This window comes from Lygodium microphyllum, chromosome 11 (genome assembly GCF_053477565.2).
Source record: "Lygodium microphyllum isolate KBCC chromosome 11, Lygodium_microphyllum_v1.1.10, whole genome shotgun sequence".
Classification (NCBI taxonomy): domain Eukaryota; kingdom Viridiplantae; phylum Streptophyta; class Polypodiopsida; order Schizaeales; family Lygodiaceae; genus Lygodium; species Lygodium microphyllum.
Window position 1 is genome coordinate 154,842,386 of NC_141145.1, and position 72,089 is coordinate 154,914,474.

General features: G+C 40.2%; 1 protein-coding gene across 2 annotated transcripts; it reads left to right on the forward strand.

Annotated features, from left to right (window-relative positions):
• The first annotated feature begins 5,241 nt into the window (after nt 1–5,241).
• On the forward strand, nt 5,242–48,668 carry LOC148029559 (ubiquitin-related modifier 1 homolog 2-like). 2 transcript variants are annotated; one of them, XM_087688729.1, is made up of 4 exons: nt 5,242–5,518; nt 5,617–5,692; nt 5,794–5,876; nt 6,975–7,257. In XM_087688729.1, the coding sequence occupies exons 1-4, from the start codon at nt 5,457–5,459 to the stop codon at nt 7,042–7,044; spliced, it is 291 nt and encodes a 96-aa protein (XP_087544855.1). In that variant the 5' UTR covers nt 5,242–5,456; the 3' UTR covers nt 7,045–7,257. The 2 variants fall into 2 exon arrangements, with proteins under 2 accessions (XP_087544855.1, XP_087544854.1); XM_087688728.1 differs by lacking the exon at nt 6,975–7,257 and adding an exon at nt 47,740–48,668 and having other exon boundaries at nt 5,266–5,518.
• Nucleotides 48,669–72,089: the final 23,421 nt, after the last annotated feature.

Sequence of the window (72,089 nt, forward strand, 5' to 3'; positions counted from 1 at the left end):
TATGAAAGATACCTATGATCAAGACTATAGTTTTCAAGCTGATTGGAATAAATTAATTGCCAATAATTGGATTCCAATTGATTCATTGTCTTATGTTGATGGATTTATGTTTTATGAGAAAAGGTTATGTGTAACTGTTCCATTTCGATCATTTGTGTTGCACGAAATTCATTGTCCCCTATATCAAGGCCATAGAGATATTATTTCCACTTTACGTACATTGATTGAAGAATTTTATTGGCCATAGATAGAATCTGATGTTTCTAACTTTATATCTGAGTGTTTAATTTGTCAAAGAGTTAAGCGACACCATGGTAAGCAGTATGGTTTGTTAATGCCTTTACCAAGTCCTGAAAGACCATGGAAACATATTTCAATGGATTTTATTACAAGTTTGCCTAAGACTCAAGCTAATCACGATATGATTTGGACTATTGTAGATCGGTTTAGTAAACATGCATATTTCATTCCATGCAAGAAAACATTAATTGCATCTCAAGCTGGTCAATTATTTCTGAAACTGTTTTCACTAACCATGGTTTACCAAAAGTTATTATTTCTGATCGTGATTCTAGATTCTGCAATGATTTTTGGACTACTTTGTTTGCAAACTTATGAACAAAGATTGATTTTTCATCAGCATTTCATCTTGAAACAAATGGACAAACAGAAGCTACAAACAGTACAATCTTGGATCTTTTACGTGCATACTCAATTTCAAAACCACAAACATGGGATACACACTTGCATTTACTTCAGTTTGCATACAATAACACTCCACATACAGCTACACGAAAAGCACATTTTGAAATCATTTATGGATATAGATTGCCTACACCTATTACTTCATTATCAAACAAAGTTAAAGCTGCTGATGATATTGCCAATATGCATGCTACTATTTTTTATGAAGTCAAAGATATGATTGCAAAAGCCCAGCAATCATATACTAAACAAGCAAATAAGAAAAAGAAAATCTATGAATTTCACATTTGATGATTATGTTTGGTTACAAATTGAAAAGCGGACTACAAAGTGTTGAGAAACACCCCGTTGTAAAGTTAGCTCCTAGATTTTATGGACCTTCAAAATCATTCACAAAATCAATGACAATGCCTTCAAATTAGAACTACCCCAACACTGGAAAATCCACAACACTTTTCATATTAGTTTGTTACAACCTTTCAAAGGCCAATTACATGTTCACCCTGTCTATAAAAATCCTCCTTTGTTAGAAGAAGAAACTGAAATCCTTGAACCTAAGACTATTTTAGATACCGATTTTATGACCATTAGAAATGGTTGTAGATATTCTAGATATTTGCTGAAATTTAAAAATCATCATGTTGAAGAGGCCCAATGGATGGATGCTCGTGACCTAAGTGATTACCCCTCACTGCTCGCTCCACATTGAGCTAATAGCAATTGAGGACCATTGCTATCCCACCCCCGGGGTATGATGCCAGGAGGCATATTCCACGATAGATTCCGTGAGGTTTTGCAGTGAAAATTATCATTTTTGATAGGCGTGCGTCTTAGGCATGGTGCCAATATTTATTTTGACATGCTTATTTATTGAAGTGCTTGACATATATTTATTATTTTATATGCGCATGGACGTACGATTTAAATATTTATTATTGGTCATTGTATTTGGGCACAAACCGACTCTTAGGACGCCCAACCGCTTTATTCTTTATTTGGACAAAAGCAAACACAAAAGCTTAAGCATGCTAATTGTAAATTTGGCCTATTTTTGAGCTTGGAGATGAATAAAATATTAAATACATGCTTTGTGGAGCACTCATACAAGGCATGGGGGGAGATTGTACCCAATTGGTCTTCTTGCTTCATGTTGTGCAAGTCTATTCTCTTGGATTTTGAGCAAAAAGTAGAGTTATTTGTTCTTGGGGACCTTTCGACGCTCGCTATGCATGCATACAATATCTAATTTGCGTACCAATTTCTGTATTCAATTAATTGTTTCTAATTAATGGCAATCATTTTAGCATATATAAGTGATCCAAAAATATAAATAAATGTGAATATGATTTTTAAAAATTTTCGTAGAAATTTTTTGATTTTTAAAACCATTTCAAGGTAAATTTCAATAAAATTAAAGGTTTTTAATTATTTTTGAAATTTTTGTTTAATTATCAGCTAATGAAAATTTTAAAATTATCAGAAAGTTGGTAAATTATTTCAGTAAAATTTTAATTTTTTTCATAAATTTGGGTATTTTTATGAAATTTTAAGATTTTTATAAGGTGTATGGTATTTTAAATATTTTTCAACTTTTATTATTTGCTCGTCGGGTTTTGAAATTTAATATTGAATTTTCAAGAATTTGCTGGAATTTTTTTTATTTTTAGTGTTGTTTTTAACATTTTAATGGTTTTTTTTAAATTTTTACACATTTTGCCAATTTTCTAATGATTTGTGTGGGGTTTTCTAGTTTATGAAAATAAAATAATCAAAGTCGGGACAGTAAGGTACCCGACAGCATCTGCACGTAAACCGGCGACGCATCACGAATGAACAAGACACATGTCCTCGCGCATGAAAGGGCGCTTGAACGCCACATGTATGCGACCACGTACGCATAGCGCGTGAACAATAGCAACCAATACGTAGAAAAGTCCAGCACGCAATACGCAATCTAGCACTCGAACATGCACAAAAAACGGAGACATTGAGGGCATGGTTAGTAGCCAGCAAGGAGACCTGGTGTGGGGGTGGGAATGTAGGGGAAAAGGGGGACCTACAGGGGGAAAAGGGAGATTAAGGGGGGGTTGGTGGGAAGGAGGGTTAGTTGGGGGGTTGTGGGTTTAGTGGAGGGGTAGGGGAAGGGGGGCTTAGGAGGGGGTGGAAGGGAGGGTGGGAAAGGGGGTTATAGGGGGGGATGGAAGGGAGGGGCAAGCAGCGGGGTGGGGCGGGGCTTGGGCGGCAGGGCCAATGTAGGCGGTGATGGGGGTTGAGAGGCCTAGCGGAGGAGGAGGAGGAGGAGGAGGAGGAGGAGGAGGAGGAGGAGGAGGAGGAGGAGGAGGAGGAGGAGGAGGAGGAGGAGGAGGAGGAGGAGGAGGAGGAGGAGGAGGAGGAGGAGGGTGGAGAATGGGAAGGAGAAGGAGGAGGAGGAGGAGGAGGAGGAGGAGGAGGAGGAGGGTGGAGAATGGGAAGGAGAGGGAGAGAGAGAGAAGGGCCGGGGAGAGAGAAAGAAAGAGAGAGAGAGAGAAGAAGGAGAGGGGGTAAGGGGACACAGGAGGGTGGTTAGAGGGAGAAAATCAATGTGTGTTTTTTTAAATACAATAAAAAAATAAGAATAAGAAGAGAAGAGAAACGGCCCCCCATTTGTGGTGTCGGGAACGGGGAGTGAATGCATTGCGAATGACAGAACAAACGCGACAAACGAGTCGAAAGACGGAAACAAGGGCATTCACATGCAAACCCACGCGACTTCAAGACACAAAAATAGATAAAAATTAATTACGAAAAATCTGTCTACCGGAACGAAGTGCAGAAAAAAGGAAAAATATATGAAATGACGGGCAGGATACATCTATCATAGCAGAATGCCATTCTGACAGAGATAGGATCCATTCATGTGGAAAAAACAAAAAAAAATCAAAACGAGGAAAAAAAATTAATACTAAAAGATCCGACAGTCAAAAAACGACAAAGTGAACACGGAAAATGTCCTAGGAATAGAGTGGATAGGATGGAAAGGTCAAACACAATTCCGAGGATGGAAAGGCGCGTTTGCATGGAAAAAAGGCAAAAACACAATTAAAAATGGAGTCACAAATTAATATGACGAAATTTGTGCATCGAAACGGAGGGTAACAAAAAGGAAAAATGTCAGGGGATGGGAGTGGAACAAATGTAGTTTTCAGGGCATTAGGGAGAGTTCACATGAAAAAAGAAGAAAAAAATCATAAGAACACACGAAAAAAGTAATAAAATAAAATCGATAGATTGGAACAGGATGGGGGAAAGAGAAGATCATGCAAGGGGCCAAGCGGGACATGGGTATGCAATTAAAATTCAATTTAGAGGAAAAACACACATAAAAATACCCGAATTTACAGAAAAATTAATAATGAACAACCCATATATCGGAATGATAGGCAATAAAAATAAAAAATATCCATGGGAAGGTGTACGACAGGCCTGGCTCATCAGATTGTAATTTTGATGTGAAAAGGGCGCCTTTGCATGGAAACATGTGAAATGGACAGAAACTTCTTCAATAATTAATAATACAAGATCCGTGGCTCGAAACAAGGGGCTATAAAAAGGAAAAGAAGCCAGGTCGAAGGGACAAATAGGGTTATTAGGTTGGATGGGGGTTCCGGTGAACGAATGATGCGTGCTCATGGAAAAACGAAAAAACAAGGGATAAAGAAAAACTGAAAAGGAACGGCCGCAAGAAGGGGGTAAAGGAGGACCGGGGGGTGGGGAAGGGACCCCATCAATGTACAATCAGGACATGGCATACATGCATAAGCAATTTAGGGTAAATGCATAAGGGTATGCAACATAGACGCGCAGGGATGCGTCTCGACACTTAAGACCTTACCAGGAAGGGTGAATTGAGCAACACTGACCTAAGACCACACATTAGACCAACCGGGAATGTCCCCATACTTAACACATGACCATTACGGAAAAAAAAAAGGTGTAGGGTTAGAAAGACTTGGCCCATATTGCCGAGGATTGATGTTGATTGTCGATGGCACGTGCGTTGGCGTACTCAGCTGCAAGAGGTACCAAAGTTTCTTCACAGCACACGTCCAGTGTGATAGGGACCATGGAACAGCACCCAAGGAGGGAGCTTTGCTAAGGGAATCATGAGAAATCGTCGATGGCGAAAGATATTACACTCGGCTCACAATCACTCATATAAGAATGAAAGAACACTCGCTCACGTCCTCGCCCCTACCCATATGTCCACGCACTATCCGTGACCTAACACTTGTGCTTGCCTATGCTTGTAATTACACACACATTGTAATTATAATTCAATATAGTTATTAAGTATTATGCTATATAATTACATTATACTTTTAACCTATGTGTGTGAATATGTAGATACATATACATATACACACACACACACACACACACACACACACACACACATATATATATATATATATATAAAGGTGCTTTCGAAATGCACTTGCAATCCCCGGGCGAATCCTTCCGAGTTCCCACGTGCGAGCTTGACGGGTTATCTATACGCATCGCATCGCATTTAAAAGAGAAGAGGCTACCAACAGTAAGTGTAAGTATTTTGAACGTCGACTATCTAAAGTCCTCTTTCTGGAAAGAGAGTTGCACTTTTGCTTGCTTTGTCTGTGTCGTACTCGTTAGGAGGAGGATATAAGCAGAGAAGAAAGAGGGCTTGTCTTGATAGTAAGTGCTTGGACCCACTATAAGCAGAGCTGCAGTTGAAGATGGGGAGCGACATAGTCGCAGAATCTAAGCCCTCTCTTCTGCATCTCAAATTAGAATTCGGGTGAGCGCACATTCATTCATTTCATGCGTGTGTATGTATTTATTGGTTTTGCCTAGTCTATATTTATACATGCTGAAAATGGTTGGCGCGTTTTGTAGTGGGGGGCTGGAGCTTCTGTTTGGTTCCATGAAGACCCATGAGGTTGAAATTCCTCTCCAGGGGGGAACGGACAAGGTGAGAAAATGTCTATCAGTCCAGAAGTTGAGGAGGAATTTGATATTATGCCCTATGTTGGGAAAGATCCTTACTCAAGCGTGTGCTTGTGTAATGATCAGCTGAAGATGGAGAATTTACTGGTGTGGATAAGGGACAATCTTTTGAAGGAAAGACCCGAATTTTTCATGAAGGATAAATCAGTGTGAGCCTCTTCTTCTTCCTTGTAAATTTTTAGCGGAGATTCTTTCTGTTAGCACACCGTATTCTGGGGCTTACTGCTCTGTTTATTGGCACTGCTGTGCATCTCCTCAAAGCTTCCACTCCATTGGATCCTAGTGATGCTTTTCATAAAGAGCACTACGAATTTTTAAAGAAGGTAGTCAAGTTCGCCTTTCCCAATTTAAAGCTTAACAGGGTATATCAAGCATTTAAATACATTCATTGGTATTTTGAGTTAGTTATAGATGCAAGGTTGCTGGCCTTTGATCCTAAGCTGAAGGCTATCTTCTTGCTCATGACTTTGCTAGATTCATAGGAAGCATTAGTTGTGTCACTGAATAACAACCCCAACTTAACATTTGATGGTGTGTGTGGTTCTATTCTCAATAAGGAGATTAGACGCAAGGCAAGTAGGGAAAACAGTGGATTAGCCTATAATGTAAGAGGAAGATCCGAAACAATTGCGGCAAATAAGAACAAAAATTGTAGCAAAAGCAAGGAAAAATAGCAAGGTGTTACTTGCTTTCAGTGTGGACGCAAAAGGCATAAAAAGTGGCAAGCCCGATTGTAGGTACTATAAAAAGAGCAAGAACGTAAGAAATATGCTAATGCAAAAGGCAAAAAGGATGAGAAGAATGACAACTCTATTCTTAAAGAAACAAAGAAGACAAATGTGGTATCTAATGTTGACAAATGTGTTATCTAATGTTGTTATTGAGGAGATAGAAGAAGATAAAGATGCTCATTTGCTGGTTGCATCTTCAGTTCCACATGCTGTGATTGTGGAAGACATGTATATCACTAAAAGGGATGTGATAGATGCCTTGTTGTTTGCACATGATGGTTTGTCACAATCGTGGATTGTTGACAGTGGGGCTTCATTTCATGTAACTCCATCTTTGGAGTGTTTTTTTCTTATATAGTAGGTAACTTTGGAAAAGGCTATCTAGGGAATGACCGTGTATGTGATATTGAAGGAATGTGCATCATATACATGGCTTTTAAAAATGGTCAAGAATTGATTTTTCATGATGTTAAGTATATACGTGGCATTAAGAAGAGCTTGCTTTTTGTTGGGCAGTTACACAATAGGGGTTACTTCACTACCTTTGGTGGTGGAATGTGGAAGATATAGAAAGGATCCATGCTAGTCACTAGAGACGGTAAAAAGAGAACTCTATATTATCTTCATTGTAAGGCATTTCGTGGAAAGTTTGTTGCAGTTCCAGAAGTGCAGTCACACATGGAGCTATGGTACAACTGTCTTGGACACATGATAGGGTTTACAGGCACTTTTTTCACTCGAAAGAGTTAATGTAAAAAACTCAAAACTTGACTTTTGTAATGATTGTATTTTTGGAAAACATGTAAAGAGCTCATACTCTCATGGAGCCTCTAGAAAGGCATGTATTTTGGATTTAGTTCATTTTGATGTATGTAGTATATCAATAAAAACTCATAGTGGTTTTCGTTATTTTGTGTTTTTTATTGATGACCATTCTAGAAAGTTGTGGGTTTATTTGTTTAAGTAGAAAAATAAGGCATTGGATGCCTTTAAAAGGTTTTATGCATTTGTTAGTACTCAGAAGAGTTTAAAACTAAAATGCATAAGAAGAAACAATAGGGGAGTATGTATCTCAAGAATTCACTAAGTTTTGTGATGCCAATGGGATTAAACAGAAGCTTATTGATCCTTATAATTCGTAATCTAATAGTGTGGCTGAGTGAATGAAGCGCACTTTATGTGAAGATTTGGTGCATGTTGTCCACGATTAATCTCCTACAATCGTTTTGGGGAGAGACTTAAAACTGCAGTTCATATTTGCAACCAATCTCCACATCAAGTATTTGAAAGTGGCATCCTTGAAGAGCTTTGGTCTAGCAAATGTGCTTGATATGACCACTTAAGAGTCTTTGGTTGCGAATGCTATGTGCATGTACTTGTCGATAGCTGAACCAAACTTGACATAAAATTCCATAGAGGCATCTTCATGGGTTATGGAGATGAAGGTGAGATGGGTTATAGAGTTTGGGTTTCAAGCATGAAAAAAGTACTACACAGCCAAGATGACAATGGGCAGAAAAGGGATATTGAAAATTAACATGCTGAAAATGTATTATAGCAGTTTGAAAATGTGTTACAACAACCTGAAAATGTAGTCCAACAACCAAATAAGGAAGTCATTGATATTCCTTTGGATGTGGATCCATTATCTAATAACACAAATCATTAGGTGAGAAGGTTTACTCGTGTGAGGAGATCTATACAGATGTTTGATCCCTCTTTGGACTGCACTTTACTCATAGATGAGGATAAGCCTCTCACATATAGAGGCATTATCATGTGAGTTAAAGAAAAAGTGGGAGCTAGCTAGGCACGAAGAAATGAAACCTTTGTATTAGAATGATACTTGGGATTTGGTTCCATTGCCCAAATATAGGAAAGCTATTCCTAATAAATGGGTCTATAAAATCCAGTGTGTGGATGGCAACCCTAAATACAAAGCCAGGCTTGTGGCTAAGGGTTATACACAGAAAGAGGACATTGACTTTCAAGAAGTCTTTTCACCTGTTGTCAAAATGACCACTCTTCGTGTATTGTTTTCTATCGTAGCATCTATGGATCTTGAACTTTGATTAGATGGCTGTTAGAACTGCATTCTTGCATGGTGATTTAGAAGAAGAGCTGTATATGAAATAGCCAGAGGGCTTTGTTATGCTAGGAAAGGAGCACTTGGTGTGTAGGCTTAAGAGAGACTTGTATGGTTTAAAACATGCTTCTAGACAGTGGTATAGAAAATTTGATGCCTTCATGCTCTCACATGGGTTTAAAAGAAGTAATGCAGATCATTGCTTATATATAAAGAAGGCTGATGGTGGAAGCCTTATAATACTTGTGCTTTATGTGGATGATATGCTTATTGCTGATAAGCATAAAAGCCAGGATAATGTACTAAAAAGACAGCTGAATTCAGCCTTTTTCCATGAACGACGTGGGTGCAACTGAACACATTTTGGGCATGCGTGTGACGAGAGATAGAGAGCAGTAGCTTTTATTTCTCTCACAAGAAAAGCACATAAACAAAGTACTTGATCGTTTTTCTATGGCAGATGCTAAGCCACTTGGTGTTTCTTTACCACCATAGCTTAAGCTTAGCAAAGCAGATTGTCCAAAAGATGATAAGTCAGCCGGCTCTATGAAGGGTGTTTCTTATGCTTCAACTTGTGGGTCACTCATGTATGCTATGGTTGCTACTAGACCTGACATTGCTCATGCAATGGGAGTTGTGAGCATGTTTATGTCAAATCCTGGCAAAGCATATTGGGAGGCAGTGAAATGTATCTTTCGGTACCTTAAAGGTACACAAAGAAAATGTATTTGCTATGGAAAGGGTACGTTAAATCTGCAGGGATATTGTGATGCAGACATGGTTGGTGGGCCATATCTTGGTGCTCTAGATTACAAAAAATAGTGACACTTTCTACCACTGAGACTGAATATATTTCAGCCACCGAAGGTTCGAAAGAAGCTGTTTGGCTTGGTCATTTGGTCAAGGATTTTGGGCTGCCCACCAAAATACATGTACTTGGATGTGATAGCCAGGGTGTTGTATGGCTGGCTAAGAATGCCATGTTTCATGCACGTACTAAACATATTGATGTGCGGTATCACTTTATCAGATAGGTTTCGATGATGGTCTAGTCACATTGACTAAGATCAAAACATAGGATAACCTTGTAGATGTTCTCACTAAGAGTCTTGCAAATGCTCAATATGAGTATTGCATTCGACTAGTGGGAGTTGGGTAAAGGTTCACTTAGGACCTTTAAGTGGGAGGTTGTTAGGTGTAAAGGTCCTTTTGCTACTTCGGTGTATATATTTACTTGCACATGTGAATACACCCTTGCGGGTGTAAGTGTACTGTACCCTAAGTATAAATACATTATTTTATTCTTTGGTTGTATCACACTGGTACACACCCATCTCGAGTCTCCACTCTGCACACTCTCTACTGCTAAATATAACTCCTTTGCCGCACACACTACTTGGGTATTTCCGCTCGTCTCCTTCATGGACATTGGACATCTTGTGGGCTCCAAAATTGACGCCCCTTGCGGTATTTCTTTATCTTATATTGCAAATGAAAGGAGTACAGCTGAGATCGTCTGATCTTCTCTGCTAATCCAAGTGCCTCTTGCTGTCAAAATTGACCAATAAGCCTCCAAACCAAATTTCCTCTTGATTTGCTTGGGGATTGGCCTTCACTTGCTCCTTGAAATAAAAATTTAGTCCCAAATTTGATATTGGCTGATTGACCTCTTGAATCTCTTTGAAATTCCTTAAATTTTGCTGCTGGAATTCAAGTCCTAGGCTCTCAATTCAAAGTAGGCTTCACGAGGTAGCTGCAAAAACCCTAATTTCTGCTGTAAATTAGGGTTTACAACAAAGATTGACTGAAATCTCTTCCTTTGATGGCTCAAACTGTTGGAAAATGCTAAGATAACTGTTGTAGAAAGAGAATTTCAATGTTTCATTGTGAGAAACGTTGAAGAACCGTTGCTATTTGCTTAAACAACCATGGAAGCTGTCATCTACAGCTTAAGACTACCAGAAAGACGACTGCCCCATTCTATATGCTGTCATGTGCACAAAAAGGACCTGTTGCTGTCAGCTACTCTTGGAGGGCTCCAACTGCTATCTCTTGCTGTAGGACTGATCCTTGGTTATTGCAAATCACATCAGTGACCTCTTCTTGCTCTCTAATAGCCTCATTTTCTCTCGCAATGGTTGAAATAGCCTTCCACGCGCCTCTAAAAGCGTTTTTTCCACTTGCATGGACAAGTTTTGCCAAGTGGTAGCATTCTAATTTCATTTTTCAGCATTATCCAACCTATTAAATTAATTTTTAGAATATCAAATTTGAAAATTAATTTAACAATTATTCTAGTGCTAAAAAAATTTAATTCCACTAGCTAATAATTCAATTGGCTAGGCCAATTCATTTTCCAAGTATCCTTGAGTAGATCCTTAGACTAGCATTAATTAATTAATTAATTCCTAGTCTCTAATGTCACCAATGACATTAGTGGCCAATAAATTAGCATTGGTCCAAGTTTGGATCCTTGGCCTGTTAGACATAACTGATTACAACTATTGCCTTTGGCACCCACTACATCCTTGAGGTCCTTGGTCTGTTACCATGAAAGAACTACCATGTGTATCACATGTGCTAAACAACCTTGCATAGTTGATTAATAGTTTAATCAAATGTTATCAACAAGATTAAAGCATCTCAAAATTTCATGACCACGTGACACTGTCTCATTCTTTGAATAGATCATCATGTCATCAAAGAAAATGACCACAAATCCTCTACGTGTCTTAAAAATGCAATCCATGATGTGATTAAAAGTGATAGGAGCATTCATAAGCCCAAAAGGCATGACAAGAAACTCATATTACCCAAAGGATGACTTGAAAGCTGTCTTAGGCACATCCTCCGGTCTAATGCGTATTTGATGATACCCACTTTTCAAATGTACATAGCTGAATATGGTAGTCTCTTGCAATCTATCCATAACATCATCGATCCAGGGGATTGGAAAGAAATTTTTTAATCATGATCTTGTTCAGGGCATGATAATCAATGCACATATGCCATGAACCATCCTTTTTTTTTGGGCCAAAAATATTGGAGAATAAAAGGGAGATGAGTTGGGCTGAATGAGCCCTTTTTCTAATAGCTCAATTACATGACTCATAATCTCCTCCTGCTAGGCGGCACGGACTTTGTGGGGTGGCTTATTAGGTAGGCTACTTCCAGGTATAAGATCTATGCTATGATCTTTAGGCTGTTTAGGTGGTAGCTGCCCTAAAAGTGATTGAGAGAAGTAATTAGTATACATTTTCAGAAATCACATGTGATCCTTTTCTAACTTAGTGATATTTCCAACATTCTCACTATCATCTTTATTCTTAGTAAAAATCAAGTACGTTGAAATATGATTTTTCATTACTTTAGAAATGGCAGCTATAGATACAACAGGGACTTTAACTTTACATCGAGTGTAAGTGTCTTTACCTTATGTTGAATGGTGATCTCTTTTGCACGAGAATCAATCACTACATGCATACGGTGACACCATGGCATATCAACTAATACATCACAATTCTCAAGTGGAGCAATGAAGAACTCTTTGTTGTTCACATATCCTTGTATATGCAACCGAAGCTTTCCAATGAGTGGTGTGACGGGCTCTACATGGCCTTTATATCCATTCCAACCTTGCCCATGGGTCCCATCTCATTTTCTTTGATGCTTAGATGGGCTGCCATGTCAATAGAGATGAAGTTGGCTCGTGTACCATTATCAAAGAAAATCAATGGGTGCTGATCCCTAATTTTGCCCCATACTTTGTACAATTGAGTAGCATTATCATTGGGGTGATCACTAACAAGATCGGTCACCAATCCCATTGATGCGCTTGTTTCCCTTAGAATCTCCTTGATTTTCTAATTTTGCAGCTTGTGCCTATTGGGATAGTCCCTTGCAGTGTGACCTTCTGTTCACAAATGAAACATTTATTTGCAGCCTTAAATTCCCTACGTTGTGCCACTGTTTTCGAGTCCTTTCTTTGCTATTTTGGCGCCTTTTCTGATTGATTTTCAGATTTGTCCCTTTTCTCAGCCTTAAACAACTTTTTATTAGGCTTCTCCGACTCTCTAGGAAGCCTCAATCTTTCCCACACAGCAAAGCATCTACTGTAATAGCAGTCGCTATGAGCCGAGACATGCAAGAGATGGTGGATTTAATACAAAAATCCCTGATTTCCTTAGGAAGCCCGAAAACATATTTTTCACTTGCTTAAGAAGGGGTATAGAGCGACAAGAAGTGATGAGCAGCAATGCATCCCAAAACTTCTTATTGTAATGCTCTTTGAATTCTTTTATTCCTTAGTATCCACCTTATTCCAAGCTGTCATGATGTTCACCTCAAAGGTACTTGTCAACCAATTCAATGCAAACATTTGCTTGAATTGTACCAATATTGACAGTGCTCCACCTTGCATCAAAAGAGTGGACTACCATTGCAATGCATTTCCCTTGAAGAAATTGGCTGCCTTTCGAATCTTTGAGGACTTGGTGAAGTTTCCCCCTAAATAGACTGCATCAAACTGCTGAACGAAAGTCAAAGCTTTTAGCCTATCTTGTGCACCATTGAAGGACTCCAACTTCACTGCTTTTCCATCCTTATCATAGTCTTAACACCAAATGGAGCATTTCCATGACTAGCACTCATTCCTTGAGTCCCATAAACATTCTGGGGTGTAGATGTATTACCAAACATACTACTTTGTGCCCTAGTCATCAAGCTAATGCTGTCATACATAGGGTTTTTCATATTTCCAGCCATATCTGCATACATTGGGCCTTGTACACTATGCATTGATTGTTTCATACCATAGGGATTTATGCTATACATTCACGTATACGATCCTTGTCCAACCATAGCATGAAAAATTGTGATACCACTAAAGTATCCTGGCTACCCCATCGTCCATGCATGCTTGGCAGTCCAAAATCCATCGGATTGGCACTTCCATGATGGCCTTGCATTTGCATTTCTTGCCTCGTAGGTACCATTTGTTTTGCTTCATTAGTATCTTTTGGAGCTTGAAATGAAGGCTTTGGTATTACCTTTGGTGCACCTTGCTGTCCCAAAGGTGTAGAAGATAACTTCTTCTTCTTGCCCTTGCTGTCCTTCTTCAGAGTATTCAAAAATTGGATGAATTGAGGATCCTTTGCCAATTCAGCAAAGAGATTTGTTATTGTCCTTATTTGATTCTTGAACTGGTCATTAAATTCCTCTTTACTTTGTTGGTCATCAGCCTCATTATGCCTTGAAGGCCCTGCATCTTGCCCAACAATAACATTTTCAGCTTGCTGTCCATGGTCTGAGCCTTGTCCAAGATTAGACATTCCATTTCCTTCTTCCCCTTGTGAGTGTCCATATTGAAAGGCATCGTCATTGCTTGATTCCATCTCATTGTATGAAGACATATTGCTGTGATTTCTGAGCTGAGAGCAAAAATCAGCAGTAGCACAAAGCTTTGGCTTGCAATCAGGTGCCTCAAGCCCACCAAATCAAGGGATTGAGTGTTATCTCGGCAATGGAACCATGAAACCAACCTTCCTTTTTGGAGAAGGTGGTGATTCCATGATCAAGCACTTAATTACAGTAATCAACAAATAAACATAAATTGAAATGCACAATTTACCTTAATAATCTTGGACATTGGGCACCTTGCTGGCCCCAAAACTGGCACCCCTTTCGGTATTTCTTTTAACTTCCTTGCCAATGGATTGATTACAAGTTGAGATTCCACAATCTCCTTGGCTAATCCAAAAGCCGTTTGCTGTTCGAACAATCAACAAACAAATTGAGCAATTTGCTCCTTGATTTTCACTTGGGACTTGCTCTAATCAAATCCCAATTGGCCAAATATTGCCCCAAATTTGCAATGGATGGTTAGGCATTTGAAATCCTTGACAATACAACAATTTGGGGCTGATTTCAATGTACAATGCCTTCTCCTGTTGTCACGGGTCCCGAAGTGGTTGCTAAACCCTGATTTCTAAAGGAATTTAGGGTTTACAATAAAATTCCCTTTGATGTCCACCAAATATGGCTGAGATTTGCTTCAAATGGCTGAGAAATAATGAGTTCTCTTGAGAATTGATTGGAGAATGTGAGAGAATGCCAGAGAAGAGAGAAATTCCTGATTTCGACACAGGAAATGGCTGAAATCGATTGTTGCTTGCTTTGGTCAGCCCAAATTTTAGTTGCCTACTACCAGGGGAAGTGCCCAATTGCTATCGTCTGCATCTGTAGATATCATAAATGCTGTTGCCTATAGCACCGGGGTCTCTTGCAGTAGTTGGCAGCTTCGTGAATGTCTCCATAGCAGCAAATTCTGATCAACAGCCTTCTCCCTCTCTCCCACTAGCTGAAAATTGATTGAATGGTTGAGATCCCAGAAAAAGGTTTTCTTAGTTTGCATGGGCATTTTTGCCAAGTGATAGCCTTCTAAATGCATTTTTCAGCATTATCCAGCCATCAATTTAAATTTTAGAATTAAATAATTCTAAAAATTAATTGGAGCTCTTCTGATGCTGCCTGGGATTAAATATACATATCCATGATTAAATTGACTAGGCCATGTGCAACTTGGAGTGGTCCTCAACCTCTGTTGACCCTTAGATGGGCATTAGTTACTTAATTAATGCTAGTCCCTAGTGTCACCACTGATACTTAATGGCCAAACAACTGTCCTAGGGTCAAGACTGATACCAATTGACCACCAAAACTTAGTTGGCATAACTTATCACAACTTTTGCCTTTGATACCCATTGTATCCTCGAGATCCTCGGCTTGTTACCATGAAATAATTGCCTTGTGTTTCACATGTGCTAAACAACCTTGCACATTTGATTAATATCTTGATCAAATCTTATCGGCAAGATTAGAGCATCTCAAAATTTCACATCCTTGTGAAACCTACAAGTATCTTATGCTTGGAGAAAGTGAATAACTTGGCTTTTTGGGATGACGTAAAGTATATAGATGCTATGGTATCACCTATTGTGCATTTATTAAGAGTTATGAATGCTATGGAGCCTTGCGTTAGCAAGGTATACGTGGCTATGGATAGGATGATTGAAAAGCTGCAGAGTTGGCACTAGATGATGAGGCATATGAGGAGATATGCCATTTAGTTGTGATGAGGTGGAACGTCTATAGCTCACCTATGTATGCAATTGCATTTGTTGTGGATCCTGAGTTCTAGGGCAAGGTTTAGGAGAATGACACTAAGGTTATGTATGCATGGAGACTTATATTGTCTCGTCTAGTGCTTGATTATGGTACTAGGCGTAAGATTAGAGATTGGTTTTCACGTTATAGGACCTTTTGGGGCTCTTTTGGTTGTGGGGATGCACAGGAAATCACTTGTGAGATTGAGGTAGCTTTATGGTGGGAGGACTACGGTTTGGTTGGTCTTGAGTTGCAGGAGCTAGTCATCTGTATTTTGAGTCAGTCAGTTAGCTCCTCTCATTTGGAGCAATTGCGGAGTAAATGTATTTCCTTGACAACCTATTTAGAAACAATGTGACCTGATTGTTTGAGGACTTAGGAGCCCCCATGGTAAAGAACTTTTCGAGAAGGTGCCCATATTCAGCCAACTTGATTTTCAAGTCATCCTAGTCAATGATTTTGATCTAAATTAATACGACGGATTCTCTCTCAAGTAGCATAGAGGTCATTCAAGTGTACCCAATGCTCGGATGCTAAGTCGAAATGTTGAAGTTATGAATGAAATTCAGGTAATAGACCTTGCATTAGCTTGACAATAGTAGATGCATTTTTAAACTTCCATAAGTGAACAACCTCGTATGGAATAAGTGTTGGATTAGGTTGGGGTTCCAATCTTTGCAGTAGATCCCATAGGTTTTGTGAGTCAAGGATATGGCTTATCATGTTTGACCAAGTAGTGAAGTTTGATCTATTTAAACGAGTCTTATCATTAGAGGCATGTTTGGTTGATGAGGAGGAAGAACCATGAGGTGTTGAGTAAGTGGAATAAGATGGATAAGAAAGAGGTGGTGGAGGGGAATAAGGAGGAGGAGGTGGGTAGGTAGAAATAGGCTGAAAATGTCCAATGCATGTTGATTGACACGGTGGCAATGGAACATGAATGTTTCCAAAAAGTGCCAGAGGAGGTGGAGGCACCGGGACAGGTAAGCCCTGTCCCACGGTCCGTTGGGGCACAGCAAGATGACCAAAAGGCCCACTAGGTGATTGCCATAGTTGTTAGGTACGGAAGGTATGATACGGTACAATACGATAAAATATTGTACTAAATGGTATCTTATGATTTCATAAGGTAAGGTACGATATTAGTACGATAAAAAATTAAGATGATTTTTTAAATAACAAAAGCCATAAATCATTAAATGATAGATCATAGAATATATGTTTGAAGTGAAAATAGCCATTTCATTACAGAATAAGATGAATATATGAGGGTGACCATCGTGGTTGCATGGGCTGCGCAAAACATGCGATATAACTACAGTCTAGTATATCTGATACAAAAAAGAGAGAAACCTATGAATCTATGATGAGTTATCACTATTATCATCATCAGAACCATTTGAGTGCTCATAAAGAGAGTTTGAAGATGACTCCTTGGCATCGGATACTGAGACACACTCATACTCATCCTCACTGATGAGGTTACCATCATCATCAAATGATGGCTCCCTAGGTGGTGGATGTGTACGCAAGGGGGGGATGTCATCATGAGGCACAGGATGTGAGCTACTAGAGCCCCGCCTTACATATGTATGCAAGCCACTCGAACCACCCCTTTTCGATGATGGAGGGCGTTGAATGACCATGCCCCTGCTACCACCTACTCAAACTCCTCGCCCACGAGCATGCTGACTGCGAGTGTCACGAGTATTTGTTGCTATAAGCTCTCTATAGAGCTCTGCAAAAATCATCTCCTCCTCGTCCACATCTTGATGTATACTCAGAACAGTGTCGCCCATCAACTTAAATGTATCAACATTTACCTACACAATGCAGTGATGCACGTAAGATTGATCATTGTAAATGCTAAAGTCTAAATTGTAAAGTATAAACTTCAAAGTTCAAAGTTAAAAACAACAAATTTTAAATGTTATGGTAAGTGTTTAAACTTTACTTGCTTCGGACTACCCATGCTCATCATAGCCCTCATCATGCGTAAGTTAGTGCGGCAATAGACTAGCCGCTCTAATTGTCGTGTGCTAAGCCGATTGCCAATCTTTGTGTGAATGAGAGAATAGGCACTCCGATTTCTCTCACGTGCACTCGAAGAGCAATCCTGGGCAAGGACCCTTATGGCTAAGGGCTAAAGGGTCTCCACTGCGTATCCAAAGTTTTGCCACCAAAATAAAGGCTTCACAAGTGACTCTCTCCTCCAACAAGTGGGAAAGCAAAAGCCACATGCCCTCTCTGATTTGCATAGCATCCTAGCTCCTCCAACACTGGATTGTGGTCATCCACAGGGACCACATGAGTCAAATAAGCAAGTTGGTCTGAACGAAACTCTCTTATCATCCATGTTTGCCGGTGACTTGTAGGCCGGATGTACCAATGCGGAAAAACTATGAATGGGCTTATGCATCCATGCCCATCTCCTCTTTGCTATCTCTAAAACATGTGCACGTTGTGTCTCTATGATCACTGTACAAGCACATGCCTCCACCATTGCCGCTCTAAAGAAGTAAATGAGAAGGCCCATGGTGAACCCCTCGCGATCACTCATACGTAACACCCTATAAAAGGGAGTCATGACAATGACAATGGCACGGACTTTTTGCCAAAACTGCTCATTAAGGCACAAGGGTTACATGGCTTTGGCCTCCTTTGTCTCATGCTCATCCCACTCATTCCATAGAGTGGACACCACTGTCTGACCGCACCTCATAAAGGTGCTCTAGCAATAACCACATGTAAGCAAAGCGAGTTGAAGAAGGCTTCTTCAACTCGAGTGTGCTATGCTCACGATATATCGCAAGCACCTTTACCTTTACTATGAAGAATGTGACAATTGATGTAGCTTTGCGGACCACCCTCTGTTGAGCTAAAACATGCATTACTTACTGATTAGCCTCTTAAACAGCCCCAAAACACACTAAAAAATGCTATTTTAGAGTAAAATCCTAAAACGGGGAGTGGTTCGCGTGGAAACCCTAAAACGGGGAGCGATTCGAGAGAGTTCAGTGGAAACCCTAATTTTTGGGGCGCCCTTCCACATCTATAAATAGACAGGCTGCCCCCATTCAGCCTCATTCTGTTTGTGCAGGTTTCTCACTCCACATGCAGATTTCAGCCATCAGCCTCCTTCCACGTGGCTGTCCAGCCCTCGAGACTGCTGCCACTCCATCCGTGTTTGCTCTTGTTGTTGGTGCCTTCATCCACGCTGATGTGAGCTACTGACGACATCATCATCTGTTGCGATTTGATCATCCAGTCATCGCCAGCCATATCAGACACTGTTTCAGCCTGCTGTTTACAGTAGACTGTGCACAATTTCCAGCCTCTGATTGGTGGTACACTGCTGCGTTTACCAGTTTCCAGCCTCCAGATTGCTGTGTTTTGGTGACTAGCTTGCTGCCATTCACTATTCAACACTCCTACACTCCGACTGTTGGTCATAGACTCAGGATCCGTCTCCGGTGGACGTCACACTCCGACATTGTTATGCCCTTGAGTACATTCTATACTCTTACATTCATTTATAGCATTCATTCACTTCAAAGTTGTGTTGTCTCTCTCCCTTCTTCTGTTTGTGTTTGAGTTTCTGTGTTTGAGTTTTGAGTTTTGTGTTTAGGGTTTTGAGTTTTTGAGTTTTACGTTTAGGGTTTTAGTTTTGAGTTTTGCGTTTAGGGTTTGAGTTTTGCCCTCTGTGTCAGTGTCTGTCTCTTTGTGTTTTTGTCATGGTCGTACACTCTGTGTGTCCTTAGTGCAAACCCTAGCAATTTTCTTCACATGGTATCAGAGTTGGTGCTCTTGTAAAGAGTATCCTGCGGATATTATGGAGAGCTAGTCTTTGTGCGAGGCACACAATACAACTCGTAATCGAATCACAATGTCCCAGATACCTTTTCTAGTTTCTATGATGTCTTATCAGGCTTCTCCATCATTGTGGACTCGGTGAGGAGGACGACACTCCACCTTCACCAGATTCCACTAACATGACAGATGAGGACTTTGATGAGTACTATCGCAACAAGTACGGTGATGTTTACACCCCTCCTACTAGTTTTGCTACCACATCCGGACCAGTTGGTGAGACTGGCCACCTCTCCGATCATGGAAGACATACGGCATTCGGAACGTTTGGCAATCCATCTTCATCATCTCGGCCAGGTCCAATGTCAGGTTTGTACAATTCTTTTGTGTTGCATGAATCAAAACCCTCTCCTGTTTTTTCTTTTGAGGTACAGGATCTGGATGGCTTTGTGTATGTGAACTTTAATCGAGGGGGCTTACAAAGCAGACAAAATTCAGGTATATCTACAGCTTCTGTTTCATTTGAGCATATCACACGCACTTTTCACTCCCCTCCCATCCCACCCTCTTCTATATCACATCTCTCATAATCTTTCCAAAACCTTGGATTACACTCCACATCTGCATCACACACCCTAGGGGTTGGATCTTCCATCTTTGCTCCTAGCACCTTTTCCTTCTCCGCTCCATTCTCTACCTCTTTGCACCATGGTACTTCGTTAGGGGGAATGCCACCCTTTAACACAATGCCTCTCACCTTTTAGCAAATGAGCACACCCATAACTCCTGGGTCGACTGTGATGGGCATTGCCCTCACTATCCCCAGTTTCACATCTCCGATGACCACTCATACGCCGAGGTTTTCATCCTCAGCTTATGGCGCGTCTTCACACTCTTGGGTTACATCTACGCAGGGATTCCCGTCTTCCGCTCCCCGTGTTCCCGTCCCACCTCCTTGAGTTCCTCATGTGGCGACCATGCCCATGTCTAGTCAACCCATCCCTACCTATGGATCCACCTTGCAGACTACACGCATGCCTGGTGGGCACTCTGGGGCCCATTCCCAAGTGTACTCCACTCTCCCATCCTATCCCCACTACACTTTTTCACACTATCCATCTCCGAGCACTACCACTCCTGTTGCAACAACCAAGAATGCCTTCACAGATAAGACACATTTTAACGGGCCAAATTTCACTACTTGGTCTAATTTCATGCAACAAGTGCTGGAGTCTCAGGGTCGTTGGGACCTCTCATTGGTCTAGAGCCTATGCTGGACCCTCGACTAGCTCACCCTAATTACATCCATCAATGGAGAGTCCGCAATGCCACAACCAATATTGAGCTGATGCAGGGATTGCTTCTTGAGTTTCACTATCAGTTGCAACACTTTGCGCTCGTGATCGTACTCGGTGCATCAATCTTGACTTTGAGCTTCAAGAGTTCTCTATTAAGGAAGGGGATGATTTGAAAGTCAAGCTGGTTGAATATAGGCGGTTACTTGCCGAGCTCGCCACTATTGGCTCTCCAAAGTCAGATGACGATCAGGTTACGTTTTTCTTGAATAAGTTGCCCGAAAAGTACTCAATTTGATTCAACACATGGTCTCCCAACCTCGATTGATTGCCAACCTTCTACGAGTTTGAGTGCCAGTTCTTGCATTACGCGAGGTTGCATGATTAAGTCCACAAGAAATTCTCATCACAGCCTTATTCAGAGTAGAGAGGGTTGGTTGCCTCTTCTTCGGGTGGGAAAACCACCAATGGCAAGAACTCGCAAGATGCGAAGGCAAGCGAATCAAAGGGTGACTTCTCTTCCTCAAATGGAACCAAAGAGTCTAGACCTATCTGGCAGCAACTTCCTAAGAAAAACTGGTTTTGCACACCCTGCCAGAGAGCAGGCCATGTGGACAAGGAGTCTCATCCAAGGGGCAAGGTCTTCCACCTAAAAAGCCTCTGCAAACTATTGCGATTGCACAGTCCAGTGGGGCTACGCCTTCCGCTCCTGCTTCATCTGCTTCTTTAGCACCCGTTACTGCTGCTGGACATGTGGCTCGAGTACAGCCTCAGCAGCCCATCTCTTTCACTACCCTTGAGGGACTGGCTGATTGGTCTGCAGGTTCCGATCCCGTTGCACTTCATGCATCTATCTCACCTTTCTCCGCACCTCGTCAAGCGTTCCCTTGGCAGAGTCCTACTATTGGATGTACGCGATGGTAGCCACCTTCTTAGACTAGCATGCCTCTAGGTTCTTTGGGATAACCTAGGTCAGTCTAGCATTCATTTTTCGTACTTTTAGAGTCGGACCTATAGGATTCATTGTCCTTAGCCTTTCCATTCTTTTGACTTTCGCTGTATTTACTCACACACATACACATTCATTGCATTTATTTTGAGTTAGATTTTCTTTCTGTTATGTTTTGCTTTGGAGTATCTCACTACTAACCTCTGTGTTTGCAGATTCTCATCTCTTTTGTAGGGTTTTGTCTTTTAGTGTAGGGGTAACTTGCAAATTGCTTTGGTCCTACCTGGGCTAGAGACGTGGGGATGCGCACCGTTTCTTTCATGATTTCATCATCCTAGGAGTGCTTGCTTTTCTTCCAGCATGGTGGTTTCCTCTCCCGAGGCGGATTGCGCAGCTTCTCTGTCGATGCTATCATGGCGGTGTCTTCTACCTTGCTCTTTTAGCAGGGTGCTTCATCCACTTCATCCACTTCCTCTTCTTTCATTCCTTATGGTTCTCGGCAGCATCCAAAGACTGACATTAGGCTCCTCTTCCTTCTTCGGTATCTACATCTAGGTTGAGAGGGGGTTCCTACCCTTCTTGGTATTCTACAGGCTTCAACACTTTGTCTTCGACATCGGCTTTTCTCCCCTGTTGTACCTTACTCTTTTAATTGCGTGATTTCATCATCTTTGTACTAGGGCGCTTGGGCAAGCGAACAATTTCCCCATGAGGGACACTGTCCAAGTGGCACGTGCTGCATGAGCATTCTTTAGCATGTAGCATACTTTGTATCTCATTGTGCATAGCACTACTTGAGCGAAACCTAAGCTGTTTCCACTGGCGGCTGTTGTTACCCCACCACCATCCTCCTTCATCACATGGATACCTCATCACCTATTTTTCCTCGTTATCAACACCCTGAGTGGATGGGTTAGCTTGTACTGTTTTGTGATGTGTTGGGTATACCCTCCCTACTCCCGTCTTCTGGGTCACTATTACTCAATCGGCTGCATCCCATAAAATTTACTTCACTTAAAAAAAAAAAGAGTTCCATGTGGTTCCATCTGCCTTTGTAGGGCTTGGTAGGCCACTGGGCAACCGACGTGCACACTTTGTTCGATGCCCTATCCTCTCTGGGGTGACTATTTGGATTCCCTTAGTAAGATAACCATTGCCTTTATAGTCTTGGTAGGCCACTGGGTAGCCGATGTGCACCCTTTGTCCGATGCCCTGGCTGCTTTGGGTTTGGACGCCTTGGGGTAAATAAACATCACAATGGCTAGCCTAACCTTTCGGCTCAGGTTTGGGAGCTAAAACATGCATTACCTGCGGATTAGCCTCTTAAACAGCCCCAAAACACACTAAAAAATGCTATTTTAGAGTAAAACCCTAAAACGAGGAGCGGTTTGAGAGAGCTCAGTGGAAACCCTAAAACGGGGAGTGATTCGAGAGAGTTCAGTGGAAACCCTAATTTTTGGGGTGCCCTTCCACATCTATAAAAAGACAGGTCGCCCCCAATCAGCCTCATTCCGTCTGTGCATGTTTCTCACTCCACATGCAGATTTCAGCCATCAGCCTCCTCCCACGTGGTTGTCTAGCCCTCAAGACTGTTGCCACTCCATCTGTGTTTGCTCTTGCCGCTGGCGCCTTCATCCATGTTGACGTCAGCTGCTGGCGACATTAGCATCTGCTGCGATCTGATCATCCAATCATCGCCAGCCACATTAGACACTATTTCAGCCTGCTATTTATAGCAGACTGTGCACAGTTTCTAGCCCCTAATTGGTGGTACACTGCTGCGTTTACTAGTTTCCAGCCTCTAGACTGCTGCGTTTGGGTGACCAGCCTGCTGCCATTCACTATTCAGCACTCCTACACTCCGACTGGTGGTCACAGACTCGGGATCCGTCTCCGGTGGACGTCACACTCCGACATTGCTCTGCCCTTGAGCACACTGTATACTCTTGCATTCATTTACAACATTCATTCACTTCAAAGTTGTGTTCTCTCTCTCCCTTCTTCTGTTTGTGTTTGAGTTTTGAGTTTTGCGTTTAGGGTTTGAGTTTTGCCCTCTATGTTTGTGTCTGTCTCTTTGTGTTTCTATTGTGGTCGTACACTCTGTGTCCTTAGTGCGAACCCTAGCAGTTTTCTTCACACCCTCTTCACCCAATTGAGCTTCCCAATGTCCTCCATGAGCAAGTCCAAACAATGACTTGCACATGGAGTCCACACAATCGTAGGAAACTCGGTCTCAAGCAAATTGCCAATGCACCGACAATTTGATGCATTGCCGGTAACTTGCACCACATTTGAGGGGCCCACCTACAACCAGCCTTGCAGCCTAGGGGGAAAGAGAGAACCGAGATAGATACCAGAGAGAAATTAGAATAGGGAGATAGATAGTTATGTATAAATCAAATATTATAATGAAAGAAAGTGAAACAAATTTAAAAGGCAATGTATATCTCAATGATATCTTGTCGAATGTGACAGTAGATGAATGCGCCCATTGTTTTCCTCCCCCTCTTGCCGTTATCTACGGCCTGCAAAAAGTAAGTGCTGAGTGGACATGAGACGAGTATGTCGATGATGCCCCGCTTCTTACGATCACTCCATCCGTTGGTGAGAATGGAGCAACCATATTTTATCCATGCGGCTCGAATAGGATCAAGGGCTCTATCAATCCTCTCTTTATCAATCTTTTTTGTCCTCATGTTATTGTACGTAACACCTGTCCATCCTTCACATGGATCCACATTGGCAATGGCTTTTACCATCTTCTTTCATTGCTCTTGCTTTTGGGACATTGAATGCAAGATTGTACTCAATTATCGTGCGTGCAATTTCAATGTTCGCAAGTCGTTGCCTTTCTCTAAGAAAGGCAACCGATCCATGCATATGATCGGGAGCTTGAGAGAGAGAGGATTGTCTCTCCGGCACTGCATGAGCCTCCACTCTTTGTCTTTTATTGGAGCCGGATGCAGATGTGGAGCCCCCACCACCAATGGTAGAGGCCTCTCCCGCATCGGTTGAAGATACATCCACATTTGATGCTTCCTTGTTAGTAGACATAGGAGTTTGTGCCGATAAGCCACTTCCTTCTTCTCATGTGGATCCCCCTCTCATTTTGGCAACAATCTTCTACGCGATGTTTTGAGGGATCTCCTTGCATGGAGCAACTTGCCTTCCCGTCTTGGAAAGATGTTGGAGAAGCCGAGTTGCACCACTTGTATAGCGCTTGTTGCGATACTTGCATGTCCAATGGTGGGAGTTGGACTTCTTGTGTCCCTCTCCACATGGATCGCATGCAAATTGAAGGCCTCGTGCTTCTCATGAGTCATGGTGCCGATGAGGGATAAAGAGACCCGCGAGAGAGAGAGAGAGAGAGAGAGAGAGAGAGAGAGAGAGAGAGAGAGAGAGAGAATGTGTGTGTGTGTGTGTGTGTCGACTCTTGAAACTTGAGTCTTGAAAGTTGAAAGGGAGAGAGACTCGAGAGGCTAGAGGGTTGGGTTAAAGTTGAAAGAGCAAGAGTGAGAGAGAGGGGATGGGAGATGAGAATGGCAAATGCTTTGATAGGGTGCAGGATAGAGGGGATGAGAGATGAGATTTGAGAATGGCAAATGCTTCGATAGGGTGCGGAAAAGAGGGGATGGGAGATGAGATTCGAGAATGAGAAATCACAAGTCCATTCAAGAATCAAGATCCAAGAGAGGAAGATGAGAATGGTAAGTGCTTGCTGAATTGGTGTGGAAGTATGGAGGAGAGGAGCGCCTTTTGTAGATGAGAGAAGGGTCAAAGTTCAAACAGTCAAAGAGGGGTCCAACGGTCAAAGAGAGAGCTACTAGCTGGAAGGAATCCAAAGAGGGTTTGGGGGGGGGGGGGGAGTGCATGGCTGGAAAAGAGGGTGGGATGAGGTATCCAAGGCTTCGTCCCCCCCCCCCCCCCCCCACCCCCTCCCCCCAAAAAAAAAGTGCCACGCAGCCAGGCGCAACGTGCAAGAGTAAAGGCGGGGGCATAGGAAACGAGGGATGTGGGACGTAGGACGCACAGGCAAGGTGGCCCAAATAGGCCCAAAATATCGTACGAATCCGTACGGATATGTACCGTATGGATCATACGGTATTGTCCGTACTGTACGTCGTATGGAGGCAACTATGGTGATTGCATATAGACAAACTATGGTACCAACTGATCCACACTCGGTAATGGTTGGGTAGCAATCCTAGGACATGAAAAACCCGAAAGTGTGTGGATGGGAGGATGAACCTCCATCATGGGGACACCACTTGGTTGAGGAAAAGACGAGGTCTTAGAGGTTGTTCCTAAGGGTGAAGAACCCCTCTGTGTGATGTGTGAAGACATGAAAGGTGCACTTAATGGAGCTTGAAAGCAAGGTGCAGTGGAACTAATGGGTGGGATGGGTGGGAGATTAAATGGATTTGTCATTTGTGTAGTAGTGGGAAATGAGTTAGGTTCATTTTGTCCATTAAATGCAAATGATGAAAAAGATGATTCACCTAAATCAAATTGACCATGAGATGTAAAAGTTGAAGAAGCACTCACCAATGAATCTTGCAATATTTTCTTATCTTTTTTTGAGTTCAAATGAAAAAATCTATTCTCTTCAAGGCTCATGAATCAATACTTGGTATTAAGAGTTCCTACATCTTGAGCAACACCAATATCTTGCAGAAAAGAGGAAGTAAATTCAAAAAATTGAGAAGTATTAATATACGTACCAGATATAAGAGTGAAAGAAGGTGGAGATGTATATGGAAAATATGAAAGTGGTAGTAATGGAGATGATAGTGGTAGAGAGGAAAACTGTTTATACTCCATGCTAGTTTCCACGTTAGGATGGCCAGTCCTTTGTGGACCTTCCGTCCTTCCTACAAAATCATCAGACTAGTGCACTGAATAGTGGTAAACTCCAATTTACCTTCAATTTGCTATTGAACTCGATACATGAGGATGAGATTGTATTTGGCTGGTGAGATCTCGTATAGTCTATGGAATCCATGGCAGTCCAAAGACTCTTTGGCCATGTCAGAAGGAGGAGCAAGCTATGAAGCCCACTCTATCTTGCGTCTTGATGTGCTAGGCCCGGGAGAATCATGATGATGTGGTTAAGATGTGTGCGAAGTCATCTTGCCCTCCTATTGTTTCTATTTCTTGCGTAGGGCTTTAAGATCAAAGGCCGAGGTTTAGTGAAAGAGAACCTTGCTTTGTTACCATGTTAAGAAATACCCTAACAGAGAAACATAAATGAAAGCGTACGATAAAACATAAACTCAACAGAGCACAATGAGGGTTAGGGTAACTTAGAGACAATGAACACAATGAAAATCTGAATGAATTGCTGAATGCTGAATTGGATTCCCAAGGTTAGTGGGAACTTGTCCTCGAACAAGAACCTCAACTTGACCCTTGCTGGTATCCATATGAGGTTTGTCGCTCTTGGAAAAGCAGAAATGCCATAGCCATGGTTAAGTTGATGCAAGGTCTCCTTTCTGAATTTCACTCATAGCTTCATCACTTTGACCTTGCCTCTGAGCGTTAGGCCCATCTTGTTGACCCCTATATGATGCAAGATCGGACATCGGACTCATCACATCAACTTAGATCGTGAGCTTCAAAACTTCACATCATTGATAAGGATGACTTGAAAGTCAAGCTGGCTGAGTATTTGCGTCTACTCGTTGAGTTCTCAACCATTGGAATCCCTAAATCCCCTGATAATTAGGTTACATTGTTCCTTAATAAGCTGCCATACATTTTGTGCAAGAAGTGATCTTATAGCCTCAGATGCCCACGTTTTATGAATTTCAGTGTCAGCTATTGCATTGCACTTGACTGCTCGATTGGTCCCATGGGACAGGCTAGTCACTTTGACGATGAGTGTCGTTCAAAGGCTAAGGGTAGTCTGCCCAAGACTCGCGTCTCGAGCCCATCTAGTGAGGGCACTCTTGCCTTCCCTCCACAGTTGAGACAGTAGGGTAGACCCATTGCTCACATGGCAACTGGTTCTTCTGCTCCCTCTTCACTTGAGAAGCTGTCAGAAATGTTTGCCCATCCTATTGTTATGGATTTCAGTTATCCTCGGGCATGTGTTGCCTCTCTTGAGGACCAACTTGATGAGGCGCCTTCCCGCTTTAAGTTGCCCTCTCCTTTAAGTTTGTAGTGAAAAATACTCGAGCCCACTTTCTCTAGAGACCATTTAGCTTAGCAGATTGTGGAGCTTTTCTCCGATTCGGATCTTCGTGATAGTGCGTGTGATTCCTTTCCACTCCCCACCTACACATCACTTGATTTTTGTAAGGTATGCTCTAGTTTGTCTTCTCTTTTTCATTGCACATTTCTCCTTTTTCTTTTTTACATTCCTAGCGTGTCTACCTTTTGGTAGTGGGAGTCCCATTCACATTTGTCCATTGCACTCACTTGTTCTTAACATTGAAGTCGAGGTTTGCATGTTTAATGATCTTATGCAGTTGCTTCCTTTTGCAGGTTGACATTTGCTTCTATTGGATCTACTGTCTAGCGAAGCCTTGGATCGTTCAACACTTCTTTCCAAGGTTGCATCTTTTGGTGGTACTTCTTTCCCAGCATTCGTCATTGCCACTTCGGAGGCCACCTTGGAGGCTATTCATTTCATAGGTTTTCAGCTGAACATGTATCTTACTCTTTTTCTTTGGGTGCTACTTCTTTTTCCCATTGACATTGACATTTTGAGGACAGAGGGGGTGCTTACTTCTCCTTCCACTGTCCGATGGTGAGAGAGCACTCTACAGTTTTCCCTTCTACTTTGAGAAGAGACAGCTTCTTCTCTTGATAGTGACAGTGACAATGCTTTCAGATTTCGTTTTAGACATTTTATATTGTATATTATGGACATTTGTACGTTTATCCGCATTGTTAGGATGACATGATTTCTAAAGGGTGCTTGGACAAGTGAACGATTCCCTTGCGAGGGCACTGTCCAAGTGGTATTGTTGCATTGCATTTCGCACAAGCATGCAATCTTGCATCTTTCTTTGCATTATCCTATGCATTGGCATTCTGTTCATGTAAACATGCGTTTGTGCGCATTTATTTCTTTTCGGTCACCCTTGGAGCGGTTGACTCTGGATCCAACATCCTCGTGGCATTGCACATGGCAGTCTCCTAAGGCAGTTTTTTCCCTCTACTTGCATGTTGGTTTTGCTTGACTTGCTTGCTCCCACATCGTCTTGCTTGTCGCTCTACATATTCTCTATATGATTGGCAAAGATACACACCCTTAGGTAATTTCTAGATACTTATCCTAGTAGTGTGGGGATTGTTTTGCCTATTTTCTAAAGGTAGTGGGGCTATCTATCCTCATTTCCATACTTTGGGGCATAGTGACTCAATGAGACAAATATTGATTTGAAACCCTTACTTAATGCTCAATCTTGTGACCATTTAAAAGAAAGCCCTTAAAAAAAAAAGGTCCATTGTTGATTCCATCTACCTTTGTAGGACTTGGTAGGCCCTGGGGCAGTTGATGAGCATGCTTGGTATGATGCCTTGGCCTCTCTAGGGTGATCACTTGGGCTCGCTTGGTAACATAACCATTGCCTTTGTAGTCTTGGTAGGTCACTAGGCAGTCACAATGTGCACCCTTTACTCGATGTCCTGGCTATTTTGGGATGGGATGCCTCGGGGTAAACGCAAGATAAACCAAAAGGGTTTACTTCTTAAGGCTTAGATTTGGGACTGAGAGAGACTGTTGAGCTAAAAATGCATTAGCGTGACTTAAATAGCTTCCAAACATACTTAATTAATGAAGAAACCTCCTTATTTTAAAAAGAAATGCGTTTCTCGAGAGTTAGTGTGTCCCATATGCAAAACCCTAATTTGGGTGTCTAAAACTTTCTATAAATAGGCATGCAACCTATCATTCTTCCATAATTTTGTTTTTGCAAGTTTCAAGAGCCGTACCTCTGGTGCCTATATCTCGTTCGCGGAGGATATCGTGGTCAGAGCTTCCCATTGCGGTTAGCTACAATCTGTTGCTTGATTCTAGTCTCCGACTCCACATGTGAGCTCTCGCGTGCATCTCGAAGCTATTGCATGTTTGTTGTTGCTAATGTCATCATCTTGAGCTGTGGCCATTAGTTTAACACAGTCACCATCATTCAAAATCTGCGTTTACTTAGTTCCTTTCTCCTCCAGTTGTCGCCTACACTTCTTGCATAATCATGTATTGTATACAGTTATTGCCCAGTTTTTCTCTCTTCTCAGGTACTTGCGCTTTTGGACTTTCTCTCCTCACTTTTTATTTGTATTAGATCTAGCCTCTTTGGTTGCGTTTGCTATTGTTTGACACAGAGGCTATCTTGCTGTGTTTCGAGATTCGTTTAGAGTACGACACACTCTCCAACTCATAACCTCTACCTTGATCCCAAAGATACGAGAGTTTAATGTTCAATATTCATTGCATAGTGTGTTTGCTGGATGAGCATTGTATATTCAATAGTCATTCACTTCATTATTCATTGTGTTCATTGTTTTCGAGTTACCTGAAACGAACCTTGCTTCTCAGATAGGGTGGTAAATAATCTACTTAAGTACTAATTACATCAAGCATAAAATTCACATAAATTAAAAATGCACACTTTACCACTTGAATCTTGGACATTGGATACCCGGTTGGTTCTAAAACTGGTGCCCCTTGTAGTATTTCTTTATCTTATATTACAAATGAAAGCAATAGAATTGAGATCCTTTGATCTCCTCCACTAATCCAAGTGCCTTTTACTGTCAAAATTGACCAACATGTCTCCAAACTGATTTGCCCCTTGGTTTGCTTAGGAATTGGCCTTCACCTTGCTTCTTGAAAGACAAATTCAGTTCCAAATCTGAATTTAGTTAGACGGCCTCTTGAATCTTCTTGAAACTCCTAAATTTTTGCTGTTGGAATTCAAGTCCTAGGTCCTCAATTCTGAGCAGGCATCTCGAGGCGGCTATCAAAATCCTAATTTCTGTTGTAAATTAGGGTTTTAGTAGAGATTGACTCAAATCTATTCCTTTGATGGTTCAAATTGCTAGAAAATATTTAGATAACTTGAGAAACAATTGGGAAATGAGAGAGAATGCTGTAGAGAGAAAAATTTCAGAGTTTCATTGCAAGAAACACTAAAAGACTATTGCCCCCTCATGTATGCTGTCACCTACACTAGAAGGAGCTTGGGCTGTTATCACCTGCTCCTAGAGGGCTCCAAATTGCTGTAGGACTGATCCTTGGTGGCTGCAAATCACATCAGCAGTCTCTTCTTGCTCTCTAATAGCCTTATTTTCTCTCACAATGACTAGATTAGATTCCACCAGTCCTTGAAAAGTTTTTTTCACTTGCATGTGCAAGTTTTGCTAAGTGGTAATCTTCTAATCCCATTTTTCAACATTATCCAGCCTATTGAATTAATTTAATGATTATTCTAGTGCTCGAAAAAGTAATTTTACTAGCTAATAATTAAATTGGCTAGGCTAATTTGTCTTCCAAATATCCTTGAGCAGTTAGTAGCTCTTAGACTAGCATTAATTAATTAATTAATGCCTAGTCTCTAATGTCACTGTCGACATTAGTGGCGAATAAATTGGTTTAGGCCCAAATCTGACATCGGATATCACCTCACACATGTTAGACATAACTTATCACAACTTTTTCCTTTCACACCCATTGTATCCTCAGGATCCTTAGCCTGTTACCATGAAATAGTTACCATGTGCATCACATATGCTAAATAACCTTGTATATTTGATTAATGACTTAATCAAATGCTATTGGCAAGATTAAAGCATCTCAAAGTTTCACATCCCCGTGATAGACCTCCCCCTTGAAATCCTTGCAATTGTCCTTGATTGTAGTGCATTGTGCCAAAGGAAAAGCATATTGCATTGGAATTTCCATAAGGCATCACAGTCACAACATTAGCCATTGTTGTCCAACCATGCCACATGCCCCAAACCTGAAAATTTCTAGCTAGCATAAATATGATATAAATCTGAAATAAAGTCCAAAACTGTTGCTAGAAATCCATGTTTCTCAATTGTTTTGACTTCACAACCATAGTAAAGCATATTCTCAACATAAACCATGGCTGAAATTGTCAATGGCATTTACTATCATGCTCCTATTCTTGGAACCAACGGCGGTAAACCATTGAAAACTGAGCATAATCTGATTATATATTGATCACTTGCTGATTTGAGAACTGATCATAAACTACTGCAAATGTGATCCCAAATTGATCACAAAATCATTGCAAAAATTGACCAACAATCAATGCAAAAATTGATGCAAAATCAATTCCAAAAGTAACCGTAAACGGTTCTTAAACTGATCAAAAACTGAGCTAAAACTGATAAGAATTTTTGTCTCAAAATTGAGGCAAAACTCATGCCAAACTGGTCATAAGCTGATGCAAAAGTATAGTTTCAGTGCTTAGGTTAAACTCATACTCATCTGTATACATCTCATAGTGACTAGTACATTGAGTAGTGACCTTATGGCAGACATCTTGTCAGCAAAGTACCTTGGATGTATGCTAAATACATTCGAGATCCACTACATATGAGAGCTGTCCACAATTGGCAGAGTGAAAGTGCTACCTTCCCCTTTAGCATCAGGCAATACTCCGGACCCTTGCTCTACCGAACCTATTTGAGCGAATTGAAGTCAACTGTAACTGAAAGGAATCTAGGTAAAGCTGCAACAACTGAAGATGGTTAGCCAAGTCATTCTTTTTCATGCACTTTGCTTCTATTGGTGAAACAATGCTGAAGCTTCACCAAGAAGCATATGGAAACTTTATCTCTAACTTTACTTGCCTCAAAGCCTCCACTAGGTTGTAGGTCTTTTTGCCCCTTAAGCATTTCAATGCTTTATACTTTAACATTGCTGCAATTCCAACTTAACTAATATGCAACATTGCATCTAGTTGACTAGCTTGTCATGTGTACTTGACATGCTAGGAGCACCAGATGCACAAGGAAACATTCTTGTTTGCATACTTTGGACTAGTGCAATGTGAGTGTGCATGGAAATTCGCATACTACTAGCCATATCAAGATACATTTTCCCATACATTGCATGCATTACTAGTTGCGTTTTTCCTCATCATGACCAACACTATACGGGTCATTTGCATGACCATCATTAATACCACAAGTCCCAAACATAGTGGACTCCATATATGCACTGCCAAACTTGCCACCTTGTGTCCCAACATCATGCCAACATTGTTATACATGGGGTTGTGCATATTACTAGCCATACTCAGATACATTGGGCCTTGTACATCACGCATTGGTTGCTACATATGATAAGGAGTTGTGTTATACATTCCCGTGCGCAGTCCCTGACCCACCATAGCATGGAAACTCGTTCCACCACCAAAGTACCTTGGCTCCCCTATCATTGCATGCATGTTCTACCGTCAAAAAAGCATTGGATTGGCACTTCCAAGTTGGCCTTGCATATGCATCAATTGCCCCATTGATACCATCTGCTTATGCTCACTATCCACATTTGGAACATCATGTTGCTGTATTGCTCTTCCTTCGGTGCATCTTGCTGTCCCGAAGCTCTCAAAGATGATTTCCTCTTCTTGCCTTTACTGCCCTCCTTTAAGGGTTCAAAAAAGCACATAAACTAAGGATCATTTGCCAATTGCATAAACATTTCAGCTATTGTCCTCATCTGATCTTTATACTAGTCATCATATTTCTCTTCCTCTCACTAGTCATCAGCTTCAAGAGACCTAGAAGGACCCATCTCTTGTCCAATTCCCTCATTCTCAGCTTGCTGCCCATGCTCCATGCCTTGTCCAAGATCAAACTTTGCTTTTTTCCCAATACTTTGTGAATTTTCAGATTGAGAGGCATCGTCTCTACTTGATCCCATCTCACTATTTGAAGACATTCTTGCTGTAATGGTCAGCTGAATACAATTTCAACACTAGAGCAAAGCTTTTGACCTTGAATCAGGTACCTTGGGCCCACCAAATCAAGGGATTGAGTAGTATCCCAACGATGGAACCTTGAAACCAGCCTTCCTTCTCAGATAGGGTGGTAAATAACGTGCTTAAGTACTAATTACAGCAAGCATAAAATCCATATAAACTGAAAATGCACAATTTACCACTTGAATCTTGGACATTGGTTGGCCCCAAAACTAGTGCCTCTTGTGGTATTTTTTAATCTTATATTGCAAATGGAAGGAGTACAATTGAGATCCTTTGATCTCCTCTGCTAATCCAAGTACCTCTTGCTGCCAAAACTGACAAGCAAGTCTCCAAATCAATTTGCCTCTTGGTTTGCTTGGGGATTGACCTTCAACTTGCTCCTTGAAAGACAAATTTAGCCCAAATTTGATATTGATTGGCTGCCCTCTTGAATCTCCTTGAAATTCCTCATTTTTTGCTGCTGGAATTCAAGTCCTAAGCTCTCAATTCAAAGTAGGCTTCTCGAGGTAGCTGTCAAAACCCTAATTTTTGCTGTAAATTAGGGTTAACAGTAGAGATTGACTGAAATCTCTTCCTTTGATGGCTCAAATTGTTGGAAAATGCTAAGTTAACTTGAGAAATGGCTAGGGAATGAGAGAGAATACTCTAGAGAGAGAAATTCCAGAGTTTCATTGCGAGAGATACTGAAAAACTGCTGCTGCCTTGCTCAAACAACCATGGAAGCTTTCACCTATAGCTTAGGACCACTAGAAAGATTGTTGCCCCTCCTGTATGCTGTCACCTGCGCTAGAAGGATCTTGGGCTATTGTTACTTGCTCTTGGAGGGCTCGAAATTGTTGTCACTTGCTGTACGACTAATCCCTGGTGGTTGAAATCACATTAGCAGCAGAAGTTCCGACATTATCTATTGGCTATGCCCTTTACCTTCTTTGTAGACCATCAAGCCTTGCTATACCTAGTGAACAAACCTTGCGCTACAGGACGCATAGCTCGGTGGCTCCTTCTGCTTTTGGAGTTTGACTTCTGCGTGGTTGTACGGAAGGGAAAACAACACTACATGACTGATCATATGTCACGCATCCCCACAGGGGAATCCGCTACTGGTTGTCTTCGAATGGACTGAAGCATGCCAATGCGCATATGAAGAGTTGAAGAGGACTCTAACCATAGCACCAATTCTACGAGCCCTAAATTGGAACATTACCTTCCATGTGCATATCGATGCTTCTAAAATTGCTATGGGGGCAGTGTTGTGCCAACCTGGTGAGGACAACCTAGATTATCTAGTGAGCTTTGCTAGCAGACAACTCACGGAGCTCAAATAGTCTCCTCCTCTCTCACAATGGCTGAAATAGACTCCACCAGCCCCTAAAAACGTTTTTCCTACTTGTATGGGCAAGTTTTGCTAAGCGATAGCCTCCTAATTCCATTTTCCAACATTTTTCAGCTTATTAAATTAATTTCAGAATATTAATTCTGAAAATTAATTTAATAATTATTATGGTGCTCAAAAAATTAATTTCACCAACCAATAATTAAATTCGCCAAGTCAATTTGTCTCCCAAGTATGCCTAATCAGTTCTTAGCTTTTAGACGAGCATTAATTAATTAATTAATGCCTAGTCTCTAATATCACCATTGACATTAGTAGCCAATAAATTGGTCTAAGCCCAAATCTAACATCGAGTATCACTTGGTACCGGTCAGACATAGCTTATTACAACTTTTGTCTTTGGCACCTATTGCATTCTCGGGGTCCTTGGCCAGTTACTATGAAATAACTGCCATTTGCAGCACATATGCGAAACAACCTTGCACATTTGATTAATCAAATGTGCCCAAATTGCCAGTAACTGCAGAAATACTATCAACCTGCTCTTGTATATGGTAAATGTGCACATATCTTACCTGACCAACTGTTCTGGAGATGACCAAATCTTTAATGTAAACAAACAGTTTTCATTGATGGCATGTCATGATTTGTCATATATGAAACTAATCAAACATAAATAATCTATTACTTGCATTTTACTAGGGTTTTGAGGGAGACAAGCTCTTTGCGCAATGCAGGGAAGGCCATTTTGCTTATATAGACAAGCTTGAAGAAACTGTAAGCAAGAAAGGACAGAGATAGAGCAAGGATGGAGCTACATGCTCTCCTTCTCTTTTATTATTTTTCAACCACTTTTCATCTACCTTCATAGTCTTACACAACACTAATGAGACAACTAAGGTTATACAACCAAACCATGATTAACTAACACAAGTCAGTTTACTAGTCCGACTTATTAGTCCACAGATACACACCTGCTAGTGATAGCTAGACTAGACAATTGTCATGTTAGGGATAGAATATTGATGATGAGCTTGACTCTCTCAATACTTCCCCTCAAGCTCAAGAAGGGTAGTGTACTCCAAGTAGTTGTCTGACGTGGCTAAACTTATCTTTACCTAGTGACTTGGTAAAGATATTAGCTACTTAATCATTTGTCTTGACATGCAAGAGATCCACCTTTCCAGCAAGTACCATCTCACGTATGAAGTGATAGTGTACCTCTTTATGTTTTCTTCTGGCATGATAAACAGGATTTGTAGCCAGTAGTACACTACTTATAACAATTGTTATTGGAAAGATTAAAGCATCTCAAAATTTTACATCCCCATGATAGACCCTAACTCATGTTTTGTGTTTATGAGTTTTTGCTTTGTCATATGATTGGTTTTGTGTTTTTTGCATTAAGAGCATTTCGTCACAAGGACGACTGTCTGTCACTTCTTGCTACTTCAAGAGATAGCTCTTGTACCAAATAAAAAGTGATAGCCGGTAGTCAATTATCTATGATGATCATCTTTGGCCTAGTTAGAGTTGGTTGGTCCATCCATGTAACACTAGGGTGGTGTCTCTTGAACTTGCTAAATAGAAAAGGCCACAGCCAGGTGGCCCTTGAGGAATCATTAGCAGCCTGCACACTGTCAATGAGTTTTCTTCGACTCACTCATAAGTATTGTAAGAAGGACTACCAAAAAGTTAAGATCAATGTAGGCGTTAAGAAAACCAAATCAATAGATGGAAGCATAAATGGCCAAAGAATCTCCATAGGAGGCTGAAATTTTCCATCGATAGGAGTAGAGATGGGACGATAGGTTTGTGAGAGTGGGCAACGGAAAGAGGAAAGTGAATGCGGAGAGGAGACAAAGAGAACGTAGGAGAGAGAAGTAACAATGTGATTGCAATGGTTAAAGGCACAAGGTTATAATGGTGCCAAATAGTAGCAAGGGGATGAGAAAATGAGGAGGGTTGACTGATCATGAAGGATCAATGATGGATAATGGATAATGAAAGTGGAAGGACAGGTTGCCTATATATAGGTGAAAAAGATGAAAAATCCTAAATGTGGTCAAACCTCTAAAAAATACCCAAAAAGTGCACAAAAAGAAATACACTAATGTGCTCTCTTTCTAAAGTGTCTATCACACATAAATGATAGAAAAATACAGTGTTAGAGCTTTGTCCTCGTTTGACTTAGATTGAGGCTCACAAGTAGGAGATGACCACATAAGACATATGATTGCTCACACCTCCTTTGTGATCATGGATGTGGCGGAAGGCCAAAGGAGAGGTGGATCCAAGGGTGGCAAGAAGAGTGCCAATGCAGATGTAGTTCGTCGAAGAAGAAAGCCACCTAAGGAGCAAGACCTGCCACCAACGGAAGGGAAATGGAGTATAGATAGCCCCCTCTCCTGCCAATCTATCACAAACGTGGCTCCAGTAGAAGAATGCTCAACAAAGATAGTCGGCTTGATGTATACAACATGGGTCCTGAGACTAGGAAGACCATGAATTGAGAGGAGAGGGAACCCCAAGTTATGAATATATAGGCCTTAAAAACGGAGCTCGATGAATGGGTAGACAATAGAGGCAAGGTGCCAATACCACTAGTAGGTACCGAAGAAACGTCGCCAGTAGTAACAATACCCTCTGACGGACGGAGATCCTGCAACAAAATATCTCGCGGAGTCATAGGACTCCATGCACCACTGTCAAAGAGCCAAGGTGAGACAATCAAAGGTGTCTCCACTTGATAAATGTGTAGAAACATGTACTCGGTGGTAATAGCGAGTGATGAAGTAGAGATAGACGAAGGCTCCGATGTAGATCCACCCTTTGCTCCCAGATGAAGGTAAGGGTATATCCTCTAGCACTTCTCTTCGGGGTGTGAGGTCTTTCCACAATGAGGACACATAGGATATCCTCAATGCTTCCCCACAAAAGCTGTATCAGAGTTAAAAAAACTCCAACTGCTTCCTCTTCCCTTTCTTGAGCTTGGCTTGTCATGTACTTGTAGACAAGTCGCATAAGGATGGCTATGTGCACAGGGTTTGCAAGAATTTGTCTCACTGTGATGTGCAACTTACTTGAGCACCAATGGAATCAGCTCCTCCCAAGTGAGAGTCTCCCGGCTACGAGAAGTGAGAAGATTGGTGTAGAGCACATCATATGTCAGTGACAGAAGATGTGAGAAAAGTGTCATAGCTAAGGCTTTCGAAGAAAAATGTCCATACCGAGGAATGAAAGGCTAAAGCTCATTCCGGATCTCCTCCATCATGTGAATGTGATCCCTCATCGTACGGGAGTCTGTGATTGATAGGGAGTTGTGGTAGATTCAACTCAAGTACAACCCAAAAGGAGAGAAGAGCAAGCTCTGCCCATAAAGGTATCGAATCGGCGGTCATACCATCATGAGGATCCATGGTACGTCGGGGTATAGGGGTTGTAACAAAGTCCCAAAGGTCACAATCATGGAGGAGACACTCCATGTAGCACGACCATAGAGGGTAGTTCGTCCCATCTAGCTTGTCGAATGTGGAGAGAGAGGATAGGACTGGCATTTGTTGAGGAGATGCTAACAATGCCAATCAAGGACTAGAAACCCCGAAAGAATATAACGGTGTCACCAGGTGGTGATACTTTTTACAGTTGCTTTTTTTATTTACTTACATTTTATTTTTCTTTTCTTTTGTTGTTGTTGCTTCTTACTCTCAGAGTTCTCTTGGAATAAGCCGGGATCTTTGCATGGCCAGAAGAGGCAGCCATTGGGACAAATTGGACCAATGGTTTGTCTGAGCCTTAGGATTGGTTCCATATTGAATGGGCATTGAAGAATAGAATGCCAGTGGTTTGAGATTGTGTGCTTAGCCACCGGAGATGGTGCATGACAATGAGCCTGGCCAAGATAGAAGATGCACATGTGAGAATGCTCATGGAATAAAAGTCACCGTAACTAAGCAACATTACACTTTTTGATGTGGTCACAATGATAAAAGTTGAGGAATACAAGGGTCACCATCCCTAAAATTTAGCGAGTTACTATTTTTGGACCCCAGAATCAGTTCATGTCATTATCTTCATTTTTGCACGAGGATTAATTCTCTAGTTTGTGCCAAGGCCAAATTTTGCACTGATCATGGAGAATTTTAGACCAAAAGGTTTAAACAGGAAAATTGTTACATGTATGCCATGTGGCACAAATTCCCAAAAGAGAGAGAGAGAGAGAGCATTAAAAAAAACGTAATAGGCATAAGGGGCAGATGGGAGAATGAAGTTTTGAGGAGCTGAGGGCAGATTGCTGCAAGAAAATCAGCCTTGGAGAGTACTTCTACGTCTCTGACTCAAGTACGGAGGTAGAGTTTGCTCCCTCTAATCAACTCTCTCTCTCTATTCTCAGAGGAAATGCTTCGCATGATGGGTTGATTCCATCGAAGGTACAATTCTGTGTTTTCTCTGAAATTCTGCACATGAATCATTGAGTATTAGTCACAGAAAATGCAGGACATGCTGGACAGTAAGAACAATGTGTTGGGCAGTAAGAACAATGAATTCTGCACATGCTGGACAGTAAGAACAGTGTGCTGGATAGTAAGAACACTGAATTCAGGACATGGTGGATAGTAAGAACAATGAATTTAGAGATTTGCAGACTGCAATTCTGCACAGGAATCATTGAGTTTTGGTCATAGAAAATGCTTTCCTAAAAGGGATGTTGATCTGGACATGCTGTAGTGTTCTTATGCAGTTGGAATTTACTCAGAAGAGATGAAAACCAAGTGTTCACAGGTTATGTATTTTGAAACATTATCATTTTTGTAATTTTCTATCTTTTAATTGATAAAGAAATACCGAGAGGGGCGTCGGTCTTTGGGGCCGATTTGGTGTTGAGTGAGAGAGTGAGGTCTCTGCTTATGTGTGTGTGTGTAAAGACCAGGTGTTAATTGAAGGAACTACCGCTCTATGTGAGTCATAGACCGGTTTCAACGGGAAAGAGTAATAAGATGGTGGTTGGTTTGAAAGATCCCGAACCACACGATCCCCCATAGCATACATGTTGGCCATAGATGTCCTTCAATAAAGTACTTGCAAGAAAACAAAGAAGATGTTGCCACTGGAATAAAGGTGACCAATAAGAGGTGTCCTTGGGATAATCGGGGTCCATTAGACCACGATATAGAAGAATGAATAATCACTGAGGCAAGGTAGATTGGGGAATATTTGATGTCAAAGGGAACACACAATGCCGTCAGGAGTGCCCGGAAATGGTGTACTTTTAAATGCAAATTTTCTTGGATTTTGGCCTGCAATAAAGGCTGCCCAGATGAAATATGATGTCATCTAGGTCAGCAAAGACCAGGCAGTTTGAAATGCAGCAGTAGAAGGATGCTGTCCAGCTGTAAACAGGCCGCCCAACAGAGAATAGTGCCACACAACTAAGAAGAGTTGCCGCTCATCCTTAAAGGCTGCCACCTAGGAGAAAGGTGGTTGCCCAGTAGCAAAATGCAGATTCAGGGGGGACTGCTTGCAAAAAATGTAGGTAATGTAGGGCCTATTCTTGCAACAAGTATGTCGGAGGCTGTTTGCACAAAAAATGCAGGTGGTATAGGGCCCGAATTTGCAACAAATGTGTTGGGGGACTGCCTATGAAGAACACAGGTTTGTTTTAGTGTTGTCCAGCCAATAGAGTGGCCATCTAGCCTGTTTGACACCACCTGGGTGCAGTAATGGTGCCGCCTAGGGGCAAAACGCAAATCTACCTTGGATAATATAGCCTTAAAAAAAAGAGCTGGAAATAGGCCGCCTTGCCTTATTTGACTTGAAGTGCAAGGTTTGTAGCACGTGGGAATGACACTTGGCAAGTTTTGTTGTGGACAGCATGCTCCTCTTCGAGATCTCTAGCTCTCACACGTGGCTTTGATACCATGCGAGAGCGCGCAATTGAAAGAGGAAAGTGAACATAGAGAGAAAAAGGAGACAAAGAGAACATAGGAGAGAGAAGGAACAATGTGACTGCAATGGCTGAAGGTACAAGGCTACAACGGTCAGCCCCAACACGTAGCTCTATGTGTCAATGTGGGCACCAGATGGTAGTAGATGAGAGAATGAGGAGGGCTGGTTGATCACAAAGGATCAATGATGGATAATGGATAATGAAATTGGGAGGGAAGGTTGCCTATATATAGGTGAAAAAGAGGAAAAATCATAAATGCGGTTAAACCCCTAAAAAATAGCCTAAATGTGCACAAAAAGAAATGCACCAATGTGCCCTCCATCTTAAGTGTCTAAAACACATAAAATGACAGACAAATACAATGTCAGAGCTTCTAGTATCCTCAATTGACTTAGACTGAGCCTCACATGCAGGAGATGACCACACAAGACACACATGATTGCTAACAAGATTGTCATCTCAAAGGCGGCAAAGAGCTCTTGCACATAACACTGTTGAGAGAGAAAGATGCCCTCTCATTTTTTTATATCTCATGGCCAAGGAAGAAATGGAGTAATCCCATATTGGTCATCTCAAACTTTTGATTGAGGCCATCCTTAATTTGCTGCACCATCTATGTGTGGTTCCATGTTAGAATGAGGCCATTGACTTACTGCACAAACATTGTGGTTTGGCCACTTGAGGTGTGGACATACAAATTAGAATTAGAGTCTGGTCTCTAGTACCCAACGATGAATCACTAATAGGAGAGATGTTGGCCGCTTCAATGAAATAATATGCAAATAATGTTAGTTCTATACATGTCTCCATGTGTGAACTCACCTTAGGTGTGTAAGTGTATGTCAAAGGTGTGAACAACTTTTATACCTCCCAACATTTAATAAGGGTCCAAGGTTTGGGGGAAACCCTAGGCCTATATAATGAGGCCCTAACCATTGTACTTTCATCAACATTTGTTACATCAATCTATTCAGCTTGTTGTGTACTTGCAAGAGTTCCCTTTCTCTCTCTCTCTCTCATGGAGTCGTATCCACCTTGGCACTCTCTCTCTCTCTCTCATGCTGTTGAACTCGACAGTGTGAGTCACTTTACGCATGACCTTTGAGTTTGATCTTGAAAGCCATACCTATGTATTTGCCCTCTAGTCATGTGCTCAGTGCCTCTGAGCCATGCTGATTTTTGATAAACCTTTGAGCCATTCACACACATCTCTGAACCATGTCTTACTTCGGGTCCTTGAGCTTCTTGATAGACCATGTCATCCTCATGGCGCACTTCTCTCACTTATATATCTCATTTTCGAGAATCATTGTACGGGACTAGACACTGTCTCTTTGAGGAAAGACATTTCCATTTTCATTTCTTTGTGTTTCATGTCATGGGTTCAACCACTTGGCGTCGTCATTGTCGGTATAGATTGAGGACGTGGTGACTTGGTGATGAGTACATTAGGTGGCTGGTATACCGGGGCGTGGGTGAGGCGGTAATGCGAAGGTGACAAAAGGACAGCTGTGGGTGGTCGAATCAGCATTGGTGCTGGCAACCAATGTGACAGGGCAAGTGTGAATTGGAGTGATAGTGCAAGGGCTACAATAGGCATGGGAGTCAAAGTGGTCTCCAGATCGGGTTAGGGTTGACTGTAAGGGTGCTTTGGGTAGAGATTGATATGGACGAGTGAAAAAGATGGCATCGCACAATCCAATCACCGAGAAGAAAATAGAGTTGGCTTGGGAGCAATAGCTCATGGAGCAACCAGCTAAGGTGTGGTACTCAATGGCAATGGCTATGAGGAAGTTGGTCGCGAGCGATGGCGATAGTGATGGAGAGAAGTGGCTTTGATACCACTATTGGCCCAGATGTGGAGTAATTTCACGATTATTTAATAGAAAATGAATGAGAATGAAAGAATTAATCGATGCACAACAATACTCGATCGAAATGAGAAGTGATGCATTAATGAGTGAGAGAGAGTACAATGCTTAAGGTGATCACAATGAAAATGCCACACTTATGTGCTAATGCTGCCATTAGCTTATTGTCCTAGTCACTGCGTGAGGCAAAGACCACCTTGGTTAGGATAGTCCCCTATGATTTTGTTTGTGGATTTAGCGTGACCGTTGGCTTGAGGGTAATACGATGAGGATTTTTGATGGATTATCAAAGGGTGGATAACAATTGAGCAATCACTTCATCGATAAAGTGTGTGCCTTGATCACCGACTAATTCTATGGGACATCTGAATCGTAAGATCACTTTCTCCCAAAGAAATTTGACAGTGGTCTCCCTTGTAGTTCATTGGTGGTGGTAAATTGAAAATCACTCTAACTTTGGAAAAGTTGGTAGCAATGCCATTTTTGGAGACCACGTCCCCTAGGATACATCCATGCTTTACCCAAAACTGGCATTTTAAGGGTTTCAGTGATAGACCATATTGCCTATACCATTCAAAGACTAGTCGGAGTTTGTTTAGGTGCTCCTTCCAATTGGAATGAATAATAATAAAATGAAACCCTAAATGGCTTAATCGTCATAGGAAACCCTAACCGTAGTGTCACTTAGTGCCCAGGACATTAAGGGCAACAATTGCATTTAATGATAGTTGAAATGCCTAGGGAGCCTGGATCATGGATGAAAGGGCATCGATGCATAGCGTATGAGATGACCTACAAATATTTCGCACCAAGACTTTGTTTTCTAATGGAGCGTTGGTATTAGCAAGTCCACAGAGTATTGAGTCATTTTATTCAAGGTACTCCTTGCCTTTATCAACTTTGATGGCCCTTAGGTTTTGCCTTGATTGAGTTTCTACAAAGATAGGCTTGTTTTGAATGCGCGATAAGGCATGTGACTTAAGCTGCAAAAAAGAGGTCCAAGTCATCTTGTGAAAATCATCAATAGAATGCATGAGATTCTTACTTCGATTGAGGGATTTCTATCTCGTTGGCCCCCAAAAATTCGTGAAGACCAACTCCAAGGAGGCCTTGGCTTGTTGAGACACCTTGTTGGGGATATAGTTGTGTTGTTTCTTGCCTTTGATGCAGGATACACATAGGTTTAGGCCCACCCTAACCTTTGGTAAGCCACGAACTATTCGTGCACAAGCTGCCTTGTGAAGGTACTCATGGTTGAGGTGGCTGAACCAAGCATGTTAAGTTTGAGTCTGAGAAGAAAGAAGATAGGAGGAGAGCGGCTATGTCCTTTAGCTTGTAGGCACCATACTCTCATCCATGGCACCTTGCTTGTCTAGCCCTCTTGAATCCAAAACGATGTAGCATCAAACTCCACAATAAGTTCTATTCCACAAATCTTGCTTATAGATAATAGATGGAAGCCAAGATCGGGAACATATAGGATCTCCAATGTAAACGTACCACTATGCTGATTGGGGATGATATGAATCTCTTGTTGAGCTAAGAAATGCACTGAGCCACTTAAACAACCCCAAAACAACTTATTTTATGCCTATTTTAGGCTTATTTTAGTTGAAACCCTAAAATGGGTTGTGGATCGAGAGAGTTAAGTGGGGGCTCCCAAACTTTCTATAAATAGGCAGCCAGCCCTCTACTCTCCCCATCTCGTTTTTGCAATTTTCAGGTCTTTCAGCTTGCTGCCCACACCCGCGGACACGGAGGACATTACAGTCCAAGCTGACCATTGCTGTCTACATCAGACTGGTGCCTATTTCCAACCTTTTCCATGTTGATCGGAGCTGATTACAGCCAGGTGATAGCTGCTGAGTGCTGTTGCTGCTAACCTTAGCCTACCACTTCATCATCCTTGTTGGTGGCTGCTGATTGGCTCTACCGTGTTTGGCAGTCTCTCACCTCAGCCAGTTGTCGCCCAGCCTGCACATGCTGTGTTTTGCTGTTTTCTCTCTCCTCACTTTGTGTTTGCAGGTTTTCTCTCCTCAGCTTGTGTTTGCTACTGCGCACTGCCGTCTGCATTAGATCTAGCACACCTGCTGCTGCGTTTGTTGGTGTTCAACATCTAGAGGTTGCCTTGCTGCGTTTCGGGATCCGTTCAAAGTACGACACTCTCTCTAGCTCATTACCTTTGCCCTAATCCTTGAGATACAGGAGTTTGTAGTACAATATTCACTTTGTGCATAGTGTGTTTGTTGCACGAGCATTGTATATTCAGCAATCATTCACTTCATTATTCTCTGTGTTCATTGTCTTTGAGTTGCCCTAACCCTAACTGTGTTTTGTGGTATCAGTTTGTGCTTGGTCGTATGATTGGTATTGTGTTTTTTGTGTTTAGAGCTTTTCTTCACATCTCTCCTACACCAAAAACTCCGATGCAAGAGCAATCTCCAATATAGACATTGCCTTGCATAGTATACAAGCGGTCTTCCCTTCTTTGGATGGGTAATGTGGTGGGAAGTGGTACTGTCCACAATCCATTCACAAGCCGTGGATGACATTAGTGCCACATTTGGTGATGAAGATGTCCTAACACCTCCAACTGGAGAAACATTGATGGAGTAGGAGCAATACTAGCTTCAAAAGATTCAGAATCCTTCTTGAAATTCTTCTTCTTGTCCTCCTTCCTGTCCTTGTCTAGATAGTTCTTCTCCCAATGACTTGAGTTTTAGCCCGTTCAGTGGAGATCAGAGCTTAAAGTGGTGCTCCTGATCCAATACCATGGGCACCAATTCCTCCCACTTGATTGTATCGATCCGTGTCAAAGTGATCAAAGTAGATTAGAAGCCACAATATTGGGCAGGCAGCTGTGCCAATAGGATAACACCCATGTCTTTGGAGGAGATCACCTTCCCCCCATTAAGTATCTCCATATGAAGTTATTGCAATTTGTCGATGTGATCTTTCATGGATTTGGACTTGTTGGGATTCATGGTCCACATCTATGCCTTTAGAGACACCAACTTCATGGGTGCCATCCTGTTGTAGAGATGCTCCAAGTGCAGCCATAGTTGCCGTGCACCTATCGTATGCTTCACGTGCCCAATGATCACTAGTGCCTAGGGAGGAATTTGAACGAACATATGCGAGCTTTACTTTTCCTAGTGCACTTGTGCCTTCTCAAGTTAGCTTTCTTGGATTGAGAAAGAGTTGTAGAGTCTGACCGTCAGTCTATTCGGTTACTAGTTCCGTAAGATTGTAAGACTTGGGAATCCGTGCTTGAGTTGCTAGACATCCTTCTCCATTGATCGTACTTCTCAGGTAGTCACACTCTTGACTTTGAAAATGCATCCCGCAGGGACTTCCTTCCCCTGCACTTTGAGGTTACTTTACCATGGAGCTGACAAAAATGCAAAATCTGATCCAAAGGCTGAAAATGCAGCCTTTTCAGCACTTCTCCCATGGATTCGTTTGTCAAAATTGGTCCATATATGCTTTTCCCTGACTCCATGTAGGTCCAAGCAGCCCTCCTGATGCAGCAAATCGTCCTCCATTCATACTTGCCTCTGCTAACTTTGGCCATAGGCAGATGCAGAGCCTTCTTGCTTGCACTTACATGCCATAAACGCAGCCTTGTAAATATGCTGAATCCTCCTGTTTAGATTTGTCCACCTCAGATTGGCCCTTCATTGCTCTAATAGCATCTTAGAGTGCAGTGTGGCAGATGCACAGGCTGAGTGAAAGAGATGAAAATGGAAAGAAAGAGAGAGAACTCGGACATGAGGAATGCTCGAGAATGAAATCTAGAACATAGTATGTACAAGTGATTTCATTTGGCCTTAGTCTAGCATTGAATATTTAATTTGTAGTGTCCATTTAATGCTCTAGGCCACAACAGACATGAGGCATTCACAAGTACCTATCCAGTATAGCTTATCACAACTTTTGCCAATGTTCCCCAATGCGTAACTTAGGCTTTGGACTTGTCGCCGTGCCATAACTAACTTGCACTCCACATGTGCACCTCACACGTGCACAAGCTGAGCATTAAAAATACACATCCCCGTGATAGGCCTCCCCCTCAAATCATTGCAATTGCCCCCAATTGCACTGCAAAGTGACAAAAGCAAAAGTACTCGGCTGAAAAAGCGTAAGGCATCATAGTCAAACAACATTGGCTACTAATGCTCAGCCATGCTCATGCCCAGATGTAGCCATGGGTTTTATCTTGGAACTTCCTAAAGCACCAATGGAGAATCATAGTAATTGGGCTGCTTTACACAAGTTCAATAAGCAAATCCAGTTAATTCTGGTAAGGAAGCCAATAACAGCAGATCATATGGCAAAGTTGTTTATGCAATGCGTCTTCAAGTACAACGGCATGCCTTAGTTTATCACATCAGTGATAGAGATCGGAGGACTGAGAATGATGAGGCTGTTTTGGAGAGATTTTTGAAACTATGGGGCTAGTTGAAATTCTCCTCATCCTTTTCTTGATAGACAGATTGATAGTCGGAAGTGAAAACCTTTCTTGGGTCTTCCCAAATGTTATGTTTGAGCATAAAGCCAAGTGGAAACCATTTTTGTTGTTGGTAGAGTTAACACACAAACAAAACTGTTCATAGTTACATTGGCAAAGCACCACTTGAGATGGTTGAAGGCAGAAGGAAAATTCCACCCATCTTGCATACCAAAGATATGATCTTTGAGCGAGTGGGTGAAGCTCAATGATCCTCCAAAGTATCGCAGTTGTGTTTTATAGAGATGTGAAGTTTGTATCCAATGTTCTGTTTCATGATTTCTGATCAAGCTTGTTGTCAATGTCTGTAAGAGCTGACCGATTTGCATTAAATGACCTGTTGTTTGCAGAAGGCCTGGAGTGTTAGTTCTTATCAATGATTGTGATTGGGAGCTCTGTGGCCGCTTGGAAAGCACCCTAGAAGACAACGATGCTGTGGTGTTCATATCAACTCTTCATGGTGGCTGAGATTTTGAGCCACTGGATCCCTAAACTGTGGAAGCTTGCCAAAACAAGGTAACCCTAGCAAGGTTATATACAACACAAGGCTAATAATGTGCACATGTACTCAACAAGGTGGCCCTAGCAAGGCTATGTATAACGCAGGGGCAACTCTCATTTGGCTGCACAACTGCCAAAGCACGGATTGTGCAGATTAAGCGTGCGAGAAATAGAGTATATATAAGTGTGAGGAACATCTTCTTCTAGCCAAGGGCGAGACGACGTTAACGGTTAGGCTGTCTCCAAAGTCATCCCCGTGTTAAAACTCTGGTCTTTCAGGTCCAACAGTTACTCGAATTCTTTGTGATGGAGCCACTCCCCGTACTACGACAAGGGTGTGACGATACTCGTATAATGGCTAATACAACCCTAGTTGATGTTAATAGAAGTGCTGTTTCATATTGCTGATTTTAAAGGCTAGTGTAAAGGTATGTACTTGAAATCTAGGGCTTGTATAGCTAGCTAGCATAAAGTCATTTCTACATGGGGCAATGGTTATAAAGTGCTTTGATAAATTGTAAGGCCATACCGGTTGGAAAATGGAGTCGATTTGTATTTCATGGAGCCCAGAATCATATTTCCCCAAATGGATACTCCTTGCATGGTTGTCGCTTTGGGACCCCTCCTCCTCTCCATCTTATGTTTTTCTTTGGTCAATATATTACCTCTAAAACAAAAGACTGCAATTTTTTGATTGGTAGGCTACTCGTATGTGGTTGGTAGGTAGTTGCTCTCCCTTGGTCCTTGTAATTCCACTGCAACACCCTAAGGTTTAGAATTGACTTGAAGTGTATACTTGCATGTGCTCAACTTAGTGTAAGAGGTCTTTTGCAACAGATTGTTTCTAAATGTCAACTCAATAAGACAGTGTGATTTCTAAGTAAAGCTTGTTTGTTTACGACTTAAGGAATGTATAAGGACTTTGTCATGGCACCATGAACAATGCTTGTTTTTATACCAATAGATGTTTGTACTGCAAAATGCATCATATGCATTTACTTATGAATACTTTGGCACCCTAAATTTGCGAATCTTTTAACATAAACGAACCCTCATATTGCTTATGGAATGGAAATTTGATTTTTCAATGATGCCATTGATGATAGAAGGATAGACATTAACAGAATGCCACATAGACATGGTGGCAAGATTGTCAGTGACGATGACAATGTGTGATGGGGTCAAAAATCCTAAGTGGATGGGAGGAATCATGCCACAATCCACCAATCTTGTTTCTTCTTTGCCATGGGGAACACAAAGCCCAATTGTTATGTAAGTAACCCCTTGTTAAGGTGGCAAAATTAACATAGAGAAGTTTAGAAAGCCTAAGCACTAAGTTACTTTTGGATCATGGTGTATTTAGTAGCTTTGATAGCTTTAGTTCTTGGTTTTATTTTTGATCTAATGGAGCTTTGATATGGGTAATTTTTTGTGCCTAAGTGGATTGTAACCAAAACTTTGATGTGAATCTCTATGTCATGTATGCCTTTGAGGTATCTTAAAGGATACTAATACTTGGGGGATCACTCATAAGTATATAAGTCTATCATATAGTTCCATAGAAGGCTCGATTTTAGAATTGTTTTAAAGACCTTTTTACATACACAAGGGTATCATTTAATGACGATATTCACATGTTAAATAGAAAAGGGTGTGTTTTATTCATGATAAATTTTTAGATATGGGAGTTTTATATTAGGCCTTGAATGCATGTGATAGTAACGGTTTATATATAGCGAATTCCCCAAGCATTAATATGACTTCCTTTTTTTTTCTTTTTGGTGCAAATACTAATAAAATGACACTTGCCAATAGGTACATGCCTTCTAACTTGATTCAATTGTTGGATACATTTTTTGATGTTGTATATTAAATACATATAATGTGTCAGGTATCCCTTCGAGGACTCCTTATACTACTAAATGATTATTGCTAATCGAGATGGAAATGATGATTTGTCAAGCTATTCTCTTACAACTTTGTAGAGAACAAATTTCTTATAAAAAAAGTATATAGAAAAGTGGAATGTGTCAAGTACACTTTCAAGACTTTGTAAACATGCTTCCATGACTTCAGAGCCTAAGCTTGATGTATGTATTGGCATGTAATGTGTGCACTTCAAAACATTCTTGAATCATGGGTATTAGGTTTGCATCTCAACCACTCCTTTTTGGATTAAGTTGATTGTAGCATCTTTGATTACCATAATTACAATGGATTATATTACTAAATTTTCACTCTTAAGATTTCCATTATTACATGATTGGGACACCACATTCAAAGTGAACTAGATTATTACACACATCTAGCCAAAGTGATGGTTTATATATAAGAAACTACATAATACACAAAATTAAAGTTAATAATACATGTAAAAAATGACTAAAAGATAATTTAGGACACTTAAATGAGTAGACTTCTATACCCAATCTCTGTGACTTGTTATCTTGATCACTTTTGTAATGATAACAATGATAGAAGCTATTAGTAAGCGAGACTACTTGTATGCATATTTTCATTAGGATAGACTAAAAAACGGGTCTTTAAAATATTATACTTTAAGAGATGGGCCTTTTAGATTATCCAATAGGAAGTAAAGATGTTGATATCTATGGAGGGTGAATCTTCTCTCCAAATCTTTGGCTATTGACTAAAAAAGGAGTGTTAAGATTTAAAAAAAAGGGGGACATGAATGGTCTATATATTTTGAATGTCTCTATCCTTATACAAGAATCCCTTTTCCTTTTTTTGGTTGATTTTTATTTTTGCTATTTTTATCTTCCATAAACTCAGATTAACTTAGAAATTCAACAATATATATATTTTTCTCTCTTCTCTATTGTGGCAAATTTTTATGTGTTTAGAGCTTTGTATTGAGAGAAATTCGGGTTTGGAATACTTCTTTTACCTCTTTATTTTTTTAACTTGTGGCAATAGATTTTGTGTTAAATATATGTGCTCACGACTCTCTTTGTTTCCTTTCTTTTGTTGTTTTTCCCAGTAGGGTTTGATGTTGGTTTTAAGAGAGAGGAGAATTTTGACCACTGTTCTTAACTATTGCGTTTATTTTTTCTTATAGTATTCAAAATTTGAACAAAGTATATATTTTCTTCTTCCTAAGTCTTTATATATATGTAAGTTTTCACTTTCTAATATTGAATCTTTCAAGTTTGATCACCATTTTGGGTTTTTAGTGAAGTATTTGATATATACAATGCACAAGTGCCATATCATGTCATAAGGAAGCTTTTATCCATCTTAAAAGAGTATCTTTGTCATGGTGGAAACATTATTGTTTTTTAATTATAAGAGCACATTTCTCTTCCTTGTGTTACTATGCTACTGATTCTCTTTACACCATTATGTCTTTTTGAGTATTTTTGTACTTTTCTTTTTGTTCTTTTCATATAAACATGCTGATCAATATGTTGCTTTTAGATTTAATATACACGTTGTGTTAGGTGTAGATATGTATGTGTTTCTAATTCGACGTTTATGTTTGACAACAAAAATGCTAATGTCTTTTTATACCATTGGTGATTTGTAAGGCATATCTACGAGATTAGTAATTAATGGGTATTAAAAAGCATGTTATTAATCAATAAGATATGTTTCTTTATGCATATCTATTAATCATTACCAAAATCACTTTTGCAAATATTCTTCTCTCTCATAGAACACACATATAGAACGTATCTTGATCAACTTAGTGATCCTTTCTTCGAAGGTTATTCATAAAGTGCAATTTCTTAATATCACATCTCTCTTAGAATTGTGCATGTCATGCTTTAATTCTTAATGGGGTCATAAACTCCATATTACCTTGTCCCTTGTTTAATGATCTTAGCTAGCTTATGTTCATCTTGGCCTAGTTTAAATGGAGGATCATAGGTTAATACTAAGCAAGGGCATGATGCCATGCCTAATTTAGGGCAAGGAAGTTACCCCAAATCACATATGATGATAGAGATTTGATCCTACGGGCTTGCTCTTTGTTGATAGAAATCTTCATCTGGTTACATTTACTTGTCTTTAAATGACTTTTTGCTATAGTCTTCCCCCTTGACTTAGTTCCAAGAGGTGACTCTTGATGTGATGGTTTTATTTTATTAGCAAGGGTGCTCTACACTAATACATTGCTTTGTTAGAACTTCTACAACTTTCAATAAAGTCCAAGGATAACTCTAATACAATTTCTTGTTTAGTGATGCTTGAAGGTTTTCTTGACTATATTTCACTTCTTCTCATTATGTGGATCAATGAATTGTAGTAAGTTGTTGAATGTGCCCTAATTTGAGCTTTAAAAACCTTGTTATGCTAAAATTTTATCGATAAACTCTTGGGTTAGTAGATTTCCTTAAATTTAGTCCTAAATATAGGCGCCTCTACATAGAGTAGGGCTACTCTGAGTGCTTAGAGAAATCTGAATGGATTTCTAAACTTTCAAAATCTTGAGATTTTGGAATTTTGAAGATAAGCTGATGTGTCAAAGAGGTGGAGACGGTCGATGTTAACATTGAAAAGGTGAGGCATCATCAAATATGTTTCCTTCCACTACAAAGGCTAACTTGTAGCCCATACCACCTACGAATACATCATCTTGAAATGATATATTGAAATTCTTGATTTGGTTTTTCATGCACAGGTGTTCAATGAATTAGTATAGATCCAATTAATGATTATGGCGAAATATTTATAGTTAATGAAGAGTAGTGTGATTAATTAAGTACTGTGGTGTAATTAAGAAAGTTAAATTAATATAACCAAGAAATTTATAATCATGCAATTAAAGAAGAAATTTGGATTATAAATAAATGAGAAAGACATGTAAATAAATGGTGTAGGTAAATCATGGTCAATTAAATCAATTAATAACTAATTTATTGATACTATAATATGATTACTTAAAAATACAATATAATCTATTGATGATGTGATCAAGTATAATTAATAAAATATAATAAAGTAGGTAAGATTAGATAGGTTAGTACGACATATTAAAAACATTAGCATGCTAGTATGTAGATTAGACTTATATGTTAGAGGAAGTAGGTGGATGCTTCACATGCACACATGAAGATACACAAAATTCACGCAAAGAGTCTAACGGATGCTCCTCAAGAATTTGTATATCTATGTTTAATATAGATAAACTAAGCTTTAGAAGATTAGGGTAGTATATTATTAGGTTGGGTCAACTAAATCTTTGGGGTAGGTTAGATTAGTATAATAGGCTTAGGTCATATAGAATTTTGGATTAAGATTGGGCATTTTGGAAAATACAATGTACTAAGATCAAGACAAACCTAAAGCCTAGCTTGATCCACATTTGCTATATATGTGTAGTATGAATGAGAACGTGCAGATCTAATAAGTCACAAGTTCTTCATTATGATGCCTATCTGACTTAAATAATGCAATCTCCATGCAACCAATGTAAGTGAGTAGTGAGATATCAATGTCATGACACATTGTATCACATGGCTTAGCATGGATGCTTTGATACCTCATTGAATGATTAGCTTTTTCAACAATGTAACTCATCAATATGATGGATTGATTGTCTCCTTTGGATAAGTCTGGATTTTTTCCCATCCACAACAAGAATCTTAAGGTTTGCGCATCAAGATTCCCACTTTGAATCAAGAGTCTCTACCACACAAACAACAACCAAGAGATGCTCATGGAAAAAGTGGCGGTGTCATAACCAACCTCAAGTGGAGAGACATCTATGGTGACCAAGAAATGGCGCCTACTATGGAGGCCATTACAAAACAGGAAATGGAGGAGATGTTTGATGTTATTTTTGAGCCAAATGATCATGGTATCAATGCCTTAAGAGAGGATGCCAATATTCTTCTATATGAGGGCTTAAGGATATCCAGGTGAAGGCATGCTTCTCTTTGCCAAACTCATAATTGGATTGTGGATAGAGTGACACAAGCCACCACTCTATTCAAGTAATGTAGTTATTTTTCTCAATCATTTTCATTTGGTTACCATTAGTCACAACTTACATTATCAACTATAGGATCTTGAAGGATCATATATTTCCTGCTGCAAATGCCATGCTAAATGACCACAATGGTGAGAAGATCTTGCAAAGTCTAAGGTTAGACTTTAACTTAGTCCATACTTGTTCCAATGATTGTGTGCCCTTCAAAGTTGAAAAGCTAGAGATAGATAAGTATCCAAAGTGTGGCAAGAATGTTCCAAAGGATCATAAGACCAATTTGAGGTCCTTTAAACCTTCTTGGTCATATTGCACATCCAATACATGTTCAAGTGTTAAAACATTGTCTCAAGCATGTCATGGAATTTCAAGAATTGATCAATAGGTGGTGTATACAACATCCTTACTGATAGCAAGGCATATAATTTCATTGAGAGCACATGGCTAGAGCTTGAGAAGAGCCAAGCTATGTAAGGATGAACCTTGATGGGGTCACCCTTGTTGTGGTAAAGGCCAATGGCAAAAAATTAGGTAGGCATACCTTATACTAGTACACAGTCTATGGTTATATATAAGTGAAGATGATCAAGTAGCTACAAAAATTCTTTTATGCTTCTCTCTCTTTGTCTCTCTCTCTAGCAATGGTTGCATAAGATGAAAAATAGAAGATGAATAGTTACTCAAAGATTGCACTAGCGTAGCTTTCATATCATGAAGGCATGAGCATGGATGATTATAAATACGGCCTCCCATAATTTAATGGACAAAAATTGGGGTTAGAATTAGGGTTTGCACCCCACTTTGAATTTTAGGCTTTCCACCACTTTTGGGTGCCCTACCCACTTTGTGGTCTCTTAGTCCATCCTCCCATGATTAATGCCTTGACCTTTGGTTAACTTGATGTAGCCTAGACTCACAACCTGTTATATAATGTGTCCATGAAATAATACACATACCCAAGTTAATCTAAAAAAGTTGAAATAATAATAATCCTCCAAAAAATAAATTTGGTACTTTGCACTTTGAATACCTTTGACCTTTGACAATGCTTTTACAATTTGCTATTGGGCAAACCATTTACCATGCTAGTAGACTAGTGCTAGTCCCATGGCACTCATGTCAAAGGTAGCATGTTGTATCTTGCACCATAGACATAGAATTTGGGACAATTAGTAAAGTGGTCTTGATGGAGAAGTAAGTTTTATCCTAAATGTAGATGTTCCTACTCTTTGTATCTTTGGTAGGTGGTGGCTAATATTAGTATTGGTGACAAAACTTTTAGAAGTTGGTGTTGCTATTGAAGATACATTGGGCTATTGCTCCTTTTGGTGGATAGAACTTGAGTGGTTAGAAAAATGAATTTGAGGTTGTGAAAGATATAAGATTTGGTACTTAAGTAGAAGTGATGGCTCATGAATCTCCACAAACTTTTGTACTTGCAAAGAAGAATCTCACATATAAATTGAATACATTCTCATTTTTGGTTGCTTAGCTAGCTTTCATTTTTTGGATATAATGCATAAGGAGATCCAATGTTAATGGAGAATCCAATTGCTAACTTCTATTTCAAATTAGATAGTAGGAATATTTGAGGTTGAGCTAGGAGTACAATTGCTAGTGGAAAGTGTGTGGCTCCACACATCTTAGAAATCCTTAAATATTCCAACTCTACAAGTTGTATTACCAATAATTGTATTTTTTGAAATTTCGACCAATAGTATATAAATACTTTGTCTTCAGCCTTATGCACAAGACATATATTGTTGTTGGTTTGGGAGATGGTTCAAACTCCAATGAAGTTTGAAGTGTTGTTCCATACTTCAAGACCCAATGTAGTGTATAGGTTATGGTGCAAATATTACGTGAGTATATGTGCATACATAAACTAATACATAGTTACAAGATTTCTCTAGGGATTCTTCTATTAACGAAGCAAGGAACCTTGGATAGATGAAGATAGGAAGATTGTTGATGTTGAGGGAAAAAGAGATTACTTAAGAGTCATGGGAAAACCTAAAAGGTGGAATGGATAAAAGTTGGAGTCCAATCCAATAAGCTCTTAAATAATATGGTTACAGTTGATATAATTGGTCCCTTTGTGCTTGAAGTACGTTTCTTCTCTTGCTTCAAAGTTGATGTGTAGACTTTCAAGGAATATTAACAAATAATTCTTTATGCATTGTTTGGTCATAATGCCAAAGAGAAGAATGAGCACCTTGTCAATAGAAGTTTGTAATAAGAAATATGAGGAGGGGAATTGGATCATTGATACATATAATTGTTCATCTTGGGTGCATGCCCCCAAGCAAACATCTACAATTGGAGATGTATTGAAGCACTAGAAGGGTAGAGTTTTAGCTTATACAAAGGAAGGTTTTTTCTCACCTTATGATAGAGACATTAGTGCAACATGCCTTCATGCAAATTGATAATATCTATGGTTAATTTTCTTATATTTATTGAAGCATACCCTTTATATTATTTCAAGTAGAAAAGTGCCTAATACTTTTTGAGGGGCATATGCCCAAGTACCTGGTAGAGGAACTTATTTTTTCTAGGATTCTAAGTACGTATTGTCCAAGGGGTAGTCGAGAATATGGAACCCTTGAACGTATGCATGCACTAGAACTCGATAGCATGGAATGGTCATTGCATAGTGGTGAGGTATTGTGAACATGTGCAGCACATAAATCTTAGTAGACATATTGAAGTCTACAAAGCCAAGCACTGGTGGGGCTGAAAGAATGTACATCTAATTTGGTTTATACCAATTGCAATTTTTGCATACAAGTATAAGGATTGTGAGGGTTTGAGACATCACACCAAGAGCATATATACTTAGTAAAATTTGTTAGAGAATTCTTTAACAAGAATTCCAAGAAAAACTTGGATGTAAAAATTTACTCATAGTTCTTGACATAATATAATGTCGATCACAACTAGGGACATCAATTCCAAGTAAAATTCCACCCTCTAAATTGGATGCATTATCATTTTTTAGTTGTTTACCTAACTTGCATTTCCAAATATAGGTACTTTGTCATGCGATAAGCTTTATGCTTCATATTCAAGGATTGTAGATGGAGGATACTCACAAGGGTGAATGGATGTGCCTTCATCAAGATACATGTGATGATAGTGCACTTGTGGATGTTACTACCATTTTTATAAAGGACATGAGCCTCATGTGTTGTAAATGGAGGATAATTGGCCCTTAAGTATAACGTGTTAGCAAATCACAATAATAATGGAGAATCCACTTGCTGACTTCAATTTCAAGTTACATGCTAGAAAGATTTGATGCAGAGTAGAGAGTACAATTACTAGCTGAAAGTGTGTGGCTCTCAAAAATTGTAGAGTCTCCTTAAACATCAAAACTTCACAACTTGTAATATTAACAATGTGATTTTTGACACTTTGGCTAATAGAATACGAGTGCTCTGTAATATCTTGCTTATAATCTTCTACTTATTATTATTATTTTTTGACTTATCACATGTTCAAGAACTTTATTCAAAAATATTTGAACATGTAGTATATATGCATTTTAATTTTTGAGAAAGACACATGCACCCAAAGACCCATCTAGGGGAGGAGATATCTCTACTAATTTAGAATCTTATGAATGCGCGCGCGCGTGCACACACACACACACACACACACACACATTTTTAAATCCAGATGAGACATATATACCCAAATATACCATAGGGGGTTTGTCTCCCCTCCAAAATTAGTACTATGTATATTTTCTTACACTTTATAGTGACTTTTTATATACATGTTTTTTTAAAGATATGACACATATGCAGACATGCTTATGTGCATATATATATATATATATATATATATATATATATATATATATATATAGAGAGAGAGAGAGAGAGAGAGAGAGAGAGAGAGAGAGAGAGAGAGAGAGAGAGAGAGAGAGAGAGAGAGAGAGAGAGAGAGAGAGAGAGAGAGAGAGAGAGAGAGAGAGAGAGAGAGGTGGGTCCTTGTAGATATTAACTGACATACTGGCCAAATGCCACATTGGTATATTTATACACATGTGTCAAAATTAAAGATAGTTAAAAACATAAGTAAATATTGTGTGTGAATAGTTCTTAAATGGTTCATAAGTTAAGGTTTTTAAGATAAGCCTAGTTTAGTGTTTGTTTCATTGTTTCATTCCACAAACTCTCTCTTCATCTCTATCTTAGGTTCTTGTAGGGCTATTATGTCGGGTGTTATCTTCTTAATCAAGCCAGTCTGACCACCTTCCAATACCACTACAAAACTCCTTATGTTCCACGAGGCTATCTTAATCCTTATAGAGACTTCACTCATGGCATTAACATTGTAATAGCCATCATCTCCCTTGTCTATGCACACATAGATATTGTGTTCCACCAATGAATTTGAGCAAGCTTCTTGAGCAAATTTTTTGCCTTCCCTCCTACTCAATTCTCCTCCTTGGATCCACAACTTGGCTTAGAATTCTTTTTACCATTTTGATTGTTGCTCCAACCCTTTACTTGGGCCTTAGGCACATCCTTTTTGCCTCCATTTCACTTAGCCATGCTTGATGCTCCTTGACCTTTGTCCCTTCTCTATGATAAAGCCTAATCTTCTTTATAATAGTCTTGGCTTCTTCTTGCAATGACTTTCCTTCATTAGCATCAGTAGTGCTACTCTCAAATTCCTTCATGTGAGGTTACTTCCCTTCCCTTGCGTCTTTTTCCCACTATGAACATACTTTCACAAAAATGGCGTAACTTAGGCACATATCAAGTGTTATGAGCGAACTTAGCATCAATGACCACCTCTAATCCATTAGAATCACAAAGCTCAATTACATCTAGCACTTCCTTCCTTTTGTTCATAATATGCATTTGTTCTTTTGCACACATGTGGCAACCCATATATCTAATGATACATACAAGACATGTCCAAGCATCTCAACCAACATCAACCTCCGATGGAGCCATTTGGGGAGCTTGGGGCAACAAATCCATACTAGTCACTTGTAAAGGAGGACTTCTTCTTGGGTAAAACTTGATGTCCAAGATATTGCACACACAAAATCTTATGACCCCAATATCAAGCAACATAAACCTCCCATCGAGCCATTTGGGGAGCTTGGGGCTACAAATCCATACCAGTCGCCTATAAAGGAGGACTTATTCTTGGGTAAAACTTAATGTCTAAGCTATTGCACGCACAAAATCCTATGACCCGAATAGATCAAAGACATTCCTATGCCAGTTAACGGATATTGTAAAAGAGAGTCTCTACATTGGAACATGGGTGCAAACCACCTAGCAAATTCATCCTCTCCAAGCACCTCACCCCCCCAAAATACAAATAAAGCCCAGAAGTAGCATATCGTGTGAACCTAGTTTTGAGCTTAGTAAGAGAGAACATTGTTGGGACAAGGTAGATCTTCTTCCTTTCTTCAATGCTCTTCCTTTACCTTTCATTGTGCTTCTGTAGGTGGGCAGGCTTGTCTTTCTCGATGGTCTCCATGTTAATCTAGGCACTACTGCATGGTCAACATTCATTATTTCTTTTCATCCGTCTAGAATTTTCAATTTTCTCTCACTCCATCCTCTACCCCATTGATCATCAACTCCTCACTTGCAACTTGTTTGCTTGTCATTTGCATGCATGTAGCAAGAGAGGCGACATCCACGTGGTAGCCCCCACTTTGTTGCTAATTAATGTAATAAAGTGGAGTTAAATGTAACGTGCCCGGCCCTCAGACCGCGGGACACGTCTTAGCAGCCCATCGAGAGATCAATCTAGAAGACGCCGCTCGACACTCCCAAGGAATGACACGGGTTTTGCCAACTAGGGTCTCTAGAGTCTGCCCCGCAACAGAATTTATTCGGCCGTTCCCACTAGGATTGACCTGAAGTTCGGGTTCCTAGTAGTCGAGTCTTCCTAACAGCCTTCTAGCGTCGGTCTACAGCTGCTCCACTTTGTGTAGATACAACTGGACTGAAGCAAATACCGCACTTGGTTCAAAGAGAATGGGAAACGAGAGGGATGCATCACTCGACCTCTCTGCTCATAGGGCATAGTCCCATTCTGGTCCCCTAAAACGGTATGAATCAGGATTCTAACCAACATTGTCTAAGATCATCGCCCGTCCTTCCCTAACATTCCTCGTTAACATTTCCTTTTGAGGAAAGCTCTCGGCTAACTGAGACCACCCTTCCGTAGGATAGACCCATTGGTCACATCCACCACGTTTCCCTTGGGGGTTGTTTTAGTTATCTAATTACCTACCACGTTATGTTTGACACATAAAAGCAACTTCCTTAATTAACCCGTTAGTCACAGGTTCCTTTACGTAATTTAGGGCACTGACACAAAGACAGGATAAACAAGATCAAACACTTCCTTAACTTATCTTAAGATTAATGTTTGCTTCCTGCCCATACAGGAGAATTAAGTGTTCCTTTCTACCTCCGTAGAAAAATCCTTCCGTCTCTCGATAATAAAACCCGAATGTTTATCCTCCCAAAATTTCGCCTTGTAACTAGTATCAAGGCCTCGAGATCCCATCTCGAGTCACGTAGAACACTTGTGTAGGGTCCGGAGGCATTGGGATTTACGGCCAGAGCCCCCACTAGCACCCAAGCATCCTCCTATGCCAAGTAATTTCCACGGAGAGACCTCTCATGGTGGGTTCGGTCCACATTCCTGGCGCGGATTCGTTAGCCCCTTGGTTAGGGTTTGGCAGCTCGCGGGGGGTAGCTAGTGTCATCCTTCCTTAATTATTCCTTTAGGGAATCAATCACAACTGAAGCACCCAGCTTACAAACAATTACTAAGGAAAACATCCCTTTCATTTCCAATCAAAAAAATATCCTTTTCTACATCAAGTAATCACTTTGCTTATAAACCACTTGTCCTTAATAGGATCTCCTCTTACCAAGGCAACCAATCAATTCACTTAGAAATATCCTTTTCGAAACATCCAAGCATAAGCCTTGATCAACATTCCATTTAGAGTCAGCTTACTAGCCTAGCTTAAGCCTGGAGGATATCCACTTCCAATAATCTAAGACAAGATCCTTAAAAACAAGTCACAAGCACGTGTGTTTAATAACTCAACTTCTTTTGAATCCGTCTTTCCCTTGGGGTTTTCCCTAGGGTTTCAAGTTGTGAATCCTCGATTTTCTTGCACGTCTTTTAACATACTTGGTAATCTTTAAATCACATTAAATATATTGCATGACTTGTCATACATTCTTTCTATCCTCTCTTAGTGCGATGCTATGCAGAATTTTCTAATCAAACTTAACTCGCATGCACATGGTGCGTTTAATATATTAGTACAGCCTAAACAATCTTTAACTCTCTTTATATCTAGCAATGAGTACTTGTTCCTAAAGTGCAGGGTCTCATGTGACTTGAGTATATAAAAGTTTAAACTCAATTCACTTATCACCTCTATGCTCTAACATAGGTAAAAGATAATCATATAATGCATAAAAATCTTTCCTTGTAAGCGATCCATGAAAGTCTAAGAACTTGTTAGTATTCTAAATGCAAATTTACCCTAATATTTCATGCGATCTCCGAACATAAACATTGGCTATCATAGGATAAGACAACCTATTTGTGGTATGCAAGATCAAGACCTATCTTCCGCGTGGAATGCAAGACAGATGACAAGTCCTCTATGCTTCTGTGCAGTTGCATCCTATGACTGGAAACTAACATTTCATGTATTTATTTTAATCACGGAAGTAAATCATGAATTATAGTTAACAAATCATGCACTAAACGAAGTGAAAGTCTATCATTTTATGTGACATATTATGAAAACCTTATCATTTCATGTGGCGAAATGAAATCAATAGTTCTTCCCTAGGCCAAGGAGAACTTGGTTCCGCGAGACGGGATCTGGAGTTGTGCTAAATCCCGCGTTGGCTATACCCGGTGCTCCATTAATGGCCGCAATTCCAACGGCTCCAATTGCACCATGAATTCCATCTGTACTTGTCCCTTGAGCAACTAAGGTAGCTCCCGCAGTCTTCACTCCTTCGCGACGCTTGGGGGCCATGGTAAGTAGCTAGCCAAAAATTGCGGATATGATATCAAGAGGGTAAGGTGATGATGATAGTCAAGAGGGAGGATAACAAAATCTAACTCTATCCCTGTCCCTTATCTCTCTCTTTCTCACTATCAATTCACTCTCCCTACCTCTCACCTTCTCCCTTTATTTCTGCCTATTTGTTTTTTTTAACCTTTCTCTCTCAGCCTATATTCTCTCTATTTATCTCCCCTAAACTCTCCTTCTCTTCCTTCTCTCCTCCTCCTCTTCTCTCTCTTCTCTCTCACCCTTCTTCTTCTCCTTCTCTTCTTCCTCCTCTTCTCCCTCTTCTCTCTCACCCTTCTTCTTCTCCTTCTCTTCCTTCTTCTTCTTCCTCTTATTCTCCCCCTCTTTCTTCTTCTCTCCTCTCTCTTCTCACTTCTTCTCTCTCTTCTCTCTCTCCCTTCCTCTTCCCTTCTCTGCCTTCTCTTCTCCTCCTCTTCTCTCTCTTCTCTCTCTTCTCTCTCTTCTCTCTCACCCTTCTTCTTCTACCCTTCTCTCTCCCTCCTCTTCCCCTTATTTCTCTCTCTTTTCCTCCTTCACGCGGATCACGGGGCCGATTGAACTGGGAGGGGGGCGGGGGGGGGGGCCGCTGTTATCGCCAGCAGGGGGCGCACTGCAGAAATGGAGGGAGGGGGCCGCTGCTACATTAGTCGGGGGGGGGGGGGGGGGGGGGGGGGGGGGGGCGGCTGTTGCTGGTAACGGCGCTGGAGCGAAGGCACTGCCTGACAGTCCGGAGGAGGGGGGAGCTTCCCTCCCTTCTTCACGGGCTCCCATTTTTATAGAGGTGGTGTGGGGGGGAGGAGAGGTGACGTCCTCCCGCCACCTGGGGGGCTGCATGCCCCCCTCTCTTTACCACTTCACTCTCTCTCTCTCTCCCCGCCATGCAGTCGGAAGGGGAGAGAGAGGGGGTAATTTTTTTTAAAATTTTGAAAATTTCCTAGGGGGGTTCCTATGGGGATACTACATTAAAGTTCCATTCCAGCATCATCATGTCAAAACATTAATAAACAACCCCCCCCCCCCCCCCCCCCCCTCCCCGCCGCCCCCTTTTCCTTCTTTGTGCTTCTTCCCAAGTCTGCCAAAATGATAGTTACAATGTTGGAAGAAGCTATGTTCTACAAGCATTGAACATTTCAAAAGGGCATAGAAGTATAGAGTGAAATGAAACCAACATTCATGGCTCAACTCTTAATTATAATTTTGCAAACATATCTATTGTAGTGCATGACTTGAGAGAGAGACAGAGAGAGAGAGAGAGAGAGAGAGAGAGAGAGAGAGAGAGAGAGAGAGAGAGAGAGAGAGAGAGAGAGTAGGTGGGGGGAAGAGAATTTCAATAAAGGAGCTTGAAAAAATGCAAAAAGTGTCAGAAAGAAAACCAATAAAATATTAGTCTTTCCATTCTCACTTTCTAAAATTTCAAGAAATATACAAAACTGAAGCACTCAAAACTTTTTATATATTCATTTCTTTGTTTCTTGTTCTAAAGGATAATAATTTTCCCTAGTTATTCCCAAGGCCTTGCAGGGGCAGGCCAAAAAGTACTTGAACTTCAAAGATAATCTTAAATCTAAGGCTAGGTGCAAGAATGTCTAGACATGAATACATATTTCCTTTGATCATACCTGCATGTCACACATCTTGAGACAATTATCATCGTGATGTATGGATTTTGATGAAATTCAAGATTGTGAGTAAATAAAAAACGATTATGTAGCCAAACAAACTTGATAAGATTCATCCTAGTAAGAAGCCATACTTTAAAGGACTCTTTGTTCATTTGTACAAGATCTCAAAGTAGGGCTTGTTTTCACCTCTTCTTCAAAATACATACTTCATTACTTTTTAATCAATTTTTGAGGGATATCAGTAGGTATTACCATCCAAAGCATGACATTCAACTTGTAAGAGTAAATAGATCTCCAAGTAACCTTGAGTCTTCCTTTTTGAGTTCCATGTAGCACTTAGGATTAAGAGCTTTCCATGTTGTACTAGTTTTCTCTATCTAGACTGCATTTTGTATTCAACAATTTCTCTCCTTATAACTAGTTTCATGGGTTTGCTACACCAAAATTTAAGGTGATTCTATATAATTGATTGAAAAAGGAGATGGACCAATGTTTGTTGTCTTCTTTAAAACCTCTTGAATCTAACTCTTTCCTTTGTTGGTTGACCCATATCTCCTAGTTATACTCAATATTGTGCACTTGAAGTTGTTTGCTAGACCCAAAATTTAGACAATCTCTAAACATCTTTGTTATACCAGAGAAAGAGGTAGCCTAGCTTTCACAAAAAGTAGGAGTAAAGTCGGATTCAAAAGCTTCCCCTTCAGAATTGCATAATTCCCTTTCTCTTTATCTCCTACCTAATGTTGCAATTGGATAACTTGCCTCCAAGAATCAACAAACTTTTGAGAATTTGAGGCTCCCTAATAATGATCACAAGTCATGATCTTCTCGCAAAACAAATAACTTTAATCAAGATTTTCTCACTACCCTATAGCAAGCCATTTTGGGCAGCTTAGTGTCAAATAAGCATGGCACAAAATTCATCACATCCAACCCTCCTAAATGCCAAAACAAAGTCTTCTGGCCTAAAATTGAAGCATCTCCATGCATTTTTGGCTTTCACTTCTTAGTTTTAGCTACCCCAAAGAGATTGTGTGTTGATTTCTTCTCTCCTCAAATGACCATATGAACTTTTGAATAGGATTTTCAACTTTCTCCAACAAAGATTTAGAAATAAAGCAAAACCATTCATACAAAAATCATTAAATTTTAGAAACTTTTAGCAAGCACAAGTTTATCAATGAAGCTCATAGGGAACCCCATCCATTTATGAGTTCACCCTTAAACTTGTTATATATCCAATCAAACCATTACTTCTTCTAATAAAGCCCCAAACAACATCATACTTGAATATAATCTCTTTCTTGATCTCTTTGCATAAACCATAATCTACTCCTCCTAAGCACGTCATTGCAAGCCAACTTGGATTTACTTTTCTCTTCAGTGATGCGACTGAGTCAAAAACCTTAGCCAATTGAGTGTGTATATTGAGCATTTTTTGGAACCCTATGTTTTTAATCCATAGATTCCACTTGTTCCACCCTTTGCCACCAATGGCGCCTGCTCCTTCTCTTCCTCCTGACAACTCTCTCCCTCCCTCCCTCCCTCCATGCCCCCCCCCCCCCCCCCCCCTCTCTCTCTCTCTCTCTTTGTGGGCAAGCACTACATCTTCATTTGTAAAATATGCCTAATGAATCTTGTTCATTTGTAGACACCTTCCACAACAATAAATTTTAGTCCCTTAGACATGCTATTACACTTTGATTTTTTTCTAACATATTGATTGCATTTACACTTTGATTTGTGTGAGGAGCTACTAGCCAAGCTTATGTGATTAAAAATGGAGTAGCTACCCCTTGTGCCATGTTTCTTATTGATTTTTTGTACTAGTCCCCTAATTAACCTTGATATTGAACTCAATGCTAGGTTGAAATCCTTGATATTGATATTGAACTTGATTGTAGGGTGGAATCCCTCTAGTCATCCACATGGTGTCATGTGGATCACTCTTTATCATTGGTTTCTTCCAATGAATAAGAAGACACCAACTCCATTTGGTTTTTACTATGGTGGGCCCTCAAAACTTTAGTTGTTCAACTCTCTTCCTTCAAGGCTCATTTTGAGCTACATACTCGAGCCTACTAGTGGTGTTGACTTCCTTTCTTCTCACATGAGCATCATTATAATATTTCCTAGCCACTTTTATGGTCATCTTTGAAATCATTGCAAACTATTGATGCAATTGAGTTCCATATGTAACTTTCTTGACTATCTTTGTCACTATTGTTGGTAACTGTATCTTTACCACTACTATTGGTATCAAATTATTTCCTTGATGTACCCACTTTACAAGCTTCTTTGCACTTGGCTTGACGCTATGGAATCCAATAAAAGACTCACTTTGTGATTTGTGGTAATGCATTTGGTATATATTGATGCATGTGTCATACAAGTTGATGGTGCATTTGAAGCCTTCGGTCTACTACCCTGCTAGCATGTAGTCACTCTACAAAATTTATAGTTGGAAAATGGCATGTATCCTCTCACACCAATAGAAACTACAATAGATCTAGGGTTGAGCTAAATAAGATGACATATAATGTATTAGGGATGGATTATGACTCAGTCCAATAAAATGCACTTAGCAGGGCAAGTAAGCCAACAATCCATTGGAACATGACACCAAGTAAGCCAACAATCCATTGTATGGATGTAAACTTCAACCTTTCTTGTTGATCACTATGCTTGAATGAACTTGCACTAAGTTGTTATATCATCTTTAGTTAATGTGCCCCTTCGTAAACATCATATATGCTTATCCTTGTCTTGGAAGCTCCTATGCATTTACTAGGAAGTCTCTATTTATAGGCTTTTCTCTTAATGGAATAGATCAAATCTCTCCTTGTTGTCCATGACATTTTTCTCTGTTATTGATGAACACAATGTGGATAGCCCTCCAATGTACACCCGTGCCTTTGCCATAAACTCTAAAAAATTGGGTTTAGGGTACATGCACTCTCGCATGCACTTCTCCATCACTTCATTGATTCTTTGCCCAAAATTTGTGTATTAATGTCTTCTTCCTTCACCTTTATAAATCAGCACACTCATCAATTTTTGGATATTATAATTGTAAACTAATAGTATAGGATCTAAGATGATGATGTGCACTTCATTGAATGTAGTAGCAACTAAGAATAGTCAATTCATTTTCATTGTTGTACATAAATATTTTTTAAATTAAAAACCACCATATTAGAGAATTTGGGAATCTCCCAAGTTCCACTTTCAAATAAGGAGTAAAGATTTGGCCAAGTGGCTAAATCTTAACCCCAGATTTGAGAGTGGGACACGGGGGGATTGCTTACATAGTATCTAGGGAAATTTTCACTTTTAGGTAAGGGGATAAGATTTGACCATGTGTCCAAAAATTAGTTACATTAGGAATTACCAAACTTTATGAAAATGTCCAAATTCTTGAATATGTGGTTAAAATCCATGCATACCACAAGAGCAATACCTCTACAATGCTTGGAAGCATTGCAAGATTTTTTATGTAGGAAGGGGCAACCAACAAAGTGAGCCACTAACAAGTTCTCAACGAGTAAGTGGTAAAAATATAAAATCAAAATTTCAATTTTTAGTATTTGAACTTAGTCAAATAAGCTTTGAGTTTCATCAAGTGAATGTGGGATCAACTAGATGAAAACTCTCTCTCTCTCTCATCATCATCATCATCATCATCAAACCTCCTTGCCAAATCTTTCTCCATTTATCATTGCCATGGAGAGAGACTAGAGTGAGAGAGGGGGGAGGGTGTTGTCTTAGAGAGAGACAATGGAGAGAAAGCGAGAGATGATGGTAGAGAGAGGGAGACATGATGAGAGAGATATCTATATAAATTATTGAAATATTTTCATACTCAAGAGAGAGAAGTATCAGGATTGTTGAAAAAAAAAATAAAAAATAAAAAATAAAAAATAAATAAATATATGTTTTAATGAAAATCCATCCTTTTTAGTATATCATCATCTCTCTCTTGTTTGATTACATGTATTCATGATGCAAAGGGGACTATTTACTTGTGTAGTAAACCTATAGCACACCATTTGACTAGAGAATTCACAATTTTCTTATTTCAATGTGTGTGTGTGTGGGGGGAGAGAGAGAGAGAGAGAGAGAGAGAGAGAGAGAGAGAGAGAGAGAGAGAGAGAGAGAGAGAGAGAGAGAGAGAGAGAGAGAGAGAGAGAGAGTGTGTGTGTGAAAGAGAAGGGTAGAGAAGAGAGAGACACAAATGATGAGAGGGAGAGGGAGAAAGGCGCGCACGCACACACACACACACACACACACACACACACACACACACACACACACACACACACACACACACACACACACACACACACACACACACACACACACACACACACACACACACACACACACACACACACACACACACACACACACACACACACACACACACACACACACACACACACACACACACACACACACACACACACACACACACACACACACACACACACACACACACACACACACATACACACACACAAAAGAATATCAAAGTTTTTAGTTCCTAGTCTTAGGCATATAGATTTTCAATAGTCCTCACTATTATCTCTTTGATTTCTCTATCAACTCATCTATGTGGTTTGCGTGTTGTGTGTGCGCATGCATGTGTGCTTGCACACACACATGCCTGCATGCACATATATATACACATGCACACACCCAGAGAGAGAGAGAGAGAGAGAGAGAGAGAGAGAGAGAGAGAGAGAGAGGAGGAGGAGGAGGAGGAGGAGGAGGAATAAAGAGATCAAGGGATAGAAATATAAGGTTGACCAGAAAGAATAAATCTAAATATAAAATAAGTATAAATGCACACACACACACACACATCAAGAGACAATATGTGTGTGTGTGTGTGTGTGTGAAGATAGAGAGAGAAAGAGGAAGGAACCCCTATTGGGCATTAAAAATGTTAGTAATCTTCGTCTATCTCTTTCTCTTGCATCATTATCATCATCATCATCTCTCTCTCTCTCTCTCTCTTTACATGCTCATACACACACATACATGCAATCTTCATTAATCTCCTTCTCTTGTATCATCATAATCACCATCACCATCATCATCATCATCTCTCTCTCTCTCTCTCTCTCTCTCTCTCTCCATTCTTTGTTTCTCATTGAGCTCTCATCATATTTCTCTCTCATGAAGGATGTAGCCATGGAGAGAGAGGGAGAAAGTGTAGAAAAGTTAGAGAGAGAGAGAGAGAAGACAAGGGGGAGAGAAAGAGAACAAGAAAGAGGGAGAGGACAAGAGGGAAGAGAAAGAGACGCACTCATTGTCCTCTCTAAAATGCATCTAGTGCATTGATTGGTTTGTAGTTACCTTTCTAAGTGATCTTTGACTAATAGCATTAACAAATGCCTTGATCTTACTTTACTCACAAGTCTCTCACACCTCCCCCCCTCTCTCTCATGGGCCAATCATCTTTCACAACCTCATAAGCTGTGAATGAGGTTCATATGTTTGTAAGATCTCTCTCTCTCTCTCTCTCTCTCTCTCTCTCTCTCTCTCTCTCTCTCTCTCTCTCTCTCTCTCTCTCTCTCTCTCTCTCTCTCTCTCTCTCTCTCTCTCTCTCTCTCTCACTCATGGGCCAATAATCTTTCACAACCTCACAAGCTATGAATGAGGTTCATATGTTCATAAGATCTCTCTCTCTCTCTCTCTCTCTCTCTCTCTCTCTCTCTCTCTCTCTCTCTCTCTTTGTGAATGACCCAATCATCTTTCAAAAACTTGCAAGTTGTGAATGATGTTCATATGTTGGTAAGCTCTCTCACTCTAAATCAATTGTGCAATGTGGCAATAGCCAATTCCTACTAGTGAAGGGGGATAAACTTTGCTTCAATAAACATGGAAAAATTATTGCCATCACCCAAATAGTAGAATAGAAACTATCATGTTTCATCATAGAAGCAACAAGGAGGTTGGCCAAGTATTTATTTCGGACACCTTAGTTTCACATCGATCACCCATAATAGATCTCACAAGAGCCCATGCATTGTAGAATAAAGGAAAAGCAATGTGGACGGCTCATTGAACCCTCCTTCCACAAGAAGCTTGTACATCTTGTGCAATAATTGATGTGGATGATGAGCCATTCACAAGAATGGAGGCAAACATTGAAATTGCAAGCTTAGTCAAGCACATCAAGTCTTATGGGCACAACATCAAGTGTTGCATCAATTTCTCTACAATATCCTTGTATTAGAGAGGCTAATGGAAATCCCACATTTATACAATTTGAATGTGGCAAACAAGCTACTACCCATAGTGGACAACACGCATCCATTATAGAAGGGTATGGAGTAAAAGTATGATGGCCATTTTTGGGCAAAGTATGCATCAATACTAATGAAATTTCCTAGCATTGTTTGATGAAGCAAGTGTGTGGGAGAATTGGAGTGCCCAAACATCTATGTTTTTGCCTACTTATTCACTATATTGTCGAAAGGTTGGCATGGACAAGTAACCTTTCTTTGCATGTTGTCTAGAAGACTATGGGATGGTCTCCTATTTAATGAATTTTTCTCTCTAAGTTCAAGGAATTAAGAATAGATTGGTACCATGTAGGAAAATTGAACAACATACTAGTTATTTGAATATCATCTAATGGTTTAGGAAGCTTGGCATATTTCTATTATAACAGGACCTCCATTTTGCTTTCTAAGTATGCAGATTTGGCATATTGTGTGGTGTTATGATTAGGGATGAGAAGATTAGCTCATTTATTAGAACACACACATGAGATGCAAAGAGGTGCTTATATTGCTAACGTAAAGGACCTCCAAAGGAAAGTAGAAGTGTTGTTGAGAAATGCTTCAACATATCTAGTCCTCAACACCTACAAATGATGATGGCCAAAAGGCTTTTGACAATGCCTTGATTCATGAGCATGGGGTGTCCATAACTAGCATTTTGGTTCTCAACAATGCTAAGGAACTCTAACCCCTCATTTAGAAAACATATAAGGAATGGTGGGTGACGAGGTGAGATGTAGTAAGTGTGTTTGTTAAAACACCTTGTGTTTCCCTAAAATTTGTATTGGAATGGCCATATATATGTTCAAGCATATAGTTCACACAACTTATGCAAAAATTGAATGAAGGATGGAGTCTCCCTTGTTAAGACTCAAGTAAAGTTGTGAATATCAAATTTTCCCAAGTAGCATCTTTCCTAGTCAAGTTGTTGTTGGTGACAATAGGTGCTTTTATCTTTTGAGATTGTCAACAACATGTTGGCATATTGGGGTTAATCTACTAAACCACATGCATCAAAATGGATTGGTGACTTACACAATAATTAGACAAGTTTTGAGCGTGCGTAATGTGTCAATGGTTTGTAATGCTAATGGATCTCACAAAAAATGATAGCACCTATATCGAATGCCTCCGATTATGATGATGGTGGACTATTTCGAAGCCATGATCTAAGAGCTATTTAATGTATTTCTTTTCATCCTATTATTTGGACTCATAATTAGCATGGATACTCTTATTGCGAGAAGTAACAATGTGTCATATTAGACTTGTTTAGGATATAGACACTAAAAGATTAAACATCTCTTGAAGAGATTCAGAGAGGGAGAAGTATGGTAGATTGTGTTAGTGAAATGATTATAAAATAGATAGTTCTATGAAATTAATAAAATGTCTCCTATGAAAGAATAATAAAAGCTATCTATGGTTGTCAAGGTTAGGGTACAGTATCAGTCAACCATAAAACAAGCCATTCATAAAAGTCGGGATTATAGTCATCAAATGTAGCATAGGTGCCAAGAAGTTGTGGTCATTTAGCTAGTATGGTTAAGTATCATGCCACATTAAGTATCATATTTCCTTGGCTCAATCTACTTGCAACATATACTCTTCTTTTGTGAGGATTTTATCAAGTTGGGGTGGTATATGATTAGTTTGGCTAGCTCTAGACCTCGTAGAGTGGGAAGTACTTGTGAGCTACATACTTTGGGTCATTTTTAGACTTGCATATAGCTTGTCTTTGCTCTAAAAGAGTCTTTAGCTAATTTTTGATTTCACCTCATATACTAGTATCCAAGCTTGAATCATATACTAGTATTTTTAAGAAGGAGCTTCATCTCTTTACTTTTTACTCAAGTTGTTGAAATTTCTCACTGATTTTCTAGTAGAGTGCACAACATTTCTCAAGTTCCTTCATAGGGGTATGTTTCACAAGGTCATCTAGGAGTTTTTTGTATTTCTCACCAATGTGTTCTTGCTCTTCCCATGAGACTAGTAACTTTAGGAATTATAGGTGTTCCTAAGCTATATTCCAACATTGACTTAAGTGTAAACGTGATCAAGTAACATGTGTTTATCATTTGATATCTTGAGGCATTTAGCCATTCAATTTTTGTTTTGAGCTATTCCTTATGTCATTTTTTTGAGATTTCTCAAAACTAAGTTAGGTTTCCATTCAAATGGAGGCATCGATCAAATTGAGCATGATGTTGAGTCAACTATGCTTGCTATTTTA

Bases quoted from the DNA above. Each gene is read 5' to 3' on its own strand.
- LOC148029559 (XM_087688728.1), top strand. From the start codon at position 5,457: ATGGGGAGCGACATAGTCGCAGAATCTAAGCCCTCTCTTCTGCATCTC. The intron at 5,519-5,616 runs GTGAGCGCACAT...CGCGTTTTGTAG, and splicing joins CATCTCAAATTAGAATTCGG to TGGGGGGCTGGAGCTTCTGT. The intron at 5,877-47,739 runs GTGAGCCTCTTC...TGTTGTTTGCAG, and splicing joins TTCATGAAGGATAAATCAGT to AAGGCCTGGAGTGTTAGTTC.